The sequence below is a fragment of the Carex rostrata genome, chromosome 4, assembly GCF_964058835.1.
Source record: "Carex rostrata chromosome 4, lpCarRost1.2, whole genome shotgun sequence".
Lineage (NCBI taxonomy): Eukaryota > Viridiplantae > Streptophyta > Magnoliopsida > Poales > Cyperaceae > Carex > Carex rostrata.
This window is the reverse complement of record NC_135921.1, coordinates 4,673,282-4,733,085: the sequence shown is the minus strand read 5'-3', so window position 1 is coordinate 4,733,085 and position 59,804 is coordinate 4,673,282. Positions and strand designations below refer to the sequence as shown.

At 32.9% G+C, this 59,804-nt stretch overlaps 5 protein-coding genes and 1 pseudogene across 5 annotated transcripts; 5 read left to right on the top strand and 1 right to left on the bottom strand.

Annotated features, from left to right (window-relative positions):
• Nucleotides 1-10,725: 10,725 nt before the first annotated feature.
• Nucleotides 10,726-11,805, top strand: LOC144552526 (putative 2' cyclic ADP-D-ribose synthase BdTIR pseudogene; annotated as a pseudogene).
• Nucleotides 11,806-19,970: 8,165 nt separating this feature from the next.
• On the top strand, nt 19,971-21,137 carry LOC144553311 (putative 2' cyclic ADP-D-ribose synthase BdTIR). The gene is made up of 2 exons (XM_078301409.1): nt 19,971-20,316; nt 20,920-21,137. Exons 1-2 carry the CDS (start codon nt 19,985-19,987, stop codon nt 20,993-20,995), a joined length of 408 nt encoding a protein of 135 aa, XP_078157535.1. The 5' UTR covers nt 19,971-19,984; the 3' UTR covers nt 20,996-21,137.
• Nucleotides 21,138-32,545: 11,408 nt separating this feature from the next.
• LOC144552525 (ABC transporter G family member 9-like) lies at nt 32,546-35,336 on the top strand. Its single transcript, XM_078300491.1, has 4 exons — nt 32,546-32,722; nt 32,995-33,514; nt 34,183-34,499; nt 34,625-35,336. Exons 1-4 carry the CDS (start codon nt 32,546-32,548, stop codon nt 35,276-35,278), a joined length of 1,668 nt encoding a protein of 555 aa, XP_078156617.1. The 3' UTR covers nt 35,279-35,336.
• A 5,708-nt stretch (nt 35,337-41,044) lies between these two features.
• Nucleotides 41,045-46,439, top strand: LOC144552750 (ABC transporter G family member 9-like). Its single transcript, XM_078300746.1, has 6 exons — nt 41,045-41,384; nt 42,046-42,133; nt 42,413-42,609; nt 43,073-43,592; nt 44,446-44,762; nt 45,554-46,439. Exons 1-6 carry the CDS (start codon nt 41,316-41,318, stop codon nt 46,205-46,207), a joined length of 1,845 nt encoding a protein of 614 aa, XP_078156872.1. The 5' UTR covers nt 41,045-41,315; the 3' UTR covers nt 46,208-46,439.
• Nucleotides 46,440-47,198: 759 nt separating this feature from the next.
• Nucleotides 47,199-48,485, bottom strand: PSB27 (photosystem II family protein). The gene is made up of 2 exons (XM_078300784.1): nt 48,065-48,485; nt 47,199-47,649 (listed from the first exon to the last, which is right to left on the bottom strand). The coding sequence occupies exons 1-2, from the start codon at nt 48,331-48,333 to the stop codon at nt 47,382-47,384; spliced, it is 537 nt and encodes a 178-aa protein (XP_078156910.1). The 5' UTR covers nt 48,334-48,485; the 3' UTR covers nt 47,199-47,381.
• Nucleotides 48,486-49,497: 1,012 nt separating this feature from the next.
• Nucleotides 49,498-52,284, top strand: LOC144553179 (NAC transcription factor NAM-B2-like). Its single transcript, XM_078301277.1, has 3 exons — nt 49,498-49,963; nt 50,433-50,749; nt 51,316-52,284. Exons 1-3 carry the CDS (start codon nt 49,750-49,752, stop codon nt 51,832-51,834), a joined length of 1,050 nt encoding a protein of 349 aa, XP_078157403.1. The 5' UTR covers nt 49,498-49,749; the 3' UTR covers nt 51,835-52,284.
• Nucleotides 52,285-59,804: the final 7,520 nt, after the last annotated feature.

Genomic DNA, 59,804 nt, shown 5'->3' with positions numbered 1-59,804 from the left:
TAGTGGTTCCGTTGATGGCTTTTAATTTGTGGTGCACATGCAGTCTGGTCTCAAAAAAGAATAACTTACTAATTACATGTCAATTCTTTGGGTAAATGTTATAAAAGTGACTGAGATGTGTGGAAAATTTAATTGAATTATAATTAGTCATTTGTTGATTCCGCCTAATTAAATATTTTCCAGCTTAATTTTTTCCTAATTGTTATATATACAAATTTTTTCACGGATGAGATAATTTGCCACCAAAATCTTAATTATATACAGTATATATAGAATGGAATATTCAGTCAACTTTAATAAATTTTTACAGTGTTAAATCAGACTGTAACTAAATTTTGACACGGAATTAATAATACTTAAAATTCTCATAATCATAAGAAAAACAAAATAAATGATTTCTTAGTTCCTAGTCTTTTTTCTCCCTATTTCATAAGAACACGCTTCCACAGTTCCACGCACTTACTTTTTTTTTTCTTGGTAAATAATGGAGAAGTCATGAGAGCAAAGATAGACGGAGGAAAAAGAAAAATCCTTTTATTTTATATTAGCTAGAAGCTTTCTTCTCAATTTCATCGATCTCAGAACTAGCTAGGAATTTATGTTGAAGAAAAATTAAATTAGTCTCTATTCGTTATAGAATTTTTTTTTAATTTAATCTAGAACAATATCTAAAGAATATTGAGAAGCTAAGTGTTGAAATATATTGATTTATCTAAAATTCAAAATTGACCATATACATTTTTTTACCATTTATTATGATATTATTATCTTTTGCATTCATGTAATATTAAACAGTTTTTGTTGATATTTTTGGCAAAAAAAAGATAAATTTTAGTCATTCAATTGATTTTATGTACAGATCTTGATGTAAATTTAATGACAGAGGATATATATAATTGTTGGGGATTATCACTGAGAAAATTAAATTTTCAGCTATTTTTTGTGGTGTATAAATACAAGAAATATGACAATTATTTTCAAAATAAATTGATGATTAATTTAACGTAGTAGTGTGTGTATGTGTGTGTGTGTATATATATATATATAGAGTTAGGCTGGGGTGCTATGGATAGCATAGTGGCCTCTATGCTACGGCTCAATATTTGAGTTTTCAAAATCCAAACAGTCGATCCGAACCGTTCATCTTATTCTCCATATTAATATCTGCTTGGAGACCAAATTTTACATTTTTCTGAATTTTTTTACTATTTATTAAGTATTTTACAAAATTGTTGATCCAACGGTGGCTGCACAAAACAGTAAAACCGTTGGATTAGCGATTTTCAAAGTGACTTAATAAATAGTAAAAAAATTCAGAAAATTATAAAATTTGGTCTCCAAGCAGATATTAATATGGAGAATAAGATGAACGGTTCGGATCGACCGTTTGGATTTTGAAAACTCGAATATTGAGCCGTAGCATAGATGCCACTATGCTATCCATAGCACCCCAGCCTAACTCTATATATATATATATAGAGAGAGAGAGAGAGAGGAGGGATCCACTTACATTCTTTTTTGGTGATATTGGATTACACTTTACATTTTTAAAGTCCAAATTATAGTCGATCCAAAGAGTTCAACGTGATATATATATATATATATATAGGAATATGCTAGCATGCTATGCATAGCATAAAGCCCCTCCATGCAACGCCTTGGATTTCGACTTTTCAAAATCCTAACGGTCGATCCAAACCGTTCATCTTGTTCTCCATATTAATATGTATTTGGGGACCAAATTTTACATTTTTTGGAATTTTTTTACTATTTCTTTATATTTATTGAAAATCGCTGTTTTTTTATGGTCCAGATTTGCTGAAAACAGCGATTTTCAATAAATCTAAAGAAATAGTAAAAAAATTCCAAAAAATGTAAAATTTGGTCCCCAAACACATATTAATATGGAGAACAAGATGAACGGTTCGGATCGACCGTTAGGATTTTGAAAAGTCGAAATCCAAGGCGTTGCATGGAGGGGCTTTATGCTATGCATAGCATGCTAGCATATTCCTATATATATATATATATTAAAATGTGTTTGCAGATCAAATTTTACATTTTTCTATTTTTTTTACTATTTATTAAGATGGGTATAAAAATTCAATGGTCTAAAAATAACGATTTTGTAAAATGCTTAATAAATAGTAAAAAAAATTCAAAAAAATATAAATTAATTTGATTTGAAAGCGAATTTTAATATATCCATCACGTTGAACGGTTTGGACTTTGAAAACTTTGAAAATGTAAGGTGTAATTGGGTGTCACAAAAAAATTAAGGGTGTAAGTGTGAAAGGAATGAATTTAATTAAGTGTAATCGGATAAATTGAATTAAGGATAATGGGATAAATTTAATTGCTTAATTTTGACATGTGAAAGGAATGAATAGTGTTGTAAGACCAAGCATGATTAATTCAACATTTCGTTGAATTCGTTCCAAATTAATTTCCTCCAAATCTTAATTCAAAATTTCTATTCTAATTAAGTGTGTGGTTGGTTAGAACAAGTCCATCCTGCCAATTAATGTGAGAAAGTTTGCATGGCAAGCTATCTACTTAATTAATTAATTAGTCTGTCTGCAGGTGAGACAATTAATTCTAACATACTTATCATTTGTTTTAATTGTTAATTTATTCGGTTGATTAATTATATATATCCACCTACCTCGGCACTTCTTTATCTGTACATTTATAATTTGTTTTTTTTGTTTTTTTTTTTAAAGACTTGATAGTGACTATCAAGAATACAATAGATATTAAAATTAGCATGCAGAACTCCTCCTCCCCTGCTACTGGTTACTGTACCATGCACACTGCAGCCATATATATATATATATATATATATATATATATATAGGTCGACCTCTTGCATGCATGTTTTCACGTACGTCTTAGCTAGATTTTTGTAAATTTGGCAAGAGCTTGACGTTACTGTGTCAGAGCTTGATAGAAGATTCTCAAAATAATACTCCACACCTCAGATGCATAATGGCACTAAAAAACAAGTGGTATACCGGCCGACTCCATATATATCACAATCGGTACACATCACACAAGCCGGTACACAATGGCTATATATATACCGGACTAATTTTCAACGGCCATTCTTTAATTTGTGTTGCTTTATTAACAAAACTAACAAGTAAAGATTAAATCTAATGGCATTAATTATATAATTTAATACAAAACCAATATATATATATATATATATATATATATATATATAAAAAGACAGTAATATATTTATAAAGACCGTAATTTAAACTAGTTAGATTTACTTGTAAATTTCCGCATTTATTTTCAATAATTTTTACATTAATTGTTGGTATTTCTGCTTAAGTCATGGATAAATTATAATTCATTAGATGTTCAAATTAACTAAGAATACATGAGATGACAACAAAAAAGCAAAAAACAAAAGATATGTTAATTTCAAAATCTGGATCTATCATCTCTTTTCTATATCGTTTTTTTTAGTCTTATATTTTTTTTTAGAAGAGATTGGAGGTTTAGCCATTTAACTATTTAATATTTATAAGAATTTTTTTATTCATATTTCAAACTTATGATCTCCTATGTAAGCATTGTCTTTTGTCACTTGTGAGCAATGCATGCATGCACATACAAAATTTTGAAATATTTTAATTTAATTATTACAAGTCAAGCAGTAAAAAAAAAAGTCTTATAAATTATTTTAATACATTAATTTTTCATTATATTTTTACTACTTGATTTTGTACTAAATGAATTCAAAAAATTTTAGCACAAGACAGTATATTCATATATTCGTTTTTAAAGTTTAAATAATAGATTTGAGCCGTTCACAGTAATTTATATATGAAATTATATTTGAAGACCAATTTTTTTTCATTTTTTAGAAACTATATACTATTTTTTAGATAGGTAAAATTCATTGTTTTTTAATGGTCCATATCTTATAGAAATAGTGATCTTTTATCTATTTTAAAAATAGTAAATATTTTTAAAACAAAAATGTAAATAATTTGATTTCCAACTACAATTTTATATAGATATCATCTTGTGCGGTTGTAAAAAATGATTCTTACATCATAAAGCAACAAAGTCCAACTCATTACATACATATATACATCAATAATATAAATTTATAATAAATCAATTTAATCTAACAATAAAATTTGTATAGTTATATATACAAACAAAAAATTATCATATGTAATTTTATATTTTTCAATGATTATATAAAATAATGGATAGAAAATAACTTCTATTCACATCTTTATTCGATAAATAAATAAAAAATCTTTCTCGTATTTGTCTCTAAAAAAGCGAATAAAAAAATCTGACTAATATTCATCTTATATAATACAGTACAGATCAGATAATTAAACGATAAAAAATATCATTGACAATTTGATAGTATGAGAAATTAGAGAAGAAGATAGATTTGAATCTAAAAGATTTTTATTCTTTGATTGTTTTCGAAATGATTACAGAGAGAGGTATATAAACTAAAGCAAATTAGCAATACATAGCAGTAAACCTAATTACAAATTACTTCTTAGTGGTAAAATCCAAATCATGGTAAATTAAGAGCAGGAGGAGAACTAGAATATTGAGATGAGGGGGACTAGAAAATAAAGAATAGTGTAATTTTATTTTATAAAAGGACTAAAAGTATTAATACATATAAAAATTATAAAATTCAATGGACAAAATTACATGTTTTCAATGCACAGAGAGGCTTAACTTGTTATTCTAAATCAAACTGTTTATCTGTGTTAAAATCCGTGCATAAAAAAAATTTCAACGGTTCAACTTAGAATAACAAAATCCTGCTCTCCTATTTGAAGACTGGCAAAGAGTTAAAATAAGAAGGCGCTGGAAGCCAACATAAAGCATTTTCATCAGTTGAGCGACAGAGGGTTGCTCTCCATTTTCTGCAGTAATGGACTTGTCCATTTTATTCTTGACAGACATCCTTAATTAACTGTTAGTTAAATTCCAATTAGCAATAAACAGTATCGCTGGTGAGTGGGGACCGGTTAAAATGAAATTCAAATTGCCCACAACTATTGCTTGGTGACACTGTTGGTTTGACTTTTTATACTTTTTCTACAAGTTCCTGGAGAACAAGACAATTGGAAGTCCTGTCATGTCAATTTTCAAATTGATGAAACTATACCGCGGTTTTCCTCTTTTGTTTTCTTTTGTATAAAAATGCCGCCGGACTAAGATAAGGGATAAGGCTGCTCTTTGGCATACTCATAAATTTCGGTATGGAAATAAATCTGCTATGACCCTACCATTTTTAATCCACTTTGTCATTTCTCTTTATGCATGAACTTTTTTCTTTTAATATTCAATGGCAGAGGCTGCCAGAAAAACTTTATGCATGACTTTTAAAAACAAATAATTTAGATGTACGAATTTCAAAATTGATAAATTAATAGATTGAGGCTGCTCTTTTGCATATTTATATGTTTTGGTATGGAAATAAATCTGCTATGATTCTGGGATAAGGCTGCTCTTTTGCATACTTATAGGTTTCGGTATGAAAATAAATCTGCTATGGCCCCCTGTCATTTTCAATCCACTTAGTCATTTTTCTTTATGCATGAATTTCAAAAACAAATAATTTAGATGTACGAATTTCAAAATTGATAAATGGATAGATTGAGGCTGCTCTTTCGCATATTGATAGGTTTCGGTATGGAAATAAATCTGCTATGACCCTGCCATTTTCAACCCACTTAGTCATTTCTCTTTATGCATGAATTTCAAAAACAAATAATTTAGATGTACGAATTTCAAAATTGATAAATGGATAGATTGAGGCTGCTCTTTCGCATATTGATAGGTTTCGGTATGGAAATAAATCTGCTATGACCTTGCCATTTTCAACCCACTTAGTCATTTCTCTTTATGCATGAATTTCAAAAACAAATAATTTAGATGTACGAATTTCAAAATTGATAAATGGATAGATTGAGGCTGCTCTTTCGCATACTGATAGGTTTCAGTATGAAAATAAATTTGCTATGACCCTGCCATTTTCAACCAACTTAGTCATTTCTCTTTATGCATGAATTTCAAAAACAAATAATTTAGATGTATGAATTTCAAAATTGATAAATGGATAGATTGAGAATTGCAGGTCCCTGTGATTCTCCATAATCATAGCAGATTTATTTCTATTTCGGTATAGTTTTGTCATGAATGGATAGGACAATTGTTAAATGAGTGAGTCTATGGTATTATGCATATCACGGGTTGTTACCGTGCTACGGCTTTATATTTGAGTTTTCAAATTCTAACGGTCGATCCGAACCGTTCATCTTGTTCTCTATATTAATATGTGTTTGGAGACCAAATTTTACATTTTTTGAAAATTTTTTACTATTTTTTTAGATATTTAGAAAATCACTTGATCTGAAAATTCTGGACCATCCAAAAACAGTGATTTTCAATAAATCTAAAAAAATAGTAAAAAAATTTCAAAAAATATAAAATTTGGTCTCCAAACACATTAATATGGAGAACAAGATGAACGGTTCGGATCGACCGTTAGGATTTGAAAACTCAAATATAGAACCGTAGCACAGTAACAAATCGTAATAGGCATAATACCATAGACTCACTCTTGTTAGATAATGATATTTTTTTTCATGAGGAGAGTTTCTATGTACCAATATATTGATCCGAACCGATTAGTATGATAGTCATATTAAAACATGTTTGATGATGAAATTTTATTATTTTTGAGAGTTTTTTTTTTTAAATAGCAGGCAGAAAATCATTGTTTTTGAACAGTCCAGGTATAGTAATTTTGTACCTATCTTAAAAAATAGTAAAAAAATTTGCAAAAATTATAAAATTTCATACCCAAGCATATTTTAGTATGGATATCATGTTGAGCGATTTGGATTAATAGTTTGAACTTTGAAAGCGGAGATATACAATATAAGGTATGATTAAGTATGAGAGACATGAGATGTTGAAACCCTCCTCTTTTTTCATTATACAATTTTTTTATGCATATAGATGATTAAATTTACCATGACTTTTCTGAATAGCATTCCTAGATTATGTTGTTTGTGAATAATTATTAACAATAATATCAGTGATGATTTCTTATTATATTTAGTGTACGGAAGACATCATTAGTGTTAACAATATTACTAGTACATAAGACATCACTGATGATGATATTTAGTTTTAGTATATTTTTATATATATATAATATGTTATGCACAGTCCCTAATGATATCTTCAGTACTAGTGTTAGTATATTTCCCTTATAATTAATTTGTAAAACATTTATTGAATTCAATATTGTATATATAATATAATTTTTTGGAAGTAATTGGTTGGAAAATAATTCAATATTGTATATATTATATAATTTTTGGAAGTAATTGGTTGGAGATTTTCCAACAAGCTAGTCATTATTTGTTATAAATTACAATTAGTAAACTAGCTTAATATGTAATGTTTATATAAATTGGTCGGCCATTGATATAGTTGTATATTATTGGAATGAAAATATTTGCCTACTTAATTGAAATAGATTTATCATTTTCAATTTCTTTTAAATAATATGTCATAGAATTAGAGGCGGAAGAAGGGTGAATGGGGTCAATTGACTCTATTTTAAAAAAAAAGATTTATCCCCATTTTTTTGTAGTATTTATGTATAATTTTATATATAATATGAGTAAAATGGTTTGGAATTATGAAATTGATCCTCATTCTATGTAGAATTTATTTTTATATGATTGAACTCCATATATATTTTGAAGAATTTCATGATGCGGCAAGGCGGTAAAATTAAAAAATTTAACCCCTTTTTAAGCATCTACGTATCTACTTTATTATGCTAATTCTATTAAAGCAATTCATATGCATGAATAATCATCTACTCATTCAATTCATCACAAATCTATCTATTAGATGAGAATTGGATATACCTCTACCAAATGTCAATTTGGTAAATAGAGATAAGTCATCTCTTCTAGATCTCTTGGATACCTTCGTTTGTCGATACGGCCTCCTAGTGTGTCTTGCACCAAGTTGAGACTTCAAATTAGAAGCCCTCCATGGTATCCACCAAGAAATTAATTAGAAATTAAAGTTTCCTCTTGCTATAGAGTACTATTTTAGTCGCTCCTTAATCCCTAAATGGAAGATCTTGAGTTTAGGATTTGTGGTTTCTCAACACATGATAGATCAAAACGGGAGAAAGAAAGTATATGGGAAGAATTTTACTCTCTAAATCAAAACATATCTCTTCTAGGCAGTGGAGACCCCTTTAAATAACCTATATGCAGTTATAGAGGTAGTTCCTACGTCCTAGAAGTTATTCCAATATTGGTTCCCTTTCAGCAATAAATAGTTATCCTAAAAAAAACTGTTTTCTGGGCAGTTGTTCTGGCCTCGTTTTGGCTAGGAACTGTCTGTTTCGGCCATGGCTGAACATACTGTATTTCTGTACTTTGGTTTTGGCCAGAAACTATTTCTGTTTTGGCCAGGAATTGTGGTAAAAATTTAGAACTCTTTACTACCCACAAAAACTTTCTTTTGCAGCCCGTAAAGATTTTTTCCGCTTGATCTTTTTCAGATATTTGGATTGCATTAAACATTTAATTAAATCCAAAATATCTCATAATTATTCTTATAATTATTTATCTCATGTTTTAAGTAGAGAAACTCATTTATTAGCCATGTCATACATGTCAAATAAATCTAAGAGCTAGCATTTCTAATTAATTCCTTATTGGTGTGACTCTCTGAGATCCATATCATGTTGGCAATGGTATAAAATATTTTATTACCATAAACTATAAGCGGTACTAGCTATACATTATAGTTACCCAAATGACATAGATATAAAGTATCCTTTTACAATACACGATCTCTTAAAGTAATGTTATAATTAACATCACTTGTGTCTATTCCTTACCATATGATATTATGAATATTATACAAAGTCGGACTGTGTCATCTTTGTATTATATATTCGTTTCTTGGTCTCTTAAGTAAATTATAAATATATAACTGCACTTCAATTATATTACATGCATTATAATCCTACTTTACCAAGGGGTCCATAAAATATCATCACTCATTATAAATGAGGGGCAATGATACTATTGACATATATCTTTCTCCCGCACAAGTCATACATAAGGAACTAATATTTTTATCATCACTTTTGATAAGTAGTTTTTAATACTAATTACATTATATATTTCTCATGGGAAAAAAAAAAACATCTCATATCTTAGAATTCCGAGACACAATGAAAATATTAATGACACTAACATAACCCATATAATATTTTCATTTGTTGGGTCTGTTCAGTATATGAAACATTTCATATACTCATGTTATTAAACGATAATCCTTTATCAACATTTATAAAACTACAATGTACTTTAATTAACATGACAAACTTATCATGGTATATTAGTGTTCCATACTAATAACCAAGTTTGTGAACATTTTAGAGATTTATGTTTATCATCATATAGAGTTCTATGGTTCAAGACCAAGATCATCTTCTTGAACACTTCTATAGATAAACATAAATTTCATGGAACAAAATGCATGTAGCATCCAATTCATAAACATAACATGTAAAAGTGATTAACATAAGATAACTTTTAGAACACATATCTAACATATTTAATCCTCATAGTTTGAAAGTTTGGCTCCGCCCCTCCATAGAACTGACTATACAATCAGAAATTTTCAACTGAAAACTTAAGATAATAGTACTAATACCCATTTAAAGTATTTTTTTTAAACAAAGAAAGTGTTAATTAAACAATATAATTAATGAATATATGGGTTTCATATGATTAGTATATACAATATATAATTAATAAACAGGGTTTAATAATATAATATATATAATTATTAAATAGGATTTTATAAACAATATAATAATATAAACAAAGAAAGTGTTTAATTATTATGATTTGATGAACCTTGTTAGTATCCACTTATTACCAATATATACAATAAATTAATGCATCGGTCATTTTCTTTTCAACAATATCCCTTTCCTCTAATCACTTTAAACATTTTGACTTTTTCTTAAGAATTTGTGGTCAAATTGAGCCGTGTGCCTGCACATCTTGGAATGCTTGAACAGTTTAAACAAAATTGTTCGTTGAGCATATTATACCGGCTTACATAATGAATGATGTAACGACCCAATATGATGTCAAGAGCCAATATTTAAACGAAAATGTTTTCTTCGTCTTTGAAGGTTTCTTGGCCGAGAGCTAGCTCTTGAATATTTGAATGAGTATACGTACGAAGATCAATGTGCAACTTCATACAAATCAACCCTCTCCCCCTTTTACTAATGAAGCAATTGATGAACTCATTGCACCCCTAAAAAAGTTTGAAATTTTCCAACACAAACCTCACTACAAGTCACAAGATAAACACAAATTTGATAAATTTAAACTGTTCTGTTGAAATCAAAACTTGACCTTAAAATTGACAAGTTATTCAAAAGCACGCTTTAATAATAATTTTCTTCTAATGTTACCTATGTTTGTTGATATGACCATCTATAAATAAAGCATCTTCCCATCACTACCTTCACAACTTGTCTCCAAAACCCGGGCATTGCACATTACAATTAAACAACAGCCACACTAAAAACAAACTAAACATATCAACCACACATTAGCTAGAGAGTTCATTCATTCTCTATCACTGATCAACAACATGTCATCTCTCCGTAGCAAAGCTCTAAGAAGCATTACCGTCTCACGTTACATTCCGAGACTGGCAAAGCACGAGGTTATAAAGCCTAAGCCCAAGTCTGTTTGCACTCCGTCTTACGATGTTTTCATTAACCATCGGGGAATCGACACAAAACGTACCATAGCAAGCTTGTTGTACGACCGATTAGTGCAAATGAACATTCAGTCATTTCTAGACAACAAAACAATGCAGCCTGGGGATAAGCTCTATGAAAAGATTAATGCAGGAATTAAGGAGTGCAAGGTTGGGGTAGCCATCTTTTCTCCGAGTTACTGTGATTCATGCTTTTGTTTACACGAGTTGGCCATGCTGGTCGAGGGAAAGAAGAAGATTATACCGATATTTTATGATATCAGACCGTCTCAATTGCTCCTGGCAGATGTGAAATGCGGGCCTATCTTTAAACCCGAGGAGATCGAACGGTTCAGAATGGCACTGCAAGAGGCCAAATACACCGTCGGCCTCACATTCGACTCCAACACAGGGTAAGTATATATAGACATGCACTCAGAAACATTTATGGTTCATGAGTCTCTTTATTTTTCTAAGTTACATTTTTAAATTAATGATCATATCCACCAGAATTCGGAATAACAAGTATACAATCATTCATGGAAGATCAGAAACTTCTTATTAGATAGCTATCTCTGTCTTTCTAGTGGTGCAACATTTTGCAAAATATTGTCTTTCATATAGAAGAGGTGCTAGTACATTCAATATCTACAGCTTAATATAATTTCTCTGGTTTCAAAAATCCAATGGCATGATATATGATAAAAGAGAGCACAGAGATAGAGAGAGAGAGAGAGGAAGAATGCATGTTTTTGTAATTATTATATATACTACAAACACATGCATTTTAATTTTTGTGCATGCATGCTATAATTCCTACACAGATCATTTCAGTTAAAAATGCATGTTTGTGGTTTTCAAAATTCTGAATTATTTATATTATTTCATTACAGGAATTTGTCAAACCTCGTGGATACAACAGCAGACATTGTGGCAAAAATATTAAAAGAAGAAGAACGGCGTGTATAATAAGTCGACATTAATGCTAATTCAAAGGACGCATTTTTCGTCTTTAAAATTCAAAAATTAGTTAACACATTCTTTCAATTGTTGGTAAATAATAATAAGTAGAGTCATAGCTGGAAGATCGGAAATTAGATGTCTCCAGATTTTGTTAATTATGATAATAAATTTCTAAGTGCAAATTAATAAAGATAATTCCTTTTGTGTCCGTTCTTCTTCTTTTTATTGAGATGTAAATTTGTTATATATTCTTGTTTTTTTTTTCTTTAATTGTAAAAAAGAAGAGTTTTTCATACCGTTTAACATTCTTTGTTTCTTCACGCGCTTTGTTTTGTTCTCTTCAAAACCTTAATTGATTCGAATTAATGACTTTAGATTTGGAGCTTATCAATAGTCTTATGAAGAGTTGGAGTTACATATGTATACGTTCAAACGGACAGATTAATTAAATACTTTAAATAGTCAACGAAAAGAACACATTTTGTATTTGGCCTTTATTTGTCGTTGGTGCATGTTGATGAAAGCGGTCAACAAATGGAAGTTGATTAGTCAAGATCGATACTTCAATGAATTGCAGCCCAAGGTATTAAATAATATGTTTTTTTTGCGCTCGCGTGTGTATATATCTTCATTCTATTATTAAGCACGTTGGGTGTCCGATCCGCCAACGGCTACGATTGAAATATGAAACTTTAGATTTGATCTCAGCCCTCCAATTACATAATTTGTCTTCTTTTGATTAAATGTATCTATTTTATGTATAAAAGTCTAAATTTAGTTAAAAGTATACTCGATCACCACATGTGCTGCCACACGATATGTTATAATTAAAATTGAACAAATTCTGAAATTTAGCGATATATGTATTCATTTTCTTATTTCTTTGTTTCCTTACTTCTTCTTCGTTTCTATACGGATCATAATGGAAATCAATTTTTTTTATTTCCTTATTTCTCTTTCTTTGTTTCTATACATATTGGTGTGGGCAATTTAAAATATATTTTCAATATATAATATATCAATGTGTGTGTGTGTATTCTAAATTAGAAATAAAGAAGAAGAATACAAAATTAGAATGTGTGTAAGTATATATTTCTCTTAGCTTAAACTATTCCTTGTTTGGTTAGAGTTGGTGGACTAAAGTTTTTAAAGCCTAAATTGGTTAATTATTTATAATAAGATACTAATTATATAATATTAATATATTAATAATAACTGTAATATATTATATATTATTTAATATATTTAATATATTAATAATATAAAATATTAATTATATATTAATAATAAAATTAACAATATAGGATATTAATTATATAATTATATAGTAATAATAATTATTAATAATAACTATAAAATATTATAATATTATTATAATAATTATTTAATATATTAACAATATAATATATTAATTATATAGTTATATATCGTTAATAAGATACTAATTACACAATATTAATATATTACAATATTATATAATAATTATTTAATATATTAACAATATAACATAATAATTATAATTATTTATTAATAATAATTATTAATAAAAGAATATTAATTATATAATATTATTATAATAATTATATAATTATATACTAATAATATAATAATTATATACAAATAAAATATTATTATAATCATTCAAGTTAGGCCACGAGGTGGAATAAAAATTAAACCACCATGTGAGGTGACTTAATTTAGGCTGGCCTAAAGATCGGCTTATGCCATCTTAGTCCGGCTCAATTAAGACACGTTTGGTGGAATAACGAGGCCTAAACTCCTTATTTCACCCTTTAGGCCACAACCAAACATGGTGCATATTAATATGTGTTTGGAGACCAAATTTTACATTTTTTTTAGACAGGTAGAAAATCACTTGATCTAAAAAATTCTGCACCATTCAGATATTTGATTTTCTACATATCTAAAAAAATAGTAAAAAATTTCCAAAAAATGTAAAATTTGGTCTCCAAACACATTAATATGGAGAACAAGATAAAATGTTAGAATTTTGAAAACTCCAATATTGAACCATAGCATCGTAGCTCTCTACACAGCCCATAACACCGTACCCTTACTATATATATATATATATAGAGAGAGAGAGAGAGAGAGAGAGATAGGCTAATGTGCTTTCGGTAGCATATGGGCCGAAATACACACGGTCCAAATTTGAAATTTCAAAATCCAAACGGTTGATCCGAACTGTTTATCTTATTCTCCATATTAATATCTGCTTGGAGACCAAATTTTACATTTTTCTGAATTTTTTTACTATTTATTAAGCCACTTTGAAAATCACTAATCCAACGGTTTTACTGTTTTGTGCAGTCACCGTTGGATAAACAATTTTGTAAAATACTTAATAAATAGTAAAAAAATTCAGAAAAATGTAAAATTTGGTCTCCAAGCAGATATTAAAATGGAGAAGAAGATGAACGGTTCGGATCGACTGTTTGAATTTTGAAATTTCAAATTTAGACCGTGTGTATTTCGGCCCATATGCTACCGAAAGCACATTAGTCTATCTCTCTCTCTATATATGTATATATATATGTACGGAATTTGAAATCAACTTAATTCCAACGACAAGATCAGCATAACCTACAGAGAATTTTCCCTTCAAACTTGCCACGTGGCACATGTGGCATTATGCAAGTGGATACTGATGCCACGTGGCATTATGTATGCAAGATTAGGATAAACCGGACCGGGTCAAATTGTCGGCCATAAAGCCGAAATTTATGAATATACCATTTTTAAAAATAATAATAATAAAAAAAAATCCTCTTTTCTGTACAATTTCATTTCTACCATAGATGTATCTAGGAGATGCAGTCCGGAAAAAAGTCCACACCCAGTGAATGCGGCCCTATTATTTTTTCCAAAAAAAAGGGTTTTATATTTGTTTGATTTTTGTTATTTATTAAGTTTTAATTGTTTTAGTTTTTATTATGTTTCATTTGTTTTTTTTTTAATAACAACAAAATGGGTTTTATTTTTGTTTCAAATGTCGTTTTGTTGGGAAAAAAAATAAAGTAAAATAAAAAGAACAATATCATTATTCTGAACAAGAAAGAGTTAGAACTAGGTTTGTGCTGAACCAGTGGACATGCTAATTTTGGCCTAAATATTAAGGTCATACTGACCCTGATCCAATTCCTGGTTCTGACTAGTAACCGATTTAAGGGCCACATAATCAATAACCGGCATTACCGGAATCACAAAAACAAGCTTGATACTGTAATAAACTCCATTAGAGCCTGTTAAAACCTCACCACCAGTGTAAACAGATACCATAAGAGCCATTTTGATCTAGATATGCACAAAAAGCTAAAATTAAAAATTAACTAAATTAATTACTAAACTACTGAAAAAAAAATTGAAAAGGAAAAACAATTACAGTTCGAAAGCTCTGCTCCAAGAGAGATAATTGGTCAGTGTGAGAAATAAAATTCTCTCTCTGGACGGCTGTTATATTAATTTCTCTCTCTGGTACATCCGTTAGGTGCGGTCCAAATTATAGGGCCACATCCCCTAGGTGCGGACCCCAATAAAAGGGGTTGCATCCCTTAAGTGCAGCAATAATAGATTTAAAATTGTATAGAAAAGAGGGTTATTTTATTTTTATTTTAAAAAATGATACATTTAAAAATTTCGGAACATAAAATTGCATACTATTTTTTTTTTTAATGTTTTTCGCGCTGCTTTTAAATGAAAGATTCAAACAATGTTCTGTTTTCAATGAAATTTAACTTAAGACCTTTTTAATCAAAAAAAAAAAATTAACGATTCAAATTAAATTCAAAATATAAGCAATGACCCATATTAGCTTGCTAATAGACCAAGTCAACACATGTTGAGCTGAATCAAACTCGTACTCGTCAAATGAAGGATTGAGTCAGAACGAATCAGTTCGTTTTCAATTCGAGCCTATATAAATCAAGCGAGTTATAATTTACAAACCTTTTTTTAAAGTCTTATATAGAATCTTCTCTCCGATTTTTTTTATTTATATCCAAAAAATAAATAAAATTTAAAAAAATATCTAAATCCTGATTGAAATTTGAAAACTACCCAAACCGGTGCTCCAATAACCGGAATAGGCCATTCTTTCTAGTCAACCAATTCCCGGATTTAAAGAAATGGTCATGTTAATGGTTAACCGGAAAGGTTATTGGTATAGCGCAATTTTAATATAAATCCGGTTAAGGGTGCACCGGTTTTTTTTTTTTTTTTAAAACAGAAATTTTTTATTTTTTGTATTAAAATATTAGAAATATTAAATATATTTCTTTGAAAATAGATGGAATACAATATAATTTGATTTATTATAAAAATTGCAACAAATAATCTGGATCAATATTTTTCAGGCCGGATTTTTCGCGGTTGTAAGAAAAATTAATATATTTATTTATGTGTTATTGGAAAAAATATAAAAATGCTTGCATTGTGAGTTATTGATCTCGGTTCAAAAGTCACTTTTAAGTAATTCAGAAAATATTGTAATCCTTCTAATACATTTAATTTATAAAAAGTTGTATCTATTTTTGAAAAAAACAAAAAATTTAATTTATTTAATGATTGTTTTTCAAAAAGAATTCTCAAAATAGGTACAACTTTTAATAAATTAAATGTACTAGAAATATCACAATATTTTATGGATTACCTAGAAGTGACTTTTGAACTGGGATCAATAACTCACAATCGAAACATTTTTTTTTCCAATAACACATAAATAAATATATTAATTTTTCTTACAGCCGCGAAAAATTCGGCCTGAAAAATATTGATCCGGGTTATTTGTTGCAATCTTTCTAATAAATCAAATTATATTGTATTCCATCTATTTTCAAAGAAATATATTCAACATTTCTAATATTTTAATACAAAAAATATAAAAAAAAATTTCTGTTTTCAAAAAAAAAAAAAAAATACCAAAACCAAAACCGGTGCACCCTTAACCGGATTTATATTAAAATTGCGTCATACCAATAACCTTTCCGGTTAACCATTAACCGGACCATTTCTTTAAATCTGGGAATTGGTTGACCGGAAAGAATGGCCTATTCCGGTTATTGGAGCACCGGTTTGGATAGTTTTCGAATTTCAGTCAGGATTTGAATATTTTTTTAAAATTTTATTTATTTTTTGGATATAAATAAAAAAATCGGATCTTCTCTCGTGGGAAAGCAAGAACATAATTAGACATTCAAACCGTGAGAATTAAATATATATTAAAAATTAATTACATAAAATTTTCATATAAATTATATATAATAATCAATTTAACTATACACATAATATTTTACTTTAAATTATATAAAATTAACCGTATATAAATAAAAAAATTAAATAAATGAAATCAATTGATAGTTAATCGCTCTTACTAGATCCGCCCTTGTTCGAATAATTCTAAAACCATTTGCTTAATTTGAAAATTTGAAAATTTATAATTTTGTTCATTAATTTTTTTTTTTTTTTTTTTTTGTAAGCATCAATATATTTCAGTTGCTTTGCAAAATGACAGTGAATGAATAAGTTTACCTTAAACCGGAAAGAATCAAGCGGGTTCTATGTGTTCCTGTCGTCCCGTACGATAGCATTTAAATTTTTAGGTTGTTCCGCTGTGCTATTTCCTGCTAAAACCAACGTTCCAGAGGTGATTCTGACCCATTTAATGTTAAATATGGATCAACACACAGAAGTTTACACTGGAGAAGTCGCACGGACAAAGATATACAAAAACGAGCAGGTGGGAACCGAGCTGTAAGATTTAATTAAACTGTCAAAAAAAAAATGTCGCGTAGCGTGCTTCTCATAGCTCTCGGAATGAGATCCGGTGCTTTTCTTTCTATATTATTTTCGTGCTTTTCTCTCTATCTCTCATCTTGCTTTGAGGCCCACGTAATTCACTCTCTCTTCTCTTCTTTGAAGAGAGATATAGAGAGAAAATGGAGAGCAGCCGGCTGCTTTTCTTCAGCAGATATGGATTCCATAGCTCTCATGCTGCGCAGCTTTTAAAGAATCCATGTCCTCTCCGGTATTGCAGAGGATTACCTTCACTTTACGATTTCAGATTAAATCTCAACCAGTTTGAGATTCGGATTGCAATAGGGGGCAGTATTTTTGGACTTTGAGATTAGTGCCAAGTTAAAAAGAACTGTTCAAATATAGTAATTGTAAAAGATTCCCTTATCAAGTATTGAAGAGGATGTGAATTTGCTTTGAAAGGGTATAAATTTTGGAAATACATGAAGAATTTTATAAACTGTCCGATCTTTTTGAAATCTTCAAACAAAATATTTTTCTTTTAAAAATCTTTGAAAAAATAATCTTGTAGACCCCACTTTCATCTTCCTTTCCCCCCACCCTCCTACTCCCAATGGGTTACTCCCTCCTCCATTCTTCTTATTTTTTCTACTCCCTAAAGAAATGTTGTCCTATGATTCCATCAAGAAATTTTAAATTGGTTAATTCAAAAAATAAAATATATACATATATATGAAGAAAAATAGCTATTAAGTAACACTCGTAATAAGCCCCAACAAAAGATGGAAAATAAATTATATATATATATTTGCCTTTCTTGCACACAGAACCAAAAGTACATATAACTTGTTCAACAAAACATACAATAAATATTTTATTTCAAGCTTTACCTCTCTCCTTGAAAAAAATAAAACAATGTAGTGTATATGGTCTATTTTGCAAAGTGCCATGTATCGTCAAAAATCATATTATTTCTAATTATTCGTTTCTTCCAACATATAGTGCAGCATAATGGTTGTATTAAATTTCTATTAATTTTCATTATGTAAGTCCTATAAGAATCCCACAATACCAATTGATACAACAAAAACTATATCATAATGGACAAGAAGGTATTGTCATGCAATTGCATAACCGGCAGAATTCATTACAAAGAAAAAAGTCATATAGACGGGTATAAATAAATTATTTTTATACTGGTTGTGGTTTCAATTATAATTTTTCTAAGATTTAGAAGAACAGATTAAGGTTCTAGAGGTATAGCACGCAACACTAAAATCAAGCGAGAACCATGTTTGCATAGAATAATTGGTTTGTTTGCATTCTACTTTTGGCATTTAGAACCATGTTTCAATGCATTTGAATGACAAAAAAATTGTGTATTTGCAATGTATTGCCTCTGTTTATTGCACTACAATTCAAAGAACAGTATGAAGCTTCAAACTTAATAAAATGTTCATTTCTTTAACCGCTTGACTGTGAAGCAAATGAACTCGAAACTTTTAAAATTTTGCATGCACATGCATCACTCATAGAGCACATAGATTTCAACGGTTTGAATTCGGCGTTTGAAATCGATCCGATGAACTTTTAGAGTTGTGCTCACCAAACTCTCTTGATGAGCACATCACACCCTAGCTTAATTTACTCTTTTGAAATATTATGGATTTGTAATAAAAAAAATTAATTTTTAATGAAAGGTGTTGTTCTTCCTGGAGAAATGCTGGCACTGCTAGTCACATCAGGTTGTGGGAAAACCAGTCTTCTCACAATACTTAAAGGCCGTCTTGATTCAACTGGTAACAAATCTGGCAAGGGTAAAGTTACGGGTAATGAAGCTATAGAAGGAGATTAATTGAACTCAATATTGCACCCCTAGAAAAGTTTGAAAGTTTCCAACACAAACCTCACTACAAGTCGCAAGATATACACAAATTTTACAATTTTTAACTGGTCTGGTTGAAATCAAAACTTGACCTTTTAGTTGACGTGTTATTCAAGCACGCTTTAATAATAATTTTCTTCTAATGTTACTCGCTATTTTTGTTGATACGACCATCTATAAATAAAGCATCTTCCCATCACTACCTTCACAACTTGTCTCCAAAACCCGGGCATTGCACATTACAATTAAACAACAGCCACACTAAAAACAAACTAAACATATCACCCACACATTAGCTAGAGAGCTCATTCATTCTCTATCACTGATCAACAAAATATGTCATCTCTCCGTAGCAAAGCTCTAAGAAGCATTACCGTCTCCCGTTACATTCCGAGACTGGCAAAGCACGAGGTTATAAAGCCTAAGCCCAAGTCTGTTTGCACTCCGTCTTACGATGTTTTCATTAACCATCGGGGAATTGACACAAAACGTACCGTAGCAAGCTTGTTGTACGGCCGATTAGCACAAATGAACATTCGGCCATTTCTCGACAACAAAACAATGCAGCCTGGGGATAAGCTCTATGAAAATATTAATGCAGGAATTAAGGAGTGCAAGGTTGGGGTAGCCATCTTTTCTCCGAGTTATTGTGATTCATGCTTTTGTTTACACGAGTTGGCCATGCTGGTCGAGGGAAAGAAGAAGATTATACCGATATTTTATGATATCAGACCGTCTCAATTGCTCCTGGCAGATGTAAAATGCGGGCCTATCTTTAAACCCGAGGAGATCGAACGGTTCAGAATGGCACTGCAAGAGGCCAAATACACCGTCGGGATCACATTCGACTCCAACACAGGGTAAGTATATATAGACACATGCACTCAGAAACATTTATGGTTCATGAGTCTTTTTTTTTCAGTCACATTTTTAAATTAATGGTCATATCCACCAAAATTCTGAATTATTTTAAGTATGCAATCATTTATGGAAGATCAGAAAATTCTTATCAGATAGCTCATAGCTATCTCTGTCTTTATAATGGTGCAACATTGTGCAAAATATTGTCTTTCATATAGTGCTAGTACATTCAATATCTATAGCAAAATATCACAAAGTAACATATCATAAAATAGCATTCTCACTATTTTATGTCAATATATAGAGCATAGCTCAATATAATTTCTCTGGTTTCAAAACTCTAATGGCATGACATATGATAATAAAGAGCAGAGAACCATCAAAAAAGATAATAGAGAGCAGAGAGAGCAAGAGGAAGAATGCATGTTTTTGTAATTATTATATATACTACAAACACATGCATTTTAATTTTTGTGTTTGCATGCTTAATTCCTACACAGATCATTCCAGTTAAAAAATGCATGTTTGTGGTTTTCAAAATTCTGAATTATTTATATCATTTCATATACATATCTAAATATTGAGCAATTTTTTCATTACAGGAATTTGTCAGACCTCGTGGGTAGAACAGCAGACATTGTGGCAAAAATATTAAAAGAAGAAGAACGGCGTGTATAATAAGTCGACAATGCTAATTCAAAGGACGCATTTTTCGTCTTTAAAATTCAAAAATTAGTTAACACATTCTTTCAATTGTTGGTAAATAATAATAAGTAGAGTCATAGCTGGAAGATCGGAAATTAGATGTCTCCAGATTTTGTTAATTATGATAATAAATTTCTAAGTGCAAATTAATAAAGATAATTCCTTTTGTGTCCGTTCTTCTTCTTTTTATTGAGATGTAAATTTGTTATATATTCTTGTTTTTTCTTTCTTTGTAAAAAAGAAGAGTTTGAACTTCATAACGTTTAACATTCTTTGTTTCTTCACGCGCTTTGTTTTGTTCTCTTCAAAACCTTAATTGATTCGAATTAATGACTTTAAATTTGGAGCTTATCAATAGTCTTATGAAGAGTTGGAGTTACATATGTATACGTTCAAACAGACAGATTAATTAAATACTTTAAATAGTCAACGAAAAGAACACATTTTGTATTTGGCCTTTATTTGTCGTTGGTGTTGATGAAAGCGGTCAACAAATGGAATTTGATTAGTCAAGATCGATACTTCAATGAATTTCACTCCAAGGTATTAAATAATATTTTTCTTTTTGGGTGTGTGTATATACAAGGAGATAACTACTTACACTTTTTTTACACCAAATTACACTTTATATTTTCAAAGTTTTTGAAATTCAAACAGTCGATCTATACTGTGCCACATGATGGATGTATTAAAATGTATCATTGTTTTGAGACTATTAAATTTTTGTACCCATCTTAATAAATGAATAGTAAAAAATTCTAAAAAATGTAAAATTTGATCTGCAAGCACATTTTATCCATCATGTTGAACGACTTGGATCTACTGTTTGAACTTTGAAAATGTAGAGTGTAATCCGGTGTCACCAAAAAAAATATAAGTGGATCGTTCTTATATATATAGAGAGAGAGATGGGCTATGGTGCATTGCAATGCATAGGCACCCTTGTGCATTGAACCATAAATCATCGATTCAATGTCCAAATGACCTATCCAAACCGTTCATCTTGTTCTCCATATTAATATGTGCTTGGAGACCAAATTTTACATTTTTTGGAATTTTTTTACTATATTTTTAGATTTATTGAAAATCTGCAAATCTGGGTAAACAGTAAAAAACAGTAAAAATTTCTGGACCACTGGATCGGCAATTTTCAAAGTGGCTTAATAAATAGTAAAAAATTCCAAAAAATGTAAAATTTGGTCTCCAAGTACATATTAATATGGAGAACAAGATGAACGGTTTGGATCGGTCATTTGGATTTTGAATTGGTGATTTATGGTCCAATGCACAAGGGTGCCCATGCATTGCAATGCACCATAGCCCATCTCTCTCTCTCTCTCTCTCTCTATATATATATATATATATATATATATATATATATATTGTTACATTCCGAAATTTTAAAACATGATTAAATGGATAAAACGATCATTTGACTTAAATAAAAAGTTTAATTAACTTAACGATCGTTCAGAAATTTTCTGACCGACTAAAACGAAACTAAAATTTCGAAATATAAATGAATCATAAAATTATGTACATTAAAATTTAGAGGGTTAAAACATAAAAATAAATAGTTGTATTGAGTTCTAATTAGGAGAATAAATATACAAAATTATTGTACCAATAAGATTAATATAAAACTTACGAATTTCATTCAATTATGAATTTTAGGATTTGATTTGATATATATATATATATATATATATATATATATATTGTTTGATAATGAATTATTTAGATTTTAAATTGACAAATAAAGGTCCGAAATATACATACGAATTTAATTGTAAAGTTTTACGAAAATTCGACTCGAATTTATAAAAGAAACGGACCATAAATCAATTAAATGAGACTATACTTGAATTCAGAATTTTGTGAACCCTTAGATTTATTTCAGCACGGATCTTAAAGGTTGTAATTTAAATTTTGGAATTACATCAACTCTTGGATTCCACCCAGCACGAATCTTGAAGCAACCTAATTAATACAACCCCCCCCTCTCTTCTCTCTTCCTCTCCTTCCCAAACCGTGACAGCCCCCCCCCATCCGCCCCTTCTCTGTTCTACGCCAAAGCCCCAGGGGGCTCCGCCCCTCCCCTCTCCCGTCACCGGCGGACCCACCAAAATCCGCCACCTTGCTCTCCTCTCTTCCTCTCTAGCCGTGAGAGCCCCAGCTCCGGCCCCCCCCGCTCCCTCTCCTCTCTTCTACACCGAAAAACAGGGGGCCCCGCCCCTCCCCTTCCGCCGCTGCCACGGCCAGCAGCCGCTGCCCCACCCTCTCCTCTCCTCTCCTTCCTTCTCGGTCTGACCCGCCAGAACCGCCAGACCCGCCAGACCCGCCAGACCCGCTTAGGATCCGAAACCCTAGAAATTGGGGGTCCGTCCTTGTTGCTTGCGGGTGCTAATCGGGTGTCTCTTGGTGCTAATATGGTGGTTGGAGACGCTAAATCAGCGGTGGTTGATTCAATTTTGGTGGCTACAAGGCACGGCGAAACCCGCGGAACCGATCTCTTGTTTCGACATTTTCTCTTGCGGTTAATTTCTAAAATTCGTGAATTGTGTGTATTGATGAATTGATTAATGTTGTAGGATGTGAATTTGTTAAGTTTCGAGTACGGGTTGTTGATTTTCCCGACTCAATCGAATTTCTCGTATAAATTAAATATAAGGGGTTATATTGGAAAATGATTTTTATTAATGGTCGGAATTGTAAAATATATGACCATAGTGCTTGTATGAATTAAAGAGAATTGTAGTTAGGATTTTGTAAAGGGAATTATAGTTAATTACACCTTTGCTCGGGTTGTTGATTTTCCCGGTAAATGGTGCTGAATTGTTATGTACCAGACCTTGACTTGACGGGGACCAAAAATGTAAATAAATTAAATAAGTAGGCCATGGGATTAAAATGTAAGACATGCATGAGAATTTTATACATGAGATTTGAAAGTGAAAATAGTTATAATGAACTTGAAATGAATTGTGAATTGTTAATTAGAGGCTTAAACCTTTGCTAAATTATGGGCCTTTAGTTAAATTGAATTGGAATAAAATAATTGATACTTCCACAGGACCAAAGTGTAATAAGGTGAATGTTTATATAAGGGCCGACCATATATATATAATTTTGGAATTGGACTTGAATTAAAATGATTATAAATGAGCCGAAAGGTATAAAAGAATTGACGAATTGAAAGACGGCTTTTGAAATTTAAGTTTTGAGAATGTAACCGAACTAAACGAAGTAATCGTATAATATAGGTGTAGGCTCAGTCGAGCCAGATTTCGCGAGGCAATTTGAGACGCCTGATCTTTAAATTAAGCGGTACGCTCGTCATAATAAGGTGCGGGATTCTTGGACTTGTTTGATACTTTATTTTCAGGAATTAAACTGTTTATTCGTTTGTCATGTTGAATGATTAATTGTTGCATATTTTGGAATTCATACTGCATATTGATTCTTGCATAAATGAGAAGGATTGAATGGTTTTAGTTAAGGTTGATTGGCATGTTGGTACGGTTATTAATTGTTTAGTTCTATGAATTGTTCTTGTTGTGAATGAATCTGCCAGGCCGACCTGTTTAGGTGGCTGGTTAAGGTAACGGTGGCCTATCCGTTGACCGGTGTTTATGAATTTGCCAGGCCGACCTGTTTAGGTGGCTGGATAGGGTGACGCTGCTGACTTATGCGTTTGACCTGTTAGAATTTGCCAGACCGACCTGTTTAGGTGGCTGGATAGGGTGACGCTGCTGACTTATGCGTTTGACCTGTTATGGATTTGCCAGACCGACCTGTTAAGGTGGCTGGATAAGGTGACGGTGAGCTATCCGTTGACCATGTGTTATGATTTTGTGAGACTAACATGTATGTGTGGCTTTGAGATATATTTGCTTGAGATTTAGCAAAGTTGACCTGTATAGGTAACTTTGATTCCGTGTGTTGCATTTGTGTCAAGTTGACCTGTATTGGTGACTTGTAACCGAACCTTAGGAAATGGTTAAGCCAAACAGCAATTGCAGATGGGTGTCCGATAAAGGTTCAGCTTGGTTGGCCATCTGTAGGCGCTTGTAACCCTACAGATGTGGGTTTGATAACGGTTCAGCTCGAAAGAACATCTGTAATTGCTACCAGCCTTAATGAACTGAGTTAGGAATCGAGTTAAGCCAAAATAGATGTTGTGTTTTGAAATCCATATTGAAATTCCGTAAACTGTGTTTCAGGTTGATTAACTGTTGTCGAGTAGTGGCATTCTGTTATTTATGTTTTCTTATATAACTGTTTGCATTGTTGTTGTTTGGGTTTCATTGTTGAATATAGAGTTTGATTGCAAGTCCAATAATCTAAACTGTGGCAAATTTTCGCACTGAGGATTTATTCTCACCCCCCCACCCTCCCGATTATTTTCAGGTTTATTTTACGGATGCAGCGAATGAGGATATTGGTAATGCATATAAAAGATCCACTGCCTTGCGTGTATATGCGACACCTGATAGATACACGCGGCAGGCTGTCAGACCCCGGGGATTTGGGATGTGACATATATAGGTTGGCTAAGATCAAAGTGGTAGTTCCTGAGCTTTGGTGCTACCAATTCGTTTTTTAATTTTTAAAGTTCAAAATGGCGATTCGAACAGTTCAAGTTGTTCTCCATATTAAATTGTGCTTGGAGACCAAATTTTACATTTTTCTGAAGTTTTTTACTATTTATTAAGCCACTTTGAAAACAGCTGATCCAACGGTGGCTTCTGATTTTACTGTTTTGTTAAGCCACCGTTGAATCAGTGATTTTCAAAGTGGCTTAATAAATAGTAAAAAAAATTCAGAAAAATGTAAAATTTGGTCTCCAAGCACAATTTAATATGGAGAACAACTTGAACTGTTCGAATCGCCGTTTTGAACTTTAAAAATTAAAAAACGAATTGGTAGCACCAAAGCTCAGGAACTACCACTTTGATCTTAGCCAACCTATATATATATATAGAGAGAGAGAGAGAGAGAGAGAGAGATAGGCTAATGTGCTTTCGGTAGCATATGGGCCGAAATACACACGGTCCAAATTTGAAATTTCAAAATTCAAAAAGTCAATCTGAACCGTTCATATTGTTCTCCATATTAATATGTGCTTGGAGACCAAATTTTACATTTTTCTGAATTTTTTTACTATTTATTAAGCCACTTTGAAAATTGCTGATCCAACGGTGGCTTAACAAAACAGTAAAACCGTTGGATTAGCGATTTTCAAAGTGGCTTAATAAATAGTAAAAAAATTCAGAAAAATGTAAAATTTGGTCTCCAAGCACATATTAATATCAGATCGACTTTTTGAATTTTGAAATTTCAAATTTGGACCGTGTGTATTTCGGCCCATAAGCTACCGAAATCACATTAGCCTATATCTATATATTTCGGCCCATATGCTACCGAAAGCACATTAGCCTATCTCTCTATATATATTTATATATAGAGAGAGAGAGATGAGCTACGCTACTCCATGGAGTAAAACGCGTTGGTGCTTCATGGCACTATATTTTTATTTTGAAAATCCAAACGACCGATCCGAACCGCTCAACATGATCTCCATATTGAAATGTGTTTGGAGACCAAATTTTACTATTTATTAAGCAATTTTGAAAATCGATGATCCGATGGTCCAGAAATTTTATTATTTTTTATTGTTCACAGCAAAACAGCAATTTTCAAAATTGTTTAATAAATAGTAAAAAAATTTCAAAAAATGTAAAATTTGCTCTCCAAGCACATTTCAATATGAAGATCACATCTAACGGTTTGGATCGGTCGTTTGGACCTTCAAAATGAAGATTGCATACTATTTTTTTTTTTTTTTTTATTTCGCGCTGCTTTTAAATGAACGATTCAAACAATGTTCTGTTTTCAATGAAATTGAACTTAAGACCTTTTTAATAAAAAAAATAAAAAAATTAACGATTCAAATTGAATTCAAAATATAAGCAATGATCCATATTAGCTTGTCAATAGACCAAGTCACAACATGCTGAGCTTAATAAAGCTCCTCGTCAAATGAAGGATTGAGTCAGAACGAATCAGTTCGTTTTCAATTCGAGCCTAAATCCAGCGAGCTATAATTTACAAACTTTTCTTCAAGTCTTATATAGAATCTTCTCTCGTGGGAAAGCAATCTTCTATGTGTTCCTCTCGTTCCGTACGGTAGCATTAAAATTTTTAGGTTGTTCCGCTGTGCTATTTCCTGCGAAAACCGGCGTTGCAGAGCTGATCCTGACCCATTTAAAGTCAAATATGGTATCAACACACAGAAGCTTATACGGCAGAGGTCGCACGGACGAAGATATACAAAAACGAGCAGGTGGGATTAGTGTTGTGCTCTCGGGTAGGGTACGGGTAACAGGTAGGGTGGGTACGGGTAAGTCGGGTAGTCGGGTAGAACGGGTACGGGTAGGATGGATAATTTTTTTAAAAATTGTATCCTACCTGTTTCATATCCGTGCCCGTCTCGGGTAACAGGTACGGGTACCTCAGATACGGGTAACGGGTACCTCGGGTAGAGTACGGGTATTTTTTTTTCTGTTTTTTTTTTGGTTTTTTTTTGCTGTTTCATAGAAACGGACGGCCCAGATTTACTCTCAGGGTGCCTATTCGGGAGGAAATAAAAGGTTGGATTTGGAATTGGAGGGACCCTACAATCCCTTAGGATGGTAGCAGATTTATTTCCCTATTCGGGAATCAGGATAGCGCAGGGGCTAGTGTCATTTGTGCTTGGAGATTTGTGCCAAGTTAAAATAATGATCCTTGACCATCTGTTTCAATTGTACTCAGTCAGTTAACCTGAGGGGATCTGAATTCGGTTAGGGGGGAAATTTGAAAAAATTTGAATTTCAAATTTTAAACGGGTAACGGGTACGGGTTAAATGGGTAAAGGGGTGAGGGTACAGCGGGTTAAGGGGTGCGGGTTCGAGTACGAGTACACGGGTGCGGGCACGGGTACAACGGGTACGGGTAGGCGGGTTTCGGGCACGGGTAGGGGTTTGGCAGGTTTTTTTCCAAAATGAGTTGTCCGATCCGTCTCAAACCCGTACCCGTCTACTCGTCTACTCGCTTGTACCCGGGCACGGGTACGGGTACCTCGGGTAACGGGTACAGGCCGGGCAAAACGGGTAGTACCCGTTCGGGTTTTAGCATAACTCTAGATGGGATCCGTAAGATTTAATTCAACGGTAAAAAAAAATGTCGCACAGTGTTCTTCTCATAGCTCTCATGCTCCGCAGCTTTTAAAGGGTATAAATTTTGGAAATACGTACAAGGTTCTAAATAGCATTTATCGCATTATAGCAGAAAGTCTACAAAAAAAAGCTATAGCAAATAGCGTTGTTATAGCGAAAGTTATACTGTAGTGTTTTTTTTTTATAAAAATTATATTATATATTTGTACTACATTATAGACATCATGGCATAATTAATTATTTTAATCTATTCAAAATATTCTAGCTACCTTATAGTAAATATCATTTTGTTGCTTCAAGAAAGAAAAAAAGACAGTAACATAAATTGCACTAAAACAAAACTACTCGCTAATTTAGTAAAAAAAATAAAGGTCCTAATTTTATCCGCCCCTTCCAGTTTGTAGAACATAAAACAAATTAGGGAGTCTCTTGTAACTTTTCGTCTCTCTCTGACAGATTGTTCTTCGTACCATAATTGATTAAGAAATAAGAACAAAAGTTGAAATCAAAGTGATATAAGATTTCAATTAAATGTTAAAACTTAAAATTACCTAGGTTGCTCGTTGGGATGTTTGTTCCTTGAAAACTTTCCTATTTCTAGCTCGTTGTAGCTTCCTTATTTGATTTTGCTTGAAGAATCTCTCATTTAATAATTAATAGTTTAATATAAAGCTTAGTATGTCAATTGCAAAAAAAAAATCACGGTTAAAATCCAATTTGAGCATTTATTTAAAGCCCATATAAATTGAAATAAAAAAAAACAAAAAATAGCCCATGTTGCACAGCGCACGCTATTTTCGCTACACACTATGCGCTATAGCGAACCGCTATTACTGCTATAGCGTCTGTAACTCAAATAGCGGGTTTTGATGTCATATCTTAGCGTTTAGAGTCCAAAAACACTGCCCTATAGCAGTGCTATAGGGCGCTATTTAGAATGCTGGAAATACATGAAGAATGAAGAAATATTAACAAGAAAAAGAGATGAATCTGAATAGGAAATTTTATAAAATGTCTTACCTTTGAAATCTTCAAACAAAATATCTTTTTTCTAAAATCTGACAAAATAATCTTGTGGACCCCAGTTTGATCTTCCTTTCCCCCTCATTCCTACTTCCAAAATGAGTTACTCCCTCCTCCATTTTTCTTATTTTTTTCTTCTCCCTAAAGAAATGATGTCCTATGATTCCATCTCAAAATTTTAAACTAATTAATTCAAAAAAATAAAATATATACATATATATGAAAAAAGCTATTAAGTAACACTCGTAATAAGCCCCATCAAAATACAGGAAAAAATGATATATACATTTGTCTTTCTCCTACACATAACCAAAAGTACCATATAACTTGTTTAACAAAACATACAATTAGATTTACTTATTTTGGTGGGATGTATTAAGAAATTAGATTGGGAGTCTATTGGGAGTCATTTTGGTGGGATGTATATTTAATCATTTTTTGAGGGAGAAGAAAAAAAAAAAAAAAAAAACAGGAGGGGAAGGGAGATGAAAGTGGGGTCTACAAGAGTATATTTTGTTAAAGATTTTAAAGGAAGAATATTTTGTTTGAATATTTGAAAAGGTAGGGCATTTTATAAATTTTCCCAACCTGAACGGTATGATCCACAACCTGAGGTTGGAGGCAAGACAAAAAAATGTCATTTTTTTATTGATTAAACTAAGAAATGGAAATATTTACAACATAAATGAGTTTAGATAGAAAATAACTAAATTAAAATTCTGTTGATAAAATATTTAAATGAACAAATTATGTTGGATATATATATAAATTGTGCAATACGTGACTATGGATCCGGTTTATTTGGTTTTTAACTAAACCAACAAATTTTGGATTAAATTAATGGTTTGACTTTCGGTTTAAATTGTTCGGTTTGGTTGAATTTTATATTTGGTTTGGATTAATCTCTCTTATTCGGGTTCAATCAAACAAATCAAAATTTATTTGATAGTTATTTGAATTACTTCATTTTTTTTATATTTTGTTTTGTCTAATCTTTCTTATTTCGGTTTGACTGATATATATCTTGAAAATTAATTATATGATTATTTCGGTTTGAATATGGATTAAGTAAACATAAATTTATTAGAATGACAAATAGACAAAAGGCCCAAGCTCAGTTGAGCTGGTCCATTGTGGTGTTTATAAATGAGATTCCAACTGTGCATCTATTCTCTCATGTCAGTGAATGACATGAGGTAACAACTACAAATTATTTTTTTTTTCTAATGCATTTAATTAATTTATAAATATTATTTTCAACTATTTTGATTTTATACTAAATTAATTTATAATTGTAAATTTTACATGTAAATATATCACTTCTGTAAATTGATTTCAACAGTTTAAATTTTATTATTTAATTGAACTTGACGAGCTCAGTTGCACTCTAGTTCGAATCCGTATCACCCCAAGTATCTGATGTGCAAGTTATAAATCCAGACCGTTCTCTTCAAATGGCATGAATCTCAAAGCAAACCCCCTACTGTTTTCATGGCACCGGATTGAATTTGATCCAGCTGGAATTAATTAATCTGGGTCGTTTATTTTGTTAAATTGTACCTCAGGTACCTGAGGAGACACGGACTCCTCTAGTTCTACTCTATATATCTATCTCATATTTTTATTATAAGTTTTTGTGGGGTTGCTTCATGCTAAAAGATATGATATAGCACTGCTATCTTGAAACATTAATAGCCGTATGACAAATTTTAACATGCGTATCTTTGAGTATATATTGTCAGATCTCCGTAAAATATTAATGCGTGATCCAAGCAATTCTCATGTATATATATTTTTATTGGTTGCGAAGATTTTGTTTCCTATTAAAAAAAAAAAAAGACATTAACACTTATAGCAACAGAAAATATTGTAGCGATCAATGAAAAATTTAGTAAAAAGATACGTTACAGAATTTTTGTAGCTCTACAAGTCCTTGAGAACATTTATTATTTCCCCAAATTTTGACATCCGTAGGCTAAGAAGAAGAAAAAACTTAAAATTAGGAAAAACCATGCATTCAGGGGTAATGGAAAATTCCATCAAGTCCATATCCTCTGAAGTAACTCAAATTTTGATTTTAAATCCGGACTGTCCGATCAGAATCCAGACCAATCCAGCATGAGGTGGAATACACAGAGTCCCTTTAATATTCCTGCCAAAACATGTCTGATGTCCGGATCTAAACTCAAATTTTGAGGTACTTTAGGTGATATTAATTTCATTCAACCGACATGGAAAGTAGAGAGGATAAAAGAACACAAACTTTAGATAGAAAAAATGGAAGGGAACATGGATCATGCATGGCACTAATGGCAGTGACACAAACAAGAGATTTGCTCTCTGCGTATCTAAACAAAGATGCACTCTAACATAAACACACATCTCCTCTCTTATCAGGTGGAGAGGCAAAGGAAATTATATTTTGCACAAGTCATTCCACACTCACTCACCCACGCACAAAAAACCATAAGCAAATACAAAAATTATATTTGTATACTGCTTCCTTCTTCCTCTATATATATAGCCATTTTTCTTGTGAGATTAGAGAGATTTATTTAAGTGAACGAGATGATGGAGGCTGAAATGGTAGAAGGTGATCCCATTTTCTCTAAGCCACAACGCTCCCTCACTCTAAAGGTGTTTATGCTAAATTATCTCTAATTTGTTTTCCTTTATCTTTCATCGGCGATTGTTTTACTATTGTTCGTACAAATTATTAGATCTTTTTTTTAAATTTTAAGAATTTTATTCATTAATTTGTTAACTGTACAAATTATGATATTGAAAACAATGATAGATATGGCGATGAAGAGCCACCTGTACAAAGATTGCTTATTGATCTCAAATGATTTGGTAATTTTCCATTTATAGTTCGAGGATGTCGTGTACAAGATTAAGAACAAGGCACATGGTGGTGGCCAGAAAGATGATACTCGCACCATCCTCCATGGAGTTTCAGGTTTTCTATTATATATAATTAAGAGTTAGGAGAGTTAAGGTTGACAACTTGACATCTGTTACTGGTACATGATAATATAAAAAATAAGTAAATAACTAACTAAGGAGAACAGAGTTCCTAGCATTTGCACTAACAATATCCCATGCCGGTGTGCGTAGCATATGAATAAGCAATAACTTCTTAAAGGATCAGCTTGAATTAATTAACTGTGATAAAATCAGTAGAATTTGCTGTTTTCTTATGAACAATCTATTATTTTATATTATGGATTTGTAATAAAAAATTTAATTTTTAATGAAAGGTGTTGTTCTTCCTGGAGAGATGCTGGCACTGCTAGGCCCATCAGGTTGTGGGAAAACCAGTCTTCTCACAATACTTGGAGGCCGTCTCGCTTCAACTGGTAACAAATCTGGCAAGGGTAAAGTTACCGGAACTATTACCTTCAACGGCTGTTCTTACTCAAGTTCTCTCAGCCGTAGCATTGGATTTGTTACCCAGGTACTAATTAACATTGTATAAATTTCTGACATGCAATCTGTATATATCTAATATTACACTTGTGACTGAAGCTCAAGGAACAGATTCAAATGAAAAGAAATAGTGAAGGCAAAAGAATATAGATTGCTGATAACACATTATATAACAGCTCAAGGAACAGTTTTCACTAGTCTTTTTTTTCAAATTAATATTAATATATGAAGATGAAATAATAATATTTTATAAATGATTAGATAGGCTAACACTGATCGATGCTCATAAAATTATATCAGGATGATGTTCTTTATCCTCATCTCACTGTCACTGAAACCCTTCTGTACACTGCACTACTTCGACTTCCCAGTACAATTTCTAGGGAGGAGAAGGCATCCATTGCAGAGGCTGTCATGATAGAGTTGGGCCTCACAGCATGCCGGGATAGCATAATCGGGAATTCAGAAAAGCGTGGAGTATCTGGTGGGGAGAGGAAGCGAGTTAGCATTGGTCAAGAGTTGCTAATCAACCCAAGTTTACTCTTCTTGGATGAACCAACCTCCGGCCTTGACTCGACTACTGCTGGTAGGATCATGTTAACCTTGTCAAATTTGACGAAGGGTGGTCGCACTGTGGTCATGAGCATACACCAACCATCAAGCGGCATATTTTACATGTTTCAAAAGGTGTTGCTTTTATCGGCTGGGCATCCAATATACTTTGGAAAGGCTTCCTCTGCTATGGATTATATTGCAAGTGCTGGCTATGCACCAAGCGTACCGATGAACCCGGCTGACTTCCTTCTTGACATTGCTAACGGTATGTGAATTCGTGAACTTAATTTTGCTCATATGTGCAACTCAATGTATGGGAACCATATGCTATACATTATGTTTTCAAGCTTCTTTTGTCAAGGAAATAATTTATTTTTCTTTTCTTGAAATTGAATGCCAGAAAATAGAGTATGAGTCATAGACTCATAGTTATAATTACTTATTACAAATATATTTTTAATTTATAAGTATCGCATGTATATATGATGATTTGAATTATAAAGAGAACACAATAAAATGTGTGTTGGATTCAATCAAGTGGGCAACACATAATAAACTGAACAAAAGGTCAACTAGATGGAGAAGGGAACTCTGTTTAAATTAACAATTTTGTTATTGAATTTGTAAGTGGTACTACTACTATATATGCAGACTACAGGAACATGAACTCAGAGATTATTTGTGAACCTTGATTTCATTTTGATCTCGCTGTGCCATGAAATTAGAATATTAAAATGCCAGAAACATTTTCTTCAAAACTCAAAAGATTATATACATTAGACAATTTAAAGATGTCAGTATATACCTTTGCAAATTGATTGAGAAATGTAAACTCTACCATATATTATTAGTTAAGTTATTAAGCTTTTCTTATGAAGAATGCAAAAATGACTGGTAGTGCTATATATATCTTAGCTTTTTTATAAAATGTAGGCATATCTCCTGATGAAACACTACATGACAGAGAGGAAATCAAAGCTTCACTGGTTTTAGCATATAACTCGAAGCTGAAAAACTTGGTGCAAGAGGAAATGGAAGAAGTCACGACGCAATTGAGGGAAAATGCACCAAACAACAATACAGAAAAATGGTGTACCAGCTGGTGGGATCAGTTCACAGTGCTGCTGGAGAGGGGTCTAAAAGAACGAAAACACAAATCTTTCAATAGTTTCAAGATTACTCAAGTCATTGTCATTTCTCTTCTTGCTGGCTTTTTATGGTTCCAATCTCAAGATCATGTCCAAGATCAGGTAAATATGCTTCTGACTATTGTTGTTTTATTTTCTTTCCATTTCTTTCGACAAAAATACATATTACATGCATAGAGGACCTTGAGTACAAGCTAACAATATGACCAATGAAATGCTTGGTACAGGTCGGACTAATTTTCTTTATAGTAGGCTTTTGGAACTTAACCCCTGCTTCGGAATCCATTTTCACCTTCCCGCAAGAGCGTGAGATGCTATCCAAAGAACGCACCTCACGTATGTACCGTCTGTCCTCGTATTTCGCCGCCCGTTTGGTAGGTGATCTTCCCATGGAGCTAATCCTTCCAACTGTATTTACAACCATCACCTATTGGATGGGTGGTCTGAAACCAACAGCACTCAGCTACACAACATTTCTCATCATCACGCTCGCTACTGTTTTGGTTTCACAAGGCCTCGGTCTCGCAATAGGCGCTTTCGTTATAGATCTTAGAAAGGCAGTTACATTTTCATCAATTCTCATGCTAAGCTTCATGCTCGTTGGTGGGTTTTTCGTGCAAAAGGTACCTCCATTTGTTGCCTGGATTAAGTACCTTTCTATCACCTTTCATACTTTCAAGCTGCTGCTTGTCACACAATTCGCACCGACGGATTTATACGAGTGTGCACCAGGTTTGACATGCAGTGTGACTGATTTACCTCAAGTCAAGGTTGTCGGCTTCGAGCACAAGCAGTATAATATAATCATAATGCTCATAATGCTAATTTCCTGTAGATTTCTGGCTTATTTGGGATTGAGAAAAATTGGGGTTCACAGCTGATAATTTGATAATTAATAGCCTTGAAGGACAGTATTTTAGAATGGGTTATTCTAAGGTTATGGGCATTGGAAGAGAAGAAACTAGAGAGGCCTTTGTAGAAAGGTAATTAATTAATCATATTTATCTAGTGTAAGATGTGCATGTCAGGAAGAAATAAATGTAATGGTGAATTAGTGACAACAAAGAACCTAAATCCAATTTTAGAGAAGTGTTGTGGCTAAATAAATCATCTTGAATGTTGTTATTGTTTTTGTTTATACTCTGCTTTTGCCTTTTCACATTTCAGAGATCTCATGTGCTTGTTTCCTTGGCTGCGTTACCCTTTCAAATAATCTCAAAAAAAAAAAAATATATATATATATATATATGAGTAGAACTAGGGTGCTCTTAAGCTCACCAAAGTTTTGGTGAGCTTAACTCTAAAACTCATCAAATTTATTTTAAATGACGAATCCGAACCGTTGAAACCCGCCTATCTTACGTGTGATACATCTACATGTGAAATTTTTAAACATTCGAATTAATTTAGTATAAAATCAAGCGGTCAAAAAACGTTCAAAAAATAAATGCACTAAAATTAATTTATTAACCTTCTAATTTTGACCGCTTGACTTTATACTAAATTAATTCAAATGTTTAAAAATTTCACATGTAGATGCATCACACGTAAGGTGGGCGGGTTTCAATGGTTCGGATTCGTCATTTGAAATCGATTTGATGAGTTTTAGAGTTAAGCTCACCAAAACTTTGGTGAGCTTAAGAGCACCCTAGTTCTACTCATATATATATAACAAAAGGAGAAAGTAGACAATTATTGGAATAATTTAACACAAAACATCATCTAGTCCAAGGCATTGTGCTCCAAAAACATTCAAAAATGAATGCATTATAAAAAAAATATATAACTTGCGTTAAATTATAGGGAAAATTGTAAAAATGTCATTCCAAAACTTTGAAATTGTAAAAATGTCATCCTGAACTTTGAAATTGAAAAAATAGCACTCTAAACTTCATTAATTTGTAAATTTGTCATTTTTACTGTATTCTTATACTATTTTTATTAAAATTTAACTGAAAAATACTGTTTTGGTATAAGTATTTCCAATTTTACCCTTCATACAATTAATTGGTTATTTACCCTTCATATCAAACTTACCCCTGACTGCCCCCTCTCAAGCAACTCCACTGCTTCCTTTATCGAATTAATCCTATATTCTGATGGCACCTCCATTGTAGCCCACAGCTCTCCATCTTCATCCCCAATTATGAACCCAACACTCTCTAACACCTCTACTCCACCTTTAACTTCACTAATGGCCTCTCTGATTTTTGGATTCCCCATTCTAATCTTCCGAAATTTCTCACTGCTCGGCTCTCTCACAACGTTGCTCAGCAATTTTTCCATCACTTCAATAGAATTCTCAGTGGAGTTGCCAGAGAAAAAAAGTGCTGTTGACCCAGGTACCTGACTCAAGCAAATTGAAACAAACGCCCGAGATTAACTCAAAACGGTGCCTATTCGGGGATGGCATATTATTTTTGCTTTGAGATTCGTGCCAAGTTTAAAGAACTATCCTGGGCCGTCCAGGGGTGATCCGAATTCCTAACAAAGACCATACTATTTCCTCATTATTGTATCTCGAACACTGAATATGTGGACCCACTGAGTCAGATTCGTCTCTCTCCAACTAACCGTAGATCATACTCAATTTTTCTTCTGCGTACGACACAAAATCAGTCAAACTTGTACCAATTCCAAGTTTCCAACGATTTCACAGTCTGCCGCGAGCAAATTTTTATTTAGTCTACGGGCCCAGCGACAGAGTCACAGAGAAGGAAGGGGCAATACGGGCAGGCTTGGGCAGCCGAAACATTAAAACATTTGCTCTAAAAACGGGACCCGCAAATTTAAACAATGATCACAGCCGTTGGATCCTTATTTAACTGCGAAATGGGCCAGACTAGTCAGAATCGGAGGAAGAATTTCGAACCGGACTGGAGACAAACAACAAGTTCGTTAAGGTGGTCGGTTAAATATTGTTAACGGAGCAATTTTGGCTTCATCCAACACACGTATAAAAAAAAAATAGCGCTTCATCCGATTTGTGCGCTGCATGAAATAAAAAAAAGCATTACCTTGGCCCACACATCTCATTTATTTCTTAATTGTACCTTGGTCCAACACATCTGATTTTGAATAGGTCTTAGTCAACAACATTACAAAAATTGGTCTACCTTTCAACATATTCTAGAATTTGCTTTCACTTTAAAGGGAGATATTCAAACTGTTTTTCTTATCATGTTAAGTGCATTATGTTAGACCATATGGAAGATTAGAAATGAATTGTGCTTTCAACAAGTATCCAAAAAAACATTCAAAACCATTATCATGTTAATTATTTCTCTTATCTCTTATTAGTCAAGCAATGTCAAGAGACAAGTTGTTAATTAACGGATAGAACTTACAAATTACTCCGTTAATCTTCAGGTGGAAGTGAATCTTGTGAGCGTAGCAGTATCACTGGTTTTGCAAGAAATTACAAACCGAAGCCAAAAGCCCTGCGTTTTCCACGACCTAAGACCTTCAAACCTTAACATAATATTTCTTAGTGCTTTTCTTGTATTTTGAAATAGTGGCTGTTATCTTTATTTTCGTTATTTTAGAGAGAAGATACAGAATGACAGGATTTATATAAAAACCAATGCACCTCTTCATAAAGGGTCTGCATCTCTTCATAAAGGATCTGCACCTCTTCATAATGGGTCATTTTTTGGATTTGAGTTTTCCATAATGGGCGTACCAATTAATAAAGAGTATGGCTAATATAACATCAGTGTCATTTCAGTCTATATAACACCAACTCCAAAACCTATCAAATCAAGTTCAAATGGTGAATCCAAACCGTTCAAACCGATGTACTTCATTAGTTGTGCGTTTACATGTAAAATTTATAAGTTTTTGAGTTTATTTGGTATCAAGTCAAGCAGTCAAATGTTTGAGTTTTTAAGTTAATTTTAATACATTCATTTTTCAATTTTTTTTGCCGCTTGATTTGATACTAAAATAACTCGAAAATATAAAAAGTTCGCATGCAAATGCATCACTCATAAAGTAAATTAGTTTGAACGGTTTGGATTCACCATTTGAACTCGATTTGATAGATTTTGGAGTTGGTCTTATATAGACTAAAATGACACTGATGTTATATTAGCCATACTCATTAATAAATCCAACACAAGTGAAGGACCTGCTGGCGTTATGGTTACCAGAAGATCTAGATGTCATTCCTCTCCAAACTTGGGGGCCGAGAGAGAAAGACCTACAGATGGTGCTTTATCAACCTCCTGCTGACCACTCTTCTTCTATTGCGTAGAGGAAGAGCTGCCCGACATAGCTTATATTATCTTTTATGCTTTTCTTATGGATGTCATCTCTTATAATGTGTGTTTGTTTTTGGATATTTGCTACATGTTGGTTTCTCTGAACTCTAGTTTAGATTTTAGGATACTAACGAACAAGCTGTATGCTTTATTTCTGTGATGTTTTGTACTCCTCAGTTTCTGAAATGAAACTGGCGAAAAGCCTTTTATCAAAAAAAAAAAAAAAATGAAATAAAAAAAGCTGCTCTGTTAAAATCTTTTCCCGTTGTTAAGCCACATCAGCCAAGAACAGCTGACGCGTTGCTGAATTGTCACATCGTGGTTAATTACCGTGATCGAAGCATACATTTTAGATCATTTTTTATGTAACTTGATTGCCTAAATAAGGCCAACTATCATACCGATATCAATAATGAAATAAAGAATTGATTTGTGTGTGTTTATACAATCGATTTCTCATTTTGCCATTGTCGCCATCCTCGCACCTACCTTCAAAATCCTCCCAATTTACTGATTAACTGAGTCGTGTTCCATCAAGCACGCTCCAGTTCCGCTCAAAGCTCGCCAATTCTTATGATTTAACTCCAACTTTCCCAAAGATTACATCCAAAAATTGCCCAATTTTGCTCCGACACCGCCGATTCAATATGGAATTGTGGATTTCCCAAAACCATTTCTAAACCGAGTTATAACAACTGGTATTGTTATTCGCTCGTACCAGTCTGGTATAGCTCATTCTGTTTGCTAGTACAAAGTATGCTGGGTTTTTCGTAGTACAAAGCAAGCTGGTTTGCTAGTACACGTGTGCTCCGAGGTGATACGAACCGATCCACACCAGTTGATTTAATCCGAAAATAACATCAATTGATTAGGACTGTTATTCAACAAAACATGGAGTGCTCTCTTATTATTTTCATCCATAACAACTTGTGTTTAATGTAATGGTATATATTCTTGGAATAGCTTTCCACCAAGCAGAGGCGGAACATAATATATGAGAAAGGGTACTAAGCATCCCCATAAATTGAAATTTTGTAATTTTATTCTTTCAAGTATTTAATTTTTACAAAATTTATTACTAGTAGTCCGTCTTATAAATTGAAATTACATGACAATTATTCATTCAGCCCCCCTCAATCTCAATTTTCTAGTTCCGCCCCTGCCACCAAGAATGATACAATCACAGGTTCGGCATTAAGTAAACCATTTTTTTAATAGGGGAATTTCATGTATCCCCCTCAAAAACTTCAATATTACGTATTTCCCCCTTAAAAGTTTGTAATATCATATTTCCCCCTCAAAATTGCAAAAACTCACATATTTGCTCAAATCATCAACTTTTTCATTAATTTTAAACCCATCATCCATCTAAATTTTTAATATTGTCTAAATATTTGATTGGATCTTTCTTGATTCTTCAAATGTAGATCTATGCTTACTAGTGAGGAAGGCAATGAAATGACATCAGCAAAATCTTCTATTTCTGTATTTAAAATAACTGAAATACAAAATAATATTCCATGCGTCAAATTTTTTGAATGAATGCGTTCATAAGATGCTTAATTCTTACGCATGCATTCAGCTTTCAGAAACAATTTTGTATTTTGAGTTTTTGATAAAATAGGGAAGCTCTTATAATATTTTTTTTAAATGTGCTTAATAATTAAAGTTCTAATAATTGAGGATAACTCCATAGATACCCGAACCTAGATATCTTTAAAGATATACTTGTGTGAACGGTACGTTTAGTATATATGTCCAAACAATAGATCATTGTATTAATTGAGGAAGATCTTTGTGTTTATACTTTGTACATCTCTATCCCCCACCAATAAATATTTGAAAGACAACTATTAGCAAAAGGGATACAGTGTAAAATTAACAATAACAAAAATAAGCGTATGAACACACTACAAATCTTTTCTGGATTTGCAAGGAATTAAATGTATGACCCAAAAAAAAAAAAAAATCCTTTTTTGATAGTTTAAACGCCCACATGCTAACAAGAAAAACATATATAATTAATTACAAAAAAGTATGCATGGGGTAAATGAATATGAATATCTTACCGATGGAATGGGGGTGTTCGATATCCGATTGAAGCCGTTAAATATGCGTCGAGGTTCGTGTGTACAGCTTTAAGATTCGTGCATATCATGTGTGTACAAGTCTTGATACTAATCAAATGGCTCTGACCAGACATCAGAACACCCCCCCCCCCCCCCCCCCCCCCCCCCCCAAAAAAAAAAAAAAAAAAAAACCAACATATATGCTAGATGGAAAAGGAAAATAATAAAAACGGTGGACTAAAAGATAAAAAATCAAAGGGATAATATAAGAGGTAAGATTGCATGGAATTATATGACACAAGAGAGATTTGCTGCTCTCCTGTGTATCCAAAACAAGATAGTGTAATATACACTCCTCTCTTTTCCTATATTAATGCCAGAGAGTCAGAAGAAGTTTAATTTGTTAAGCCCGACCCCCCGCCCCCTTCTCCCCCAACGCTCGCACCGACCAAAAGAAAGGACTGCCTTCTTCTTTCTTCATAGCCATTGTTAATTGTAACCATATAATTGCCATAATTCTACTAATTAAGATATATAATATCTTGGAGAATTAATATATAGATCAGAGAGATTTATTTGGTGTGGCTATGATGGAGACAGAATTGGTTGGAGGTAGTACTATTTTTTCCAAGCCGCAACGCTCTCTCACTCTCAAGGTTTGTATGCTAAATTGCATCAGCTTTTTTGCTCCTCTATTTTTCTTTGGCATTTGATTTAATTAACAAGTTATCTTTTGTGTTCTTTTGAAGCAAAAAGACCAATAATAATATCAACTTTTATTAAACTAAAAAAAAAGAGCTGAACATTTTCAGCTGGCAAAGAATGTGACATGATTTTATAATATTTTGAAGTTTAAGAATGTTTTAAAGTACACTTTTCATAAGCATATTTTGCAAGAAAAAACTTTGCTCCTCTCCTTCCACGTGGTTCTGCCACTGTCTATTGTTCCTGTAAATTAATAGTGAAATATATTAACAAATAACAATAAATTAATTTGACAATTTTGACATGCTCATCGCATATAATTTCCAACTTTTCAAATTCAATATTAAATGTGATCTGTACTATTTATATCATGCACATCAAAATTAATGAATATTTATGCAAGTTTATAATGAAAATTTTATCATCACTGAATTCTAACTATAAATGGATTCGTAAGCTAATTAGTATCAGGTTTATATGTAAACCCATTATCTTTATGAATTAGAAACTAAGAACAAATACAGCTTTGGTGTTAAAGAGACAGCTGTAAATAGTACTTCTTGTCTTCTTGATTTAACATGAAAATTCTGACATTGATTATTTTTCATCTAGTTCGAGGATGTAGTATACAAGATCAAGAGCAAGGCACAGAACAGCAATCAGAAAAGTTCTACTCGCACCATCCTAAATGGAGTTTCAGGTCTCGTAAAATATAATTTCATAATTAGAGAATTTCCTAAATCTATAAAGTTCATTCCCAACTTTAAATCAGACAAAATAAATTCCCTAGAATATGTACCATTGAAAATAGTCCTGACATGTGTGCACACTGCACACCACATAAATTAGAGGTACCTGCCTAAAACACCAGGTTGATTAAAACAATCACAAAATAAGATTAGTTGAATTTGCTGATCCTGTATATAAGATCCATTATATGAAGGTAATTAATATTTTTTTTGTTTTCTATATATAAAAGGTGTTGTTTGTCCTGGAGAGATGCTAGCATTGCTGGGCCCATCAGGTAGTGGAAAGACCACTCTTCTCACAATACTCGGTGGCCGTCTCTCTTTGACTGGTACCAAATCTGTCAAGGGTAAAGTTACTGGTACTATTGCCTGCAATGGTTGTCCATACTCAAGTTCTCTCAGTCGTAACATTGGATTCGTGACCCAGGTACAAACATGCATCTTTTTCCTTTTTTGTTTGATGGTGTTCTTCCAATCTTAGTTACTTCCAGCATGCAATATGTTTATATCTTTACATGTTAGTGTTTTGGCATATGTTTTTCTTCACCCGTTGTATAATTAGTACTTCAAAAGTATAGCAGCAGTACTTGTGAGTAGAATTAAAAAATTACAATTTAAAAGAAAATAGTGGGAGAAAAGGACATATATTGCTAATAACACATTAATTATCCAATATTCCGGGTGATGTAACGAAAACAATTCATCAACGATCAGTAGTATTAGTTTCCAGAAAACTAGATACATTTTTCTTCTTTAGATTAGACATAATATTTCCTGATACACAATAATAGTTTTAGTGTTTATAATATATTACCAAGCAAAGCTTTTCCATTATAATGAGTAGTGATATTAAATAATTAGATGCTTAATGCTAAAAAAAATTAATTCAGGATGATGTTCTTTACCCCCACCTCACTGTCACCGAAACACTTCTCTACACTGTGCTGCTCCGGCTCCCCGATTCAATCTCAAGGAAAGAAAAGGCTGACATTGCAGAGGGTGTCATGGCAGAATTGGGCCTGACAGCATGCCGTGACAGCATAATCGGCAATTCAGAAAAGCGTGGAGTATCAGGCGGAGAGAGGAAGCGTGTTAGCATTGGTCAGGAGTTGCTCATTAACCCCAGTTTACTCTTTTTGGACGAACCCACCTCCGGCCTAGATTCGACTACTGCTGGTAAGATCGTGTTGACATTGTTAAATCTGACAAAGGGTGGTCGCACAGTGGTCATGAGCATACACCAACCATCCAGCCGCATGTTTTACATGTTTCACAAGGTGTTGCTTTTATCGGACGGGCATCCATTATTCTTTGGTAAGGCTTCCTTGGCAATGGACTATTTTGCAAGTGTTGGATATGCACCAAATGTAGCGATGAACCCGTCTGACTTCCTTCTTGACATTGCTAATGGTATGTGATTTCATGACTTTTGCTCATATATACAGAACATTTTAGAAAAAAAAAAAAAACATATGCTTCTTTAGTCCTGGTTTGTTTTCCTTTTCTTTTAAATTTGATTGTTTGCATCATTACATGAACACTTTCATGATCACCAGAAAATTTCAATGCAAGTCTAGGTAATAAGCATTGCCATGTGGTCATAAGGCTTTAAGTTAGAATGCGAAAACTATACTTATTTGACCAAGTTAACTTAAGAACACGAAATAAATTTTTAAAAAAATAGAAAAATACCAAAACATGGAGAAATGACTAGGACAGCAACACTTCCCTTTATTTTGACAACAACTCTGTGTTAATAAATTGATTTAATTTGCTAAGCGATAATATGGTAATTGCCAATATATGTATCTTCCCCTGTTTTGTTTGTTTATGCACGATGCCATGCCTGATTAAAGGATTATAAATGTAACTAATTTTGTAAAAAATATTTTCGCCAAAAAATAGGACCCTAAATTATTAATGATTCAGCTAGCGATGAGCCCAAAATGGTGAGTTTAGAATCAATTTCACATCTGGGATCCATGACTGAGATTTGGTACGGTACAATGTTTACATTGTAAAAAAAGAAAAGAAAAAAAAAAACACCTTTGTAGCTAGCATTTTATTTTTCTTATCAAGAGAAGTTACGAATACTTAATTTCAGATGCAGGACACTTAATGAATTGAAATTCTAGTGCACTTATCTACAAAGAAAAAGAAATTCTAGTGCACTTATCTCGTTTAAATCTACATCTAAATTCTTCATACACCTTTTACTAATACTGATAATAAATGTTTGTGATGCAAATATATCAAAATGCAGGTTTGTCTCCAGACGAAACAGTGCGTGATAGACAGGAAATTAAAGATGAACTGGTTTCAGCATATAACACAGAGCTGAAAAACTTGGTACAAGAGGAATTGGAAGAAGTGACGAGGCAATTGAGGGAAACTGAGGAACCTAACCCAAGTACAAAATGGTGCACCAGCTGGTGGAGCCAGTTTACAGTTTTGCTGCAGAGGGGTCTAAAAGAAAGAAGGCACGAGTCTTTCGGCACTCTTAGGATTATTCAAATTTTTATGATCTCTATTCTCTCTGGCGCTTTATGGTTCCAATCTCAGGGACATGTCCAAGACCAGGTATATATGATAGTTGATTTTGTATTCCATTATCATCCCCTGTACTGTCAAATGATGAGACAACTTTGAGTAACAGACATGGGCGGATCTACATTTATCCATAGGGGTGCTTAGCCACCTCTATGATTTAAAATTTTAATTTTGTATATTGAAACTTAATTGAATTTTATTTTATTTTTAAACTTCTTTATAGTCCAGCCCCCATCATTAAAGAGTATGGCTAATATAACATCAGCATTATTTCAGTTTATATAACACCAACTCCAAAACCTATCAAATCGAGTTCAAATGGTGAATCCAAACCGTTCAAACCGATCTACTTCATTAGTTGTGCGTTTACATGTAAAATTTATAAGTTTTTGAGTTTATTTGATATCAAGTCAAGCGGTCAAATGTTTGAGTATTTAAGTTAATTTTAATACATTCATTTTTCAATTTTTTTGCCGCTTGATTTGATACTAAAATAACTCGAAAATATAAAAAGTTTGCATGTAAACGCATCATTCATAAAGTAAATTAGTTTGAACGGTTTGGATTCACCATTTGAACTCGATTTGATAGGTTTTGGAGTTGGTGTTATATAGGCTGAAATGACACTGATGTTATATTAGCCATACTCATCATTAAATATAAAATGTTTACTTGAAGTCTGGTTAGAGCTCTATATTGTGGTTGTAGAGGCTTGGATTTAAATCTCACCTATCACATATTGTAAATTTTAAATTTTAGCTCCTCCTATCAAGATTTTCTAATTCCTCCCCTCATTAACAGAATGATATATGGTTTTATAGGTGGGATTGATTTTCAACATAGTCGGCATTTGGAGCTTCACCCCAGTCTTTGAAGCCCTTTTCACCTTCCCGCAAGAGCGCGAGATGCTAACCAAAGAGCGCTCTTCTCGCATGTACCGCCTTTCCTCCTACTTGATGGCTCGTTTGATAGGGGACCTTCCAATGGAACTTATCCTGCCAACTGTATCTGTCACGATTACCTATTGGATGGGTGGTCTAAAACCGGATGTGTTAAGCTACTTAGAATTCCTCCTCGTCATCCTGTTTGCAGTTTTGGTTTGGCAAGGCTTCGGTCTCGCCATTGGTGCTTTCATAATGGATCTAAAAAAGGCGGCGACATTTACATCAATTCTCATGTTGCTATTCACGATTGTCGGTGGGTTTTACGTGCAGAAGGTACCTGTATTTCTTGCATGGGTCAAGTACATCGCTGTCAGCTTCCACACATTCAAGCTGTTGCTTCTAACGCAATTCACTCCGGAAGATACATACGAGTGTGCACCAGGTCAAGAATGCAGCGTGGCCAATTTGCCTACAGTCAAGGTGGTCGGCTTTGAACACAAGCAGTTTAATTTAATTGCAATGTTTGTGTTGCTAATTCTCCTCAGGTTTCTGACTTATATGGGTTTGAGGAGGATCGGGGTTTCCAAATGATCCCGTACCAGTACTGCAGGTTAGCAAATCCCAATAATAGGCAGTATTTTAGATCAGAAAAGAGTCTGTCTAGAAAGGTCATTAATCCTATTTGTGTACTTTAAGAGATGTTTGTCAGAAAGAAATTAATGTTATAGACTTATAGTGACAGAAAAGCACCTAAAAAACTTGTTTGAGAATTTTAGTGGCTAAATAACTTTTAAATAAGGGTTTGTGTTTTTGGTGTTATCTACTCATTTGATTTACTGTTTTAGTTATTGACCCTCTTTAAATCCTAAAAGGAAAAAAGGAAAAAAGAAAAAAAGATAACAAAACAAGAAATCTGAGAATAAGAATAAAGTGGAGATGTTAGACCAAGGGTCTCAGTACCTTCTGGTATCTATAAAGGAGCATTGTTTGATTGTGATACCAACAGAGAACATATTTGCAATAGACCAGCCAAAGTATCAGAAACCTCTGTCCTAAAATTAGCAACATGTAACCAAGAATTGCTCTAATTTAGTGCAAACACATGGGATAGGTGTGACAGTGATTAGTGTACTTCATAACCAACACTTTTTTTATGATGGAAATATGTGGGACATCTTCTGGGAGAATATATACTACTAGCACTAACCACTACATATCTTAGATTCTTTTTTTATTCATTGTCGGATGCGAATACCTTGTGGCCCCCAACATCATCTCATTTTCTCACTCTCTTTCTTCAATTACCAACAATGTGATGCATGTGTATGAAAACTATATCATTTATCTACTAATAACTGGAGAACTATCTAGATCAGTACATGGATTTTTTTTTTTATCCAATTAGAAAACTGTGTTGCAATTTGTATATCAAATTTTATCACTTTGTCAATGCATCATAAGTTTACAACATTTTTGGAGGCACAATATCAATTACATGCTTAAATTGGATTGCTGTCTATGAAAACCATTACTTATACTAGTCTCCATGCATAAGCAAATTAAGTACAAATAACTTATCATATGTCTCAAAGGAATATAAATTTCTTACTTGTAAGTTGTAAATGCAGTTATAAATTACACAATTACATAAAAATGAGAAAAAAGAGCATGAAGAAAGAACAGACCTCATCCCACGGTAACGCAACCATATATTCCCTCTCTATAACAAACCATGCATGCTAACAAGAATTAGCATGTAATTAAATTATCTCCCTCTAAGTAAAGCCTTCTCAGCAGTGTCCATCTCCTCTAAGATCCTTTGCTTACGCTTGGCTGGAATTGGAGCGGTCGGGCCAAAACTAATATAGTGACCCGAAACAGCATTTAAAGCAGAGTACATGTCACGGAAGGAGGGTCGACCGAGCAGGGACTTCTCGCGCCTGTATTTTGCAACCCAGCTATTTGACATCTCTCTCAACTCAGCGACTGCATCCGCCACATTTGGGTCCTTCTTATCCATGGTTATTGTGTTTCTGAAATGGTTAAAAAGTAACAAAAAAATTTTAGAAAAAGAAAAGAAAATTGCCATGTTACACACTAATATAGATTCTGCGTGTCTTTGATCAAAATTGGATGCCAATTTCATCTTGTGAATGATGTTGTTTGAATTTAAGATTTTACTACAGTTTCATAATCCCTTTATATTAAACTTTTAAATCGATATTTCACTCAAATTTTTTTGTTGTAATTCAATCAAATTAATCTGTAAACAAACACCATCCGGATTACAACCAGGACTTGTGCATAATTGACAGCTTTCCTACATTTCATATAAAAAAAAAAAATTTACAGATTTCAATTCCATTTGTACGAATGAAAATAGACCAAATAGAGCAAATAATTCTTTGCTTGTAAGACACTTGGTTATTTTTATGAACATACACATACCTCACCTTGCTAATCACCTCTGATGTCTCCTTCACATACTCTTCATCCGATTCAGCCAGTGCGGGGGAAACCGGCTGGAGTTGCGAAGCAATTAGTCCAGCAGTTAGCATGGTAGTCACAAGTTCTCTTCGAGACGTGGCATTGGTGGCCACGACACGAGAATTGTTCGCAGATTGTCTGGAGGGGAGAATTGGCCGAGGAGGCAAGTAATGCTTTGGCTTGGTCGAGGCCGGGCTTGTCAGAAGGGATGGGGGTGATGACGTGGCCATTTTCTGTGAAGAATCAGGAAAACAGAGGTAATAAGTTAGGTACTTACATGAGTTTGGATGGTTGGAAGAAAGAACCGGGAGAGGTGAGGTGCCACGTGGCTTATCACCTTATCTCCAAAGCCTTTCCAATGGGACGCTCTCAGACTCTGTATGGATAGACCAGATTACGGCCACGGTTGATTTCTGGGCCTCTTAAGTTGGGCCCAGTTTAGGCCTCCCGACTGTTGATTCCCTGGCCCAAGTTCATTCACTGGATATAGCCAGTGCAAGGACCTGGAGGAAGAAAATAAAAGACCTGGCAAGAGAATTTTTTATATATAAAAATTATTATTTAATAATATATAAAATAAAGTAAGTGCGTAGCAATTTCAGAACATAGACGGATTCGAAGAATTTTTTTTTTTTTATTGTCACAACATCATAGAAAACCACTCTAGAAAAATTGAACATATAGGATTCGAGAAAGTAAAATTCAAAATTTCAGAGTTTTGAGTCAAATTTTTGTTCAGATCCAATTAATGTGGATTCTGTCACAACAACCCAGAAAAATCATTGTAACACATTCAGATTTATTAGATATGAAAAGAAGGGAGAGAAAAGGGGTTCGGGTCCCCTAAATTAACCCAATTTTTGGGTTTTGGATTGAGACCGTCCAATTCGAATCCGTCGTTCGAGATTGGTTCAGAATTCAGATTCATTGTTGGGCATATGTGCGCTCCATTTTAGATAGATTGTCACGGATTCGAATTGAACGGTCCCGATCCAAAACCCGGGTTACTTTACTGGATCTGAACTCGAGAAAAAGGGATTTGGTGGATGGATCATGGATGAATAATAAAATTTGAAGCCTTATATTTTACACGGATTCAAAATTTTAAAATTTTCAGATCGCATGTGGCCAACTACACACAGCATCTGTGTTGCAGTTATATTTTTTATATCCAAAAAAAATGACTCCAAACTTTGGATCCAAGAAAAAATAAAAAAAACGGGATCCTTCTACTAAATTGAAAATCCAAGCTGCTCATTCCATTTCTTTAATTATTTTATATAAATTTCTAAAAATAAAATTTCTCCATGGGCACTGAGGAGGCGACACGTGGCAGTGGCACTCTGTTCCTGAGAAAGGAGTGGGAGTGAACACGCGTGTGGCGATTGTTCGGTATAACAACAGCATTCACCGCATTCTCTGCTCCCAACACCTTCTGCACCTCCTCTCTCTCTCTTACCCTCTCTCTCTTCTCTCTTTGCTCCTCTCTCTCTCTCTCTATACTAACCTAGCACTCTTATACTCCTTTTACTTTAACCAAACCCCCTTGTCTCCTCATCCAAATTATATAAAATAAAAAGATTTATTATTATATAGCTTCTGGGACAGAGTAGCAAAGACTTGTGTGAGCCGAATCATCGGCTGAGATGGAGAGCACAGATTCATCGTCTGGCTCTCAGCACCAACTACAAGAGCAGATGAGGCAGCAGCAGCTACAGTTGCCGCCGGGTTTTCGTTTCCACCCGACAGACGAAGAGCTGGTGGTGCACTATTTGAAAAGGAAGGTTGCATCGGCTCCGCTTCCTGTCTCCATCATAGCCGAGATCGATCTCTACAAGTTTGATCCCTGGGAACTCCCTGGTAAATAAGTAAATTCTTTTAACTTTATTTTTGTTGTGTCTATATATATCTGTTCTTTATCCACCAGCGCATTCCTCAACAAGTTATAATTAAAAGAATATATTATCAAAAGAGTTGTAAAAGTATTCAATATGTTGTGTTGATTCTTTTTTAGTTATATGTGTTAATTACATGTAGTTACAAATTAATTTTTTTCCATCTATCTAGATAGTTATGATATTTATTTGTTGATATAGACTGAAGATGCTGTCAACCGTGATGTATTTATTATACTCGATTGAGAATAACCCTCTCATGTTTACTGTTGTTGATTGACAACAAGAAAACCTTGTCTATTTTATTAAGAACTAATATCATATATAGCTTATATGTAACCATCACTACCATGCATGCATGACATCATTGATTGATGAACAGCCAAAGCATACTCTTATATACATGTTATATTTTTTTTTTTATTTACACACAGGGAAGGCTGCCTTTGGGGAGCAGGAGTGGTACTTTTTCAGCCCAAGAGACAGGAAGTACCCAAATGGTGCACGGCCAAATAGGGCGGCGACATCTGGCTATTGGAAAGCGACCGGCACCGATAAGCCCATCCTTGCTACAGGAGGCGCACACAAGGTAGGTGTGAAAAAAGCGCTAGTTTTCTACCGAGGAAAGCCGCCCAAGGGAACGAAGACTAATTGGATCATGCATGAGTTTCGCCTAGTAGACAGCCCCTCGATCAGTGCTTTACGGTCGCAAAACGGAGAACCAAGTGCCAAGAAGAATAACTCTCTTAGGGTATGTTGATTTCAATTATATATATGTGTGTGTGTGTGTGTGTGTGTGGCAGATTCAGGTGCGGATCAAGTATTAAAAATTAAGGAATATTGTTCATGGTCAATTGTTCCTGATATTCTTTGTAAAAGATTCTATGTTGATAACTTAATATATTGCATATATATTAGATAAAAATATTATAAAAATTATACTTATTTGATCCGTAATTATTTTATATATTTTAAATTGACACTCATATAAACATTCTAAAAGAACAATAAATCAGTAATTTTGTCTATATGGTGAACTCCATATAGTTCAAAATCCTACATTCGCCCCAGGCAGGTTGATACTAAATTCATTCAAATGCTTAATTATTCACCTAGCACAATATCGTCACATTTTACTTATTAGTTCTTCTTTTACTTAATATTTTTAGAAAGCATGCATGTTGTGTTATTAATTACTGAATCCAGATGCTATATTTAATATTAAAATTTACAGTGCAGACCAGGATAAATTATAATGTTTGCAACCACGAAGGTTGTTGCAAAAGTAAAATTGTCTAATTTCAATCATTTTGGCAGCTAGATGATTGGGTTCTGTGCCGAATATACAAGAAGAGCAACAAATGCCCCAGCCACGACAACCTGAGTAGCCTTCAAAGGGTGATGGTCGAGAACGAAAGAGATGACCCGGTGGTGGTTGATGACATGGCGGCTGTACCTTCCCCAAACATACCTCAGAATCAATTTCGAGCCCCACCGAACAATTACAACAATGCTATTTTAGAGAATGAAGAGATCGTCTTCTTTGACGGCCTCCTGACAAACCCAGATGGTTTGAACCATGCCGGTAAACGTGTTGTCACATCTCCATACATGATGAATTCAACACCGGCAGTGGCAACACTTCCAATAGCTAAAAGATTGGTCGGTACCAGCAATGCCAATGTAAACTCTGGAAATGGCGGCGGTGCAGCTGTGGCAGCTTTCCTCAATCAGTTGCCTCAAGGCATGGCGTATCTTGGAGATGGTAATGCGAGTAACATTTCGTTACAGCATCAGTACCAGTTCTCTGGCATTAACTGGATGACACAGAATTAATTAGTTGCGAAGGCAACATGTATAGTTGCGGCGCGCGCACTAATTGTCAGGTTTCCGATCCATGCACATGCATGTCAACACCGATTTACTTGTTCATAAACATACTTAATTGCATATATATGCTACAGATAGTAATTGTGTGAGAGGTATAATAAGACATACACGCATGCACATTTATATATAACTTCTAAATATTTCCTCAAAAAAATAAGCACCGTATATACGTATATATAACTTTATACTGATTAGTGTGCAAAGGGTTGGAATGGTATGTAGCATGTGTTTGTTAGGTTTTTAGTATTGCATGTGTGATATTAATTTTTCTTGTATTATTCTGCCGACAGATATATTCCTGTAATATAGTTTGAGTTTGTTCTAATGTGAACAAATTTAAGCTAACATAAATATATATGAAGAAAACAAAGCTATAGATGATAGATAAATACAGCCTCCAACCTTCTCTTTCTGGTAATGTGTTGTATATATATAACACAGACAATGAAAGTGCAAATTTTTGTTTCCACTTTAGTTTAATATATTAAGTCTCTACCATAAGCTAGTTAGTTATCTATCCTAGTTACACCTGGCGTAGTCTGTCTGTTATAACCGGTCTACCCATATCTTACACCTTTCTCTCTCAAAATAACTTTAATATTTTGATAATTTCATATGATAAATCAGAAGGCAAATAATAGTCCAACAGCTAATCATGGGAATATTCCCCTAGCTTGATGTGTGTGTGTACGTATATATATAATTCCTGATCACCAGTTTCTATCAGGAAAAAAAAAAATTTCAACTTGCTATAATTATCATAGGTGCTAGAATTATATCAAATTCTAAAAAATTTATCTAGTATACCTGATTGACAGTAAAGAAATTAAAGAAAGATGTTGATCGATCTTTTTATCTTGTAGGGACATCAAAGGACCGTAGAATTGACATGTCATATCAGAGTTGACCTCTTTGTCCAATTAATTAACACGTCATGGCAGATGCTAATCTTCTTGTCTGATTAATTAAAGCTTTATCCGACGCTGACATGCAGCTTTGGTTCTTCTTCTCTCCCTTTTCACAGTATAATTAGGATTATATCCTTGTATGAATGCATAACCATCGCTTTCATGCAAGTAACAAGGTCTCGGTAAATTAAGTTCAAACATATATCATATGCATGCATGATGTACTGCTTAATTATATACGCAACCTCTGCATATATATATAGTTTAGTGGTTAGAATTTCATTTTGTAGCCGTGGAGACTTGAGTTTGAATCTCAACTACCACATACATTATGATTTTGTGTTTCAGCCGTCTCAATTTAGATTTTATTTAATTAGTTATTCTCCTGATGGAATATCCTTGTTTTAGGTAATTATTTTTCATATAAAGGTTAAAGTTGAGAAATTTACACCTGTTTGGATGGAGAGTAGAGGAAGGGAGGGAATTAATGGAAAGAAAATAAAATTTTTATTGAATTGTGTTTGGTTGACAAAATTATGTCAGATGTGAAGGATATAGGATGTGAAATGTTTAATATTGTATCATTATAATTAATAAAACTCGGTTTTCCTTCCAATTTAGAATGTTATGGATAAAAATAAATTTTGTTACAACTACTAGAAAAAATAACATAAATATTCAATTTTATATCTTACCTATATAATTCTCATAGAATTTTGGTGGCACAATCCTACAACAGTTACCGAATTTCTCATTAATATTCTAAATTTAATCAACCAAACAGAAATAAGACAGAAACCAAAATTAAATTAATTTTTCCTCATTAATTATTCAAACACGAAGAAGTTAAATATATATTTTTTTTCTATTCCATTATATTCTCTTTTATTCTTCATCTCCCCTTCCTTCCTCTACTCTCCATCCAAAGAGGGTGTTAGAAATATTGGCGGTACGTTCTCTTAATTAGATGGCTTTTGTACTTTTTTCTACGGTTTCGTTAAGCCATAATTAATTTGTTCAGGTCATTAAATGTCTCATCCATTTCTAAAAGTCATGGCATGCTGTCAAATTAAGACCTAACTGTATCATGGATTTAGCTTCCTTAAAAACGAGTTTGGCTAGTATAACATCAGTGTCATTTCAACCTATATAACACCAACTCTAAAATTTATCAAATCGACTTCAAAGGGTGAATCCAAACCGTTCAAACCGATCTACTTCATTAGTTATGCATTTACATGCAAAATTTATAACTTTTCGAATTTATTAATTTAGTATTAAGTCAAGCGGTCAAATGTGTGAGTTTTGAGTTAATTTTAATACATTCATTTTTCAATATTTTTACCGCTTGATTTAATACTAAAATAACTCGAAAATATAAAAAAAAAAAAAAATTGTATGTAAACGCATCACTCATAATGTAAATTGGTTTAAACGGTTTGAATTAGTCATTCAAAGTCGATTTGATAGGTTTTAGAGTTAATGTTATATAGGTTAAAATGACACTGATATTATATTAGCCAAACTCCTTAAAAACCCATGCTGTTGGATCTTAATTAGTTGTCAGCAACAAAAACTCGATTATAATTTGTGGCTCGCTCAAAATCACACTTGATTGAATTGTGAGACTAACGATTAACGAGTCAGAGTTAATTGAGTTTGAGCTGAGTTCAGGTCGCTCGAAATGGTTGAATAATTAATTGATTAAACAATACATACGGGATTAATTCTGCACGATATATAATAGTTATAGGGGCATGATCTATATGATCAGTGAATTTAATGAATTTTAGAGTCGTTGTATATATTTCATAAATTATTTTTGTCGACGGTAATCTTGTAAAATATACTGCATATATAATTAAAAATTTAAGCATAAAATTAGGAGAGGATTAAATTTGGGTGATAGAAGGATTTTGAATAATCCCCATGGACCAAAAAAGGGTTAAGAAACAAAAAATGGATAGATGATTTGATTTTATAATTGCATCATTTTCAGGTTGATGTTGAGTTGTCATGAACGAGTGGAGCCGAATTAGTTGGAATCATATAATGTATTTGGATTAAGTTTGGGTTAGTGCGAATACTGAGCAAATTATTTAATTGTTAGTTGAATTAGTAGAATAGCATGATAACTTACAAAAGTCAAACAAAGAATAATCTATTTTTACTAATCCAAATACATTCAAACATAGAATATTTGTTCGGACTTCGGAATAGTCGCTAATTCGAATTAGCACTATTCTTTAGACTTCAAGCCCTTTTCAACACAAAAATAGACTGTTTCAAGCCCTATTTTTGATATATATGGCTTTGATAGTTTTAAAACAATTGATGCGTCCAAAGGGTATGGTGCAAAGTTTCAGTACAAAGATGTACTTTTTAAACCTTTAACACACGTTTGAGTTAAATTGCAAGTGTACAATTCTATCAAAGTAGTATTTTAGGTATCGAACCACAGGGAGTACGATAAAAACTTAGTTTAATACTTTAGTAATAAATTTCAGAAAATAAAATAAAGTAAAGTGCAATAAAAGTAAATTGGGGGGGGGGGGGTTTGTTCTAACAATTCCTAAATTTGGGTTCAATACCCGAATAGAGAGTTTTTAAGACAATATGAGTAAACGAATGAAAAAGAAAGGAATTGATTTGTTTTCAAGATTTAGAGATCTAGGGGTCTTTGGTCTACATTCCCTTGCTAACTATATCTATTCGGTATTTGTTTAAGTTCATGTATGAGTTGATGAGGTTTCTAACCTAATATGTCATTAAGGGTCACTTTCGTGAATTAATAACGTGTCTAAGTAATTCGGACTTCACGGTTAGGTCCTTCACCCTAGCTACTTAGACCATAAGCTCTTGTTAGTCTCTCCTCTCCTCAAATATTGATACTTCACGATTAAGTCCTTCATACCAATACCCGATTCGATTTGAGATGTCCTAATTAGGGTTTGCCTTCACGGTTAGGTTCTTCACCAAATTCCTAACCTTAATTTCTGTAGTTCCGGCTTAGATTACAAATTGGTTACAATCCTAATCTAAACCTAGGGTATTTGCATTCATAATTTGGTACTCTCCTCTCGTCCTAACTTCTTTGGATCCTTTGACAAAGAGATACCAAAGCGGGACTACTGCGATTTCAAGTACTAATTATGTAATTAACACAAATGATAAATCACAGAAATTAACATCAAATCCCATAAAACAATCATAACAAAGACAAATAACCGAATAAGATACAATTAAACAAGTTCATGCATTGACCTAAACCCCTAGAGAGAGAACTACTCCCTCATGGAGAGATCCATTACAAAAATTGGCAAAGTAAGAAGAAATGAAATAAAGGAAGTAATTACACCCTTTGACAAATCAAAAACCTCTATCTTGCCGACTTCTTGCTCAGGAAACCCTTCTTCTCCTTGCTTGAACGCTTTCCTTTTCTCCAGAATTTATCGCTAAGTATTGTGTATAGAGAGAGAATGAAAGAGGAAGGGATGATGTGAGAGATCCCGAGAATGGAGAATAAACCCCCTCTTTTATAGCCAAGGATCATGCCCAATTAAGAGCCTAGAAAGTGGAGTTAGTGGGTGCTATATCTGGATCGTTTCCCAGGATGCCTTGTCCACATTTGGCTGTAAAACGCGTCCATGAAGTGCCAAAAATAGAAACCGTCTTGAAATCATGTAAATTTGGCTTTTCTGCGGCTCCAGTGCGGATGGCCGATCCGCACTGCGGGTGGTCTTCATCCGCATTGGCTCTAGTTTCCTTATTTATCTCCTGCGAATCAGTTGAATGCGGATGGCAGTGCGGATGGCTGACCCGCACTGCGGGTGGATTCTGGTTCTCTGAAGATTATGAAATCGGCTAAGTATTGAGTGCGGCTGGTCTCATCCGCACTGCGGATGGAAGTTCATCCGCACTAGGCTCGGACTTTTTCCTGCGCAGCGCTTGGATGTTGGAAATGCGGCTAAGTACTCAGTGCGGCTGCTCTGATCCGCACTGCGGGTGATTTGATCCGCACTGGAGGGTATTTTCGCCATTTTTCATCATTTCCTGCAATGAAAAGCCAAACAACCGCAGTAGCTTGATTCTAGGTGTATTTAAATCATTTTATATTAAAAATACAAGATATTTGAGGTTATTTTATGATAAAATCTAGATCAAATGTGTATATAATTTATGCTTATCAACAATATAACTGACTATTTAATAATAATAAAATTCATAACAATTTTAATAACATCAAAACAATTATAATCATACTAAAGATTTACTTTTATATTATTTGGCACATTAAAATTTTATATTAGCACATCAAAATTTAGCTAGCATATGAAAATGTCCAAAGTGATTGCTCATAATAGTTAATTGTTATAGAAAATTACTGTTTTTATATAGTCAAAAATCTTTTGAATTGATGATTTTTTTATCTATTTAAAAAAATAGTAAAACATTTAAAAACATATATAAATTTTGAATTGTTCGGATCGACTGTTTAGATTTTAAAACTTTAATAACTCAAAATTTAAATCTTAAAATTCAAAATAAAACCGTTGGATATGAACTATATCATTTTATCTATGCACATGTAAAAAATTATGGCATTTCAACTTTGTTTTGATTGTCATCTTGAGCTTGTAAAAATGTATACAAATGTAGATAATTTCTAGACGTTGGTTTTTCAACTTATTGATTCATATAAAAGCAAAATCAAAATGTGATAATTTTTTATGGGCACATAGAGAAAATAATATAGATTACATCTAACGGTTTTATTTTGACGTTTAAGTTTTAAACTTTGAGTTATTTAAGTTTTTAAAAATGGAGGCACGATGGAGGCACAAAAAATGGAGGCATTTGAACCCTCCTCTATTTATAATTGCAATGTGCTGCAATATATGCAACATTTCGTAAAGCATTGTTTATATTCTGAGCAAAATCTTAAATTATTTTATTTATAAAAAATGAGAGACCACAAATTGTATATATAACCTTTGTTATATAGTTTTACAATATTATTCTTTGCCATTATATTTCTAGACTAAATTATATAAACATAAATATTATTTATTCTATGATTTATCATAATCCACTAACCTTAACAAATAAAATTAAAAACAATAAATAAAACTAATATTTAACTGATAAAATTAGAATATTGACAAAACTATTTCCGAATGGGTACTAATTAATACCTGTCAAAAAAATTACTTTTAAAAATAAGAAAATCAAATTATGGATCTTTTTTCCAATAAATGAATAGAACCAAAATCCAATGCTAATGACCCGCTGATTTCCACACCAACAGCTCGGTGCGAAAAATCAATAGGACCGAACTATTAGATCTGCTCTATTAATTTCTAACTCAAATATAAATAATTTATATACTAAATCCGTAGCTTTCTACGGAAACCGAATCAATAGTTTGATTCCAACATTTTCTTGGCCAACATACACTGCAACTTGCGGAAACTACTAAGGTCGAACCATTTATCCGATCCCAGTAAATACCCCAATCAGATCAAACCATTAATAATTCCAAACTATCAATTTGATCGAAAAAATAAATAAACTATCTATCTTTTTTTTCATAATTTGATTTTAGTTTCAATATCTAAAATCAGAAAAAAAAAAAAATCATCTATTTTATAATAATTTAATTTCTAATTTCTAAAATTAAAAAATTTGGAATACCTGTGGGCCAGTCTATTATATAGCAGGATTTGCTTTCCTTTTTATTTTCTTTCTACCTTTTTGTGTACTTGAAAGTTGAAAGTGTAGTTAATTAGCTAGAGCCTAGAGACATCATCATGTATGATGTTTAACAATTCACTTAGGTGGGGCCATGGGGCCCATGCGGGGTATAGTCGTATAGATAAGAACCACAAACTAACGAGCAAAGTTATCATATTCCATGGACCCCACATGTCATATATATATACCAAGTGCAAAAATGACAGTTACCGCATATATTTTTGTTTGTGTTTTGTCTCAGCTCTTTACTGAGATCAACATCAAAGTAAAGAAATCATGGGCCTCAACTTATTAAAAACAAGATTATCTTTATTAATCTTTTTTTTTTCTTTTTTTTCAACGTGGCACATGACTATATAGGCTTTTATTTCTTTTTCTTAAAAAATAAAGTGTATATATATATATATATATATATATATATATAGGGGGGATTTCACGTATACCCTCAAAAACTTCAAAATTATGTAATTCCCCCTCTAAATTTTGAAATTACATATTTTCCCTTCTAAACTTCAAAAACTCACACATTTGCCCATTTTATTTTCTATTAAAACACATTCTAAATTTATAAAATATATTTTCTACCCTTTTATTAAAAAACATAAAACACTCATCTGACTCCAATTTGAATCTAAAGGTTCCCCTACCGTCCGAATTGCTTTGAGATCTGTGCGCACTATATCAGCACGAATCTTGAAGCAAACAAACACGGAAATTGAAGCAATGTGCACATATCTTACTGCAATGCACACGGATTAAAATTGCTTTGAGATTCGTGCAGGCTAGACTAGCACGAATCTTGAAGCGAACACGCAATAATCTTATTGGGATGTGCGAGGATCGGACGGTAGAGAAACCCTTCAGATTCAAATTTGAGTTCGATTGAGCGTTTTATACTTTTAATGAAGGGTAAAATAGGTATTTTATAAATTTAGAATGAGTTTTAATATAAAAAACAATGAAATGGGTAAATATGTGAGTTTTTGAAGTTTAGAGGGGAAATAGATAATTTTCAAATTTAGAGGGGGAAATACGTAATTTTAAAGTTTTTGAGGGGTATACGTGAAATTCCCCCCATTAGATGATCAAATGTCCAATCCGACAAATGATGGATTGAAATTTCGTGGTGATATCAGAAAAAGTTGTTGGTTAAAATCCGACCCGATCGCATAATATAATTGGATATGTATCTTTTCGTAATTTTTGAAGGACTAATTTCTTTTTATCAACGTAACATTAAAAATAAACCGGTTC

What these genes read in the sequence shown, in the direction of transcription:
- LOC144552525 (XM_078300491.1), top strand. Translation starts at nt 32,546, where the DNA reads ATGCTGGCACTGCTAGGCCCATCAGGTTGTGGGAAAACCAGTCTTCTC. An exon ending in CCTTCTTGACATTGCTAACG is followed by an intron (nt 33,515 to 34,182) that starts GTATGTGAATTC and finishes TATAAAATGTAG; the next exon opens with GCATATCTCCTGATGAAACA. An exon ending in AAGATCATGTCCAAGATCAG is followed by an intron (nt 34,500 to 34,624) that starts GTAAATATGCTT and finishes TGCTTGGTACAG; the next exon opens with GTCGGACTAATTTTCTTTAT.
- LOC144552750 (XM_078300746.1), top strand. Translation starts at nt 41,316, where the DNA reads ATGATGGAGACAGAATTGGTTGGAGGTAGTACTATTTTTTCCAAGCCG. An exon ending in CATCCTAAATGGAGTTTCAG is followed by an intron (nt 42,134 to 42,412) that starts GTCTCGTAAAAT and finishes TATATATAAAAG; the next exon opens with GTGTTGTTTGTCCTGGAGAG. An exon ending in AGGGACATGTCCAAGACCAG is followed by an intron (nt 44,763 to 45,553) that starts GTATATATGATA and finishes ATGGTTTTATAG; the next exon opens with GTGGGATTGATTTTCAACAT.
- PSB27 (XM_078300784.1), bottom strand. Translation starts at nt 48,333, where the DNA reads ATGGCCACGTCATCACCCCCATCCCTTCTGACAAGCCCGGCCTCGACC. An exon ending in GAGGTGATTAGCAAGGTGAG is followed by an intron (nt 47,650 to 48,064) that starts GTATGTGTATGT and finishes TAACCATTTCAG; the next exon opens with AAACACAATAACCATGGATA.
- LOC144553311 (XM_078301409.1), top strand. Translation starts at nt 19,985, where the DNA reads ATGAACATTCGGCCATTTCTCGACAACAAAACAATGCAGCCTGGGGAT. An exon ending in ACATTCGACTCCAACACAGG is followed by an intron (nt 20,317 to 20,919) that starts GTAAGTATATAT and finishes TTTTCATTACAG; the next exon opens with GAATTTGTCAGACCTCGTGG.
- LOC144553179 (XM_078301277.1), top strand. Translation starts at nt 49,750, where the DNA reads ATGGAGAGCACAGATTCATCGTCTGGCTCTCAGCACCAACTACAAGAG. An exon ending in TGATCCCTGGGAACTCCCTG is followed by an intron (nt 49,964 to 50,432) that starts GTAAATAAGTAA and finishes ATTTACACACAG; the next exon opens with GGAAGGCTGCCTTTGGGGAG. An exon ending in AGAAGAATAACTCTCTTAGG is followed by an intron (nt 50,750 to 51,315) that starts GTATGTTGATTT and finishes TCATTTTGGCAG; the next exon opens with CTAGATGATTGGGTTCTGTG.